The sequence below is a fragment of the Curcuma longa genome, chromosome 8 (genome assembly GCF_044706935.1).
Source record: "Curcuma longa cultivar G26 ecotype Majalengka, Jawa Barat chromosome 8, ITB_CL_G26_1.1, whole genome shotgun sequence".
Taxonomy (NCBI): domain Eukaryota; kingdom Viridiplantae; phylum Streptophyta; class Magnoliopsida; order Zingiberales; family Zingiberaceae; genus Curcuma; species Curcuma longa.
Window position 1 is genome coordinate 11496952 of NC_133868.1, and position 72089 is coordinate 11569040.

Genomic DNA, 72089 nt, shown 5'->3' on the forward strand with positions numbered 1-72089 from the left:
GAATTGATGTAGCGTTTGGATCGAGCACATAAGCAAGATTTAGTACCGAAAGAAGAAACATCATTTTATCCTTCCATCGGTTGAAGTTTGTCCCATCGAATCGATATCTAGTTTGACAAACTCTTGATTCATGACCTTGAAAGTACTATTTAGATCTTGAGCCATCTCCACACAATATCTCTCTAAGATTGTTAGGTGGAAGGGTTGAGGAAGATGAATAAGAACTTGAGTATTGTAGTTTCAAGGCACGAAATAAATCGCTATCCTTAGAGAGATATTCGCCCCCACACGTAGTTGCTATGGTGTTGATGCAGTCTAACCCTAGTCAGACCCAAGTCTGACTCGAGTCAGACCTGAGTCAGTTTTGATGTTTGACAAAGATTAATTAGATCAACTAATCATGATTTAAGTTTAGCCTTACCTGATTGAATTGAGTTAGGAAAGTTAAATTGAAGATCGCCCGGGAAATTGATAACTTGCTCGGGTTACCTGGTTTCTAAATAGATTTGTTAGCTCCCGGGTTGATTGGTGAGTTTTCCGGGAGAACACTATTGTGACCAAGAGAAAACTTATCCCGGAAGGTTTAATCGGAAGTTTATCCAGAAAAGAGGGATTTGCCCGGGAATAGGTTCTACTGGTAAGCACTTGCCCGGGAAAGGTTATCCTAGTCAGGAAAACATAGAGCATAGAGTTTGCCTGAGAATTTCATCCGAGAAAAGGAGTTAAGGATGTTCCGGGAAAATCAAACTTGAAGTTAGCCGAGAATTTGATCTTATGTGCATAGAGTTTGCCTGAGAGAAGTATGAAGGTTGAGTTTGCTCGGGAAGTATAAAGCTTGCTCGGGAAATAGGCAATCCTAGTAGGAATGAATAGGGCCGAGCAAAGGATAATAATGACTGAGAGTTAGGGACAATGACCGGGTGAGTCTTACGGAGAAACTACTCTGGTCATAAGAGACGTATTCGGGATTGGCCGGGAGATGGAGATCCTAGCCGAGCATATAATGTTAAGTTTACCTTGACCAAGAAAAGTTGGGAACGGTTCATCCGACATGGACGGGAAATGTGTATATAAACTGGCCATGAACAACTTAGTTAATGAGAAGCCATTGGAAGGTTGCCCGGGCAGTTGGTCCACGGATGTATGCTTGCCCGAAAATAGACAAAACTTAGTAGGAATCAAGAAGGCCGAGCTGAGGATAATAACACCCGAGAGACCGGAACAATGGCCGGGAAAAAGACCAGGAGAAAGACCGGGGAGAGAAGACGGGGAGAAAAGGGAAAGGATAATGTGCTGATCGACCAGCTGGTCGATCAGCATGCTCTGATCGACCAGCCGGTCGATCAATCAGACCAGCCGGTCGATCAGAGCTGATCGATCAGAGGTCGATCAGCATGTTCTGATCGACCAGCCGGTCGATCAGATGAGAAGGATTGAGTTCTGGAGGTTTGGAAAAGAAACTTGACCAGGAGAAGGTCACATTGATAAGTGTTTGCCCTGGAAAAATAAAATCTTGCCCGACAAGGAGATTACCTTAGTCAAGAAGAAGGTCGGCCGGGAGAAGTCCCGGGAAAGTAAAGAGAAGTGGAGCCCGGAAAAGGTTGCTCTGGCCAAGAGAAGTGAAGCTGGGAGAAGTTTACCTTGGAGAGAGCTTTGGTAGCTCGTCTCAGGAATGGTCCAGGAGAAGTCTTTGTGACTCAGGACCGTAAGCCTGGTGTTTATAGGCAGATGAAGAGAGCTTTGGTAGCTCGTCTTCGAAGTGGTCCAAGAGAAGTCTCAGTGACTCAGGACCGGGGAGCTTGAAGCCTTTGTGGCTTGTCTCCGAGATGGTCCGGGAGAGCTTTGGTAGCTCGGCTCAGGACCGTGAGCTTTGGTAGCTCGATGTCAGGGAGCCTTGGTGGCTCAGAACCTGAGTAGGCCAGGAGCTTGGTGCGAATGACCGGGATGGTCCGGGAGAGCTTTGGCAGCTCGGCTCGGGACCAAGAGCTTTGGTAGCTCGACTTCAGGGAGCCTAGGTGGCTCAGAACCTGATTAGGCCGGGAGCTTGGTGCGAATGGCCGGGATGGTCCGAGAGAGCTTTGGTAGCTCGGCTCGGGACTGTGAGCTTTGGTAAGCTCGATCTCAAGAGGAGAGTCTTGGTGACTCGGTCTCTTGATTCTAGGAGGAGGGACTTGGTGGCCCGGTCTCCTGTTTGGTCTGAGAGAGCTCTGGTAGCTCAGCTCGAGATCATGAGCTTTGGTAGCTCGATCATCAGGGAGTCTTTGTGACTCAGAACCTGATAAGTCCGAGAATGCTTTGATAGCTAAACTCGGACTTGACTGTTACATTGCTTTCTTTCATACTGTCCTAATATTGAAATGTTCTAATGCTACTTTTGAGTGTGCAGGTATGGAAGAAGTATTTCAAACAGTGGAAGTTCCAAGGCGATCTTTGAACAGTCTTTTCTGCAAAAAGGATTACAGGTAAACGGCGCACGCAAGCTGGTAGCAGTACCTGCGATTGGCGGGGAAGGGTGGCTGCAGCTTTTGGCAGAAGTCCGTTGGGCACTGTAATCGAGGATGCAGGTCTATAAAAGATGTTGAAGAGGCGCTGAGGAAAACAACTCTCTTATAATTTTGTTTTGAACATTCATTCTTTGAAGTGCTGTAGAGAAATCTTGAGATCAATCTATTAGTCGAAGCTAGAGGAAGAAGAAGTGCAACGTCCTGGTTTTTGGAGAGACAGGCTTGAGCTGCAAGCGGTCTTTGTTGTTCTTCTCATCCTTAGTCTTTGACGCATCTTTTAGTTCTCCTTTGTCTTGCGCTTTATCTAATTACCTGTTGAGACAAAACTGTGGAGAGGTTCCTCCACCGAGAAGGAGAAAGTTTCTAGCCGGTGTTACCGGGGTTTGATCTGCCGAAAGATCAAGGAATCGTCCACCTTACGGACACGCCGAGGAGTAGGAGCAAGTTATCTCCGAACCTCGTAAATCCTCATCTTAGCTTGCTGATCTTCTCTTGCCTCTGATTAAATTGATATTTCCGCTGCGTAACCGAAGATTAAGCAAGAAAAGCAAAAAGAGTGGACGGCTATTCACACCCCCCCTCTCTAGCCGTGTTCAAGAGATCCAACAGGGTTTACTTTAGCTTATGCTATATTATGTCTCTTTTATTTTATTGTACTGGTTCCTTATTATATTGTCACCAAGTGAGGTACCCCTGGTGTGCGGTAACGACACCTCTGGGGCGTGACACCATCGAACTCTGCCGAGCCTCATTTCTCTTGCCCACATGGTCATTGTCATCCTTGAACTACAAATGGTCCTCATCAAATGCTATCTTGATCTCTGACATCTGCTAACACCCTCATTAGGCAAGGCATTATGAAGGTGACACCTAGCTAACAACTCAACAATGTCAGAAGTATGGCCCAATAGTTATTGCCCTGGATGGTCCACCTCCATGCGTGAAGCTGACCAGTATGCAACGCTTCACTCGTGCAATCACCTATATGGCCAATGATGCAGAGAGTATAACCAACATCCACATGGCACAGGAGGGTCATAAGTTCATGCACCTATTGGTGCAGCGAACGCGGTTTGAGATCGCTAGAGGGGAGGGATGAATAGTGACCTACAAAAGCATGTAATATATTTCTCTTACTAACTGATAAGCCACACATTAATTGGAAATTAAACACAACATAAATGTAAGAGACAGAGAATTTACTTAGTTTGCAATCATGATATGCTAGTCCAAGACTATGAACAGCTCTACTAAGATCTCCTTCCAAAATGACTTGAAGATGGATAAGCCTCTTACAACGGTTAAGCAAAAACTATAATGAACAGAAGATAATAAAATCTAGTGTGTCCTTTTCTTCTTCGATATTTTGTCTATTTATAGCCTTTTCTTTGATCTGACCATTGTACTGATGTGGCGCTTTCTGGTCGCCTGGATTTGTTAAACCTAATCTAATCTGGCAACGGTTCGTTAATGGCTCTGGATGATTCCTTGTAATCGAGGCGTCTGAATTCTGCTAACTTGGACTCCATCCTGATCCATCTCGGCAACGATCGCGCTGACATGAACTGGGTATTCGGGCACCTGGACTGGCGTCTGGAATGGTGAACCTTGTGTTAATCATTTTCCTTCTCAATTCTATCTTGGTTGCCTTGCACAGTCTTCCTTCTGACTTCTCGTCTCTCGGATGTACCGAGCCCTTTTGACTCACTCCCATGTGTCCTTCTCACTTTACCAGAGTACTCCGTAGCTCCTCATACCTTTGATGCACCGAGCCCGTCGGCTCCTTCACCGTGCCATCCTTCTTGCTCGTTTGCATTTTCTGCTAAAGTTCGTCATTTGATACACGTGTGTTCTTCTAAGTCCTATAAACTTAGACACACACATCAAACATAACAAGGACCTAACATAAACTTATTTGACAATACATCAAAACACCACCGAGTACTAACAATCTCCCCCTTTAGATGTTCATCAAACTAAGTTTAAATTAGGGTTAAATTAACAAAATAAGTACACAAAGTATAATACAATAAATTTTAAAAAATTCTAACTCCTCATGCATGTATGCTTAATTTTTTATTTTTCTCCCCCTTTTGACAATAATAAAAACCTGATGTTATATAAAAATTTAGTAATAATTTATTCAGACCATAAAAAATTCTAAAAGTTTTACAGATATAGAGCATAATATTTTTAATTATTGAAAATTAATTTTCACCAAAAATTCATTTTAATTAATTTTCTAACTCAAAAAATATGATTTTCTTTTGATAATTATTAAAAAATGTTAAAACATTTCAAAATTTTGAAATTTTAAATGTTGATAGAGAACATGTCATATTTTTATAAAACTTTTATATAGAACATTTTAAAAAATTAATTTTGCATATAGAGTCAACCATATAAAAAAAGACTTTTTCCTTAATTGACTATCCTATAAATTTTTTAAGTAGTTAAAATTGATTTTAGAATCTAAAATAAAATTAAATTTACTGGATTATCAAATATTTTTCTGGAATAAATAATTTTGATGTTTTTTTAATTTGGGCCCTAAAATTTTTATAGTTGTATTTTAGTCCTCCATAATCCTAATCCTTGTGGAAATTTTATTTTTTAATTTTTTAACATTATATTCAGATTATATGAACCAATGAAAACTTTTTCTAATTCTATTTTTGAGTTTTTATTTGTTCCCTTAATTTTGCATTTTTATTTTTAACTTTTTCAAATTTATTCTTACAACATGAATTTTTTATTCTATTTTTTAATTCTTTTTTAATTTGTTTTAATTCCATACATTTATTTCTAATCTTACATAATGACCTAGATAATATTTTAATAGCATCATAAAGTTGATCTGAGGATAGTTGTCTTACCTCACTTACTTTGGAATTGATGCCCCTACACTATTGCTTTCATCACTTGATGTCAAGCTTTCTGACTCTTCTTCTTGATGCGTTGCCATTAGTGCAAGCCCCACTATTTGTTCTGACTCTGAATCTTCTAAAGAGTCATCCCAGGTTTCTTTTAGATTCTTGTGTTTGAGCTTCGTCTTTTCTTTTCCCTTTTCTTTGGTTATCTTCTTGAGCTTAGGATCATTCTCCTTGATGTGACCATCTTCGTCACAATTAAAACATCTTAGTCTTCTTTTCTTTCTCAACAGCCTTGAGACTTTTTTCTTATCAAACTTGTTAGTTTAATAAAAAAATCATTTTCCTCATTAGATAGGCTTCTTTATCTATCTCCAAGGATGTATCTGAATCTGACTCACCCTTCTTAGCTTTTAGAGCATGTTGTTATTTGGCTTTTCTATATTTTTAAATCTTGCACATCAAGATTCATGTAATTCCAAGAGCGAAAATAATTTTTCTAAAGTACTTACCTCCAAGTTCTTCGAGATATGTAATATGAATCTACTATTGATGTCCACTCTTGGGTTCTTGGAAATACATTCAATGCATATCTAAAAGTATCTCGATTTGTAACTATCTCTCTGAGGTTGTTGAGATCAGTGATTATCTCTTTTAGCTTCGCATGTAGTTGTGCCACCGTTTCTCCCTTCTCTAGTCGAAGATGAGTCAGTTGATTCCTTAGCAAATCCCTTCTGACTAGTTTTATTTCTGAGGTTCCCATGTGAAGTTATAGGAACTTTTCCCATAGTTTTTTGGTTGAATCATAGTGACCTATTTAGTTGAGCTCTTATACTGGTAACACATTTAGAAGATGAAACTCTACCCTACCATTAGCCATGAACTCGTCTCATTGCTTTTTGGTCCATCGTTGTTCATTGATTTTTTTTCTCCATCCTCATTCTTGGACACTTCAAAATCATATTTAATACAAATCATAATTTCAAAATCTGTTTTGAAATATACCTCCATTTTTTTCAGATTGTGAATTTGCCCTCGAACTTCGGTGGATGGATGTTTGATCTGGTCATTCCTCCCAATCTAGTTGCTGAGTTGGCGATTAGTCCTTCTGAGCGGTCTCGCTCTAATACCAATTGTTGGTAGAGTGGAAGTGATTTGGAATCGCTAGAGGGGAGGGATTGAATAGCGACCTGCAAAAATAAATAATCTATTTATCTTGCTAACTGACTTGCAAGGCAACACACATTAATTAAAAATTAAACACAACATAAAAGTAAGAGACACAGAATTTACTTGGTTTACAACCTAGGAGGTTACTAGTCCAAGACTATGAGCAACTCTACTAAGATCTCCTTCTTCGAAAATAACCTAGAGGTCGAGAAACCTCTTACAACGGGTGAGCAAAAACTATAATGAACAGAAGATAATAAAATTAAGTGTGTCTTTTTCTTTTTCGAGCTTCAGTCTATTTATAACTTTTTCTTCGATCTGATTGTTGTGCTGATGTGACATCTCCGAATGCTTGAAATCCTTCCGAGTGCTTGATTTGTCCAACTCAATGGACTCTAGTAATGGTCCGCTAATGGCTCTGGATGATTTCTTACAATCCGAGCGCTCGAAAATGATCTAAGCACCTAGATTCTTCTAACGTGAACTCCATCCTGATTCGTCTTGACAATGGTGGCGCTTACCTGGATTGGGTATCTGGGCACTTGGAACTTATCCGGGCACCTAGAGTTTGGGCGCTTAGAACAACTCCAAGCGCCTGGAATGGTCAACCTTAGGTTGACCATTTTCCTTCTCCATTCTGCATTAGTGGCCTTGCGCAGTCTTCCTTCCGACTTCTCGTCCCTAAGATACACCAAGCCCTTCCGGATCGCTCCCATGAGTCCTTCTCGCTCAATCACAGTACTCTTTCGCAGCTCCTAGAACCTCGAATGCACGAAACCCGTCGGCTCCTTTCCCGTACCATCTTTCTCGCTCGCTTGTGTCTTTTGCCAAGGTTTTCAATTTGGTACACCTGTGTTCTCCTAAGTCCCTATATACTTAGACACACGCACCAAATTTATATTTATTTGAAAATTCATCAAAATACCATCGGGGTACTGACAAAGCTGAGTTGCAACTCATATCCAGCTCCACTCGGTTAACGCTGAATTCAAGTCCAACAGGAGTATATCTTCATATTCATTACTCTCCTAATCTTTACCTCCTCTCTCTATCTTGGCTTCAAGGCATCAATCAAAAAGTCTCTCCCAACTTGGATATAGTCACGGATCGATCATAAAAGCCCTTTAGCTTCAAGGCATCTATCAGAAAGTCTCTCCTGACTCGGACATTATCGTAGATCAAGCATAAAAGTCCTTGACCTCAAGGCATCAATTAGAAAGTCTCTCCCAATTCGGGCATAATCACGCATCAAGTGTAAAACTCCTTGGCCTCAATGCATCAATCAAAAAGTCTCTTCCGACATAGACATAGTCGCAGATTGAACATAAAAGCCCTTGGCATCAAGGCATCTATCAGAAAGTCTCTCCCGACTCGAACATAATCATAGATTGAGCATGAAATTCCTTGGTTTCAAGGCATCTATTAGAAAGTCTCTTTCGACTCGAACATAGTCGTGGATCAAGTATAAAAGCCCTTGGCATCAAGGAATTTATCAGAAAGTCTCTCCCAACTGGAACATAATCCCCGACTCGGATATAATCATGGATCAAGCATAAAATTCCTTGGCCTCAAGGTATCTATTAAAAAGTCTCTAGACTCAGATACAGTAGCGGATCGAGCATAAAATTTCTTGACCTCAAGGCATCTATTAGAATGTCTCTCTTGACTCGGATATAGTCGTGGATTAAGCACAAAAGCGTTTGATTTCAAGACATCTATCAGAAAATCTTTCTCGACTCAGACATAGTTGCGAATCGAGCATAAAAGCCCTTGGCATCAAGACATCTATCAAAAAGTATCTCCCAATTTGGACATAATCACAAATAAAGCATAAAAGATCTTGACCTCAAGACATCTATCAAAAAATCTCTCCTCTAACTTAGATATATTCGCAGATCGAACATAAAAACTCTTAAAATCAAGACATCTATCAGACCGTCCTCGAATGTATTGGCAAATCTAGTATAAAAGCCTCCGTGCATGGCTCAGCGTAAAGATATTTATGGACTTGATTGAAGTTACTTTGAAACGGAACTTGCAGCAAATCATTTTGACCCTGTCAAACAGAACTTTCCTCTGCTTGCAAAAGCTTTTTGCAATCCTTCTCTCTGAAGCTTCGTTACTGTCGAAATTTGTTTCGACATTTCAGTTTAATTTTTTTTAAAAATTTTTTCTCTTTTGCCCTCGCCCAAAGCTTTTCCATGCATTCTCTAGTTGTTTCTTTTCTTTTTTTTCTCTCTCTTTTGATTTTTCTTTGCAAGTTCTACATATCATTGACGGACTTTTCCCCATCTCAATAAATTACAACTCTCAAATGCAATATGCAATCACAAAAACGACTGAAATATTTGACCTAAAAAAAATCGAAATAAACACAAAAATATAGGGCACGATGAATTCAGAACCAGTTGATGACTCCTAATTTTTTATACTGTGAAGAACACCAAGCAGCTTGCTCCGAAACCTTTCAACGTCCAGCTTCACCTTCTGCTGATTCAAATATATGCTCCAAAACGCACCAAATCCTTGTTCTTTCAGAATGGAAACCGGGTCCTTGAACACTGCGCCGCCTCTGGGGTACATCTCGATCAGCGAGCTCTCCTCCTCGCTTGTCTGATAATCCATGTACCTTAATCCCATGCCCAGAGCCGGCTCGGCGAAGAGATATCTGCATCCCGCCGTCATCGCCACCCCACAACAAGGAATGATCTGAACCAGCGTCGCATTGTTAGGGAGGAACAACATGTTGGTCAGGCCTGCGCCATGGACCCCCACGAGAACATCCGCCGAGTTCACCATCTGCGCGAAGAGCGAGAGGTTGTCGGCGTCATCAGGCGTCGTCGAGATCAGCTCAAACCCGAGCGATCCCACAGTGTTCACCACCTCTGCTTCGTTGACGAAGGACCGCGGGCCTTTCCTTAAAATTAGCAGCAGCCTCGGTTTGCCACTTGGGCTGCTGAACTTTCGCTCGAGCGAGAAGCACGCCCTCAGGAAGTCCCTGAAGTCTTGCACGGAGACGCCATTTGGGGACCTGGAGGAATCGATGCCCAGCACTTTGTGGCTGAGAAGGCCGACGTGCGCGTGGGAAAAGCAACGCACTGCGTCGTCGGCGCCGTCCATGTCGATGACGGGGTAATCCGAGAGCCGCTCCAGAATTGGCCGGTACTTTTCGATGAAAGCGGCGCTGAAATCCACTACGACGAACTGGACGGATCCGTTGAACCTCCTGGCCGTCATGAAGAGGGGGATGATCACGTCGGTGAAGTCGTGGAAGTAGTTTCCGACGAAGCCGCCGGTGGAGAAGAACAGAGCGGGCACGGTGCTGCGGTTGACCGTGCAGCGAGGAGGCTGTGAGGTCAACGTCACGGTGAGCTCTCTGACGAGTTGCTGGGTGGTCACCTCCTGCTTTCTAGTGTAAGGTCTGATCTTCCACGTCGTGTTTTGAGATGGAGATAATTGGTCAGCGAGCTGTATTGGCGAGGCGACCATGATGGTGGATGAGTTGGTGAGAACTCTGATATCGCCGGCGATCCAGCAAGTGTCGGAGTTGTTGCCGGTATAGTCACACGTCACTCCGACATCCTTGATCGACGACGACTCCCCTGCATCAGAATGTGGGAATATTAATGGTTCATTAATAACGATTTGTTTGCCTGCAAAAAAGATAATTGGTTTGATATTGATGCGGATGACGCGGTTGGAAGGAAAGTAAGGAAAGGATATCAGTCAAAGTCAGGCTGAGATGGCTGGATGAGTCAACATAAATCCAGCTCCACTAGTTTGAAACAATTCACACCTTAAGTTCAATAGGGATGTCGTATGAGTCCAACCTTGACTCATTCCACCAAGCCATCTAGGTTGAACGTAGGCCTAGTCTCAGCCATCATCTCGGTCGTCGTCTCGGCCAACCTCATCTCGATCGTAATCATCTCGGTCGTCGTCTCGACCAACCTCGTCTTGGTCAATCTCATCTCAGCCAACCTCCAATATTTGTTTTCAGCCACTCCATCTCGTCCTACTCCATCACTGGCCCTCACCTCAAGCCCTGGAAATGCTAGTGCGACACGCGACCACTCATAGAAGAATATATCCGTAGGGACTACAGATCTGGTTCCCTCAAATACCCTTCCTTCTACTATTTCAGGCATAGAATGTACCAGATTGTCAGACATAGTCTCTCCCGATGCCTCCCCTTCTACACATAGAGTCAAGGGGAAGGCGTTGGTGCCAGGCATGATCCCTCGATTCCTCCTTTTTTTGCACATACAGCCAAAATAGAAGGAGGAGCAGAAAGAATTTCCTTCCTTGACAGGCGGCTGCAGGCAAGAGGGGACCGTCATCCTGCTATACGTAAGGAAGCTCCAAGCAAGTTATAAAAGGACTAGCTTGCTACCATATTCGAGGTTCGATCCTGAAACTCTACTACAACTACTACTTAGCTTGCTTTTGTTCTCACATCCATCATTCTCACCGGAATCCTAACTTGAGCGTCGGAGTGGTTTACCGGGACTCCTCGGTGTCAGTCTAATCTCTTCTTCTGAGTGTGTTTCAGGTTCGACTAGGATCCGACTCTTTTGCTCAACCTAGAGATTGCATGCCTAGCTACACCCAATTCAGAAATTGTCCACATCAGATAGTTCGTTAACTGATGACTTAACCATCCACGATGTTTGGCCAGAACAGATATATAAACTAAAACTAATTGCGGTTTAAATTTATGACAAAAAATTTCCATTCACCTGTGTTGGAACCGTTTCCATTCAAAGACTGCGGACATATGAGCACTTCTTGACCTGTAAATTCAACTGTAATTGGTTAGTAATTGAATCAAATTTAATTAAATTTAATCAATTTAAATCGAGATAAGAAATTTTTAAAATTATATATTCTTATTTTTTTCTTTTAATATCTTCCACATATGCAATCTCACTTTCATCGTCTTACACGTAAGCCTCCACGCATCGACTTCTTCTTAATCTTCTCTCTTTTTTTCTTTATTTTTTTTCTTTCCAACTATAACTTAATTCGGAAGGAGAGCCGAATCAAACCATATCAAGAGGTCTAAAATTGGTTATGTGACCTATGGTCTAGCTGACTCATTGCTACTTCAACTATATCCGACATAACATGGAAATAGTTATGTTGTGTTGGACCTAGCTTAGTCTGTGCTGCAGGTTATAGGCCAGTCGAGAGCAACTCTATCAAGTTGGGTCACCCATTAGCTGCTTGACTCGACACAACTTGGGTCAAACCTGGCACGACACGATAAAAGTCGCGTTATGCCAAGCACAAACCAACCTATGTTGTGGGTTAAATTGGACTGAGATAACTCAACTTATGGATTAGACCAAGCCCTATCCTGGCCCAAACACGACATGTAATACCTTGCTCAACTATTTAAAATAAAAAATAACAAAATAATATTTTTAAAAAAATAAAAATATCTTAAAATAAATAATTTAAATATTCAATTCTTTAAATTGATTAAAATGATGATCAATTTAATCTTATAAAAAAATTTCATCGATTATTACATAAATTAAAAAGTACGAATGACACGTCACTTTAATTTATAATCAATGTTACAGGATTATTTTTTTCACCGAAGAAAATTAATAAAATTAATCTACAGTGCGTTATAATTAAAAATCGATCCATAAAAATCTGATTAATTAAAAAAACATCCTAATGTGACACCGTAACGCTAACCCCGAAGCACTCATGCCTACCTATAAAACGGTTCACGTTCCCATTAAAACGGTTTGAAATGAATTTGGTAAAATAATAGTAAATTGTTCGAGCTGTACTGACCGATTCAAACGGTTGACTTATATTGATTAAACCCGAACATATTGGACTAATCTTTTTAATTTATAAAACTTTCAACAGCATCACTTGCCACTTAGTCATTTCTTATCTCTCTCTTTTTTTCTCCCCTTTAATTTAATTTTCTACATGATGTTTATTATTTTTAAACAAGATTATTAGTTTAGCATATTTCTTCTATCTTAATCAAACAAATTAAACCCACGCACTTCTAGCTATTATATTTCCTTAATTAATTGAACCTGGTGATAAATCTTCTCTGCAAATTATAATAAAGCTTTGCATTATTATTCTTGATGCTCAATAAACATGCTAATTAACTAGCAAAAAGAGTAAGAAGTTAATTAATTGACTATCCAAACTAATTAAAACAAGCTTAACTTTGTGCATGGAAAATCCAAGCAGGCCATGTTTTCCCACCTTTGCCATGAAATAAGTGACGTTCCACCAACATCTCTAATAAGGACGGCCTAACTATCCTAAAAAGAAAAACACAACCATATATACATTTTTGATCAAGTGATGCCCTCTCTCAAATGAGTTTGAGAAGATCAGCCATGCATGTTTCTTATTGATCAGCATTGAATATGATGCATGAAATTGCTTAATTATCAGCATAAAGAGACGACTTAATCAGCATAGAACTATTGCTGCATTGGATATAGTAAAATAAATCCAAGTATATATAGTTATCAGGAGCAGGTAAAAATTAGGACAAATTAAAATCACCAACCTTGTTGTTCAGTATTATTGATCAGTTGCTGCCCCGTCGATAAAACATTGGACCAGATGGATATTTGCAGGGTCCCTGACAAGGAAATTAAAGTGGCCATGATTCACTAAAGCAATTGATCGATCGATTATAGATATGCTTATGGAACAGGAAGGTGGTGATCACTTACATGCGCCTGCGGTGTTGAAATCGGATTTGATGAGGCAGAGCAAGGTCAGTGTAATAAGAAGACACACGCTGCAGAGAGGAACATAATTCATCTTCCCTGCAGCTTTGCCATGGTTGAAGCTATCAGAAAGCTTCATCCTCTCCCTTCCAAAGCTTAATGGCGTGTGAGTACCTTCAGTCTTAAATAAAGCACATTTGTGAAATTAATGCTGTTTTTATGCTAATTAAATGGCATGCCTTTAAGTATGGATGAAGACAGCCAAATGATATTCCTGTATCTGAATGAATGTAACTTGACACCTACTAATCAAGCAAGTGTAGTTTTCAATGAGAACAATATAGAACAGCCTGTAGTAGCATCAAGGGTGAACCGACTGAACCGATTGAATTCGGAAGTTTGGTTCGATTCGATCGGTTCAATTTTGTTTGCTCACCCCTAATAGCATCTCATATAAAAAAAACAAAGTGATGTCGATGGATGTGCGACTCAACAGAGTACATAAGAAAAATAACATGCTTATTGAAATATACTATTAAAAAAATGTAAAATGAAGTAAGAAAAAAGAAATGACACCGAATACATCTGAATATATATATAATTGCAATACAATACACGAGAGAGCATGCATGTTACAGCTATATATATATGTTAAGTATTCTACAATGCAAAAAAGTGTCGGTCTCTCTTTTCTGATCACATTCTGGTTCAGATAAGTAATATAGCAAGTGGGTTCTACATATACACAATGAGCCCTTTCTTCATGTTATTTAATAAATATTTGGCTACTCAAAAAGTTTGAATATTGTTTCGTTCATTATAATTCTGCTTAATTTTTTTGTATGAAGTTGGAGAATCGTTTGCCTCTCGTTTTCATTTGACTTATATAATTCCACATGTTTGATAGAGAAGGGGCACCTAATATCTAATACTGACGACTTTGATATTGCCCCTGCCAGACATTGATCTGAATTTTATATTTGCACATTTGTTTTGATAGGACGGTAGGCAATGTTTTATGAGTTACGGAATCAAATTATATGTGTATATGTTGATATTGTTGAAGTTGAGTTTGCACTGGCTATTTTATTGAACATTGACAATGTGAAAATTTTGCTTAATCAATCATAATACAATACATGCATGCTCTGCTCAGATATTGCATAGCCATAGATAGATATATATAACTGAAAAGAGATTAAAAGAGTAATTAAACTGGTTCTTTCATCTTTGCTGTCTACAGAGTGCTGTTTGTATTCTCTACTGGATGGATGCTTCCTTCAGTCAGTCCGGTTTGGCATGGCATGGCACACAACTCTCTTGCAAAAATCACTATGCCAATGCCAATGCCATGGATTATAGCGAACGCAGTAATCTGACTAGTGAAGAATAAGGAGTACCTACCATTTTATTTTCCTTTTATTTTGTAGCTAGCTAGGTGGTCCAGGATCTTCATTGAGCTTGAAATTATTTTTAAAAGGAGTACTATCTTTCACGTATGGAGGAAGATTTACCTTGGTGAACAATGTACTCACATCCTTGATTATTTGTTTAACCGGGATCGATCGACATCTTACCAACTTGGGTTGGATTCGATAAAAATGATGAAGTTTTTTCAGCATCATAAGTCTCCTACTTCACTAAATATTAATGTGCATGTTAGAGGAGGAGGTGAATATCATTTATTGCTTGAGAGATTAGTGTTCTAGAAAAATATTATTATAGAGGAAATAAAGAACACATGAAAATGTAAACCAAAGTAAACATCAGGATTTTAAAGTGGTTCATGATTCTCCAGAATTATTACATTCATAACTTATACACACACGAAGTTTATGATCTTTCTTCTTTTTGATATTAGAGGTGAAGAAATCTCTTACAAATTAAATATAATATAATAATAAAATATAAATAGTGAAAGATTTTAGGAGACAATGTACTAATGTGATTTGCATTGAGTGGATGTTTGAACCAGGAGCTCCTTGAATCCCCTGCACAACCAGGGAGTAAAATTTAAACAGTGATTATAGCATTTACTTTTTTTAAATTAGGGATCATTTACTGATCTAGCAACCATAATCATCAATTTATTTAGTGATTGATCCTTCAAATCTCATCCAAATCATATCTATTGAAATTTTCATCTTCAACTCCATTTGAATTGGCGCTATCGTACATATTAATAGAGTGGATTTATCCTTAAAATGTGTTTATTAATAAAATGCTTAACCTAGAAAACTATTTTAGTTTGAAACTTCAAGATACAGATATTATGTGTACTTTAAACAGAATTTAGATGACTGTTCTAATCGACTCTAAAATATTATGTTTGTTTCAAATGAATCTCAGTTGACTCGATCAATCAATTAGAGCCAACTTTTCATTTGTTTGTTAAGGTTTATGCCCTTCTCATTGTAAGTCAACTGCAGCTTCTCATGATATGTCTAATTATAATAATGGGATAAAATGGGAGATTCACGAACTTTGATTAATTTACCATTGTGACATTTTTTACAAGGACATTCTTATCTCCATCCATAAATTCAACTAGAAGTAAATTTTAAAAATTATTCCATTCCAACAATAAACTCATCAGTTAAACCTTTATGTTCAGGTTTATTCTTTTTATACATCTAATCTTTCTTTATGCATTTTTTCTATTTTTTATTTATTAAATTATTAAACAAAATACCACTACCTCATTAACAACCATAACTAAGTCAATCATGGTATTAGACAATAAATAAAATTAAATCTCAACATCAATCGATTGATCCTCTTGCACAAACAAAATTCAAACCAATTTCAAAGTATGAGTATGTCTAAATTGTCGGCCAGCAATCTACCCTCTGTCCCTAATGTATAAACTTCACTTCATTCATATCTCACGCTCGCCACCAGCCCAATTTATCTAGCACCACGCTTGAAATCTTCTCACATCCCTTAAATGCATCGAGAACGAAAAATAACCAAGATAGGATTTAACTCCTCTAACGCTTCACCGTCGCTGTCCTTCAAAGGGATGCAATTCACCTCCTCATTTTTCAAGCTTTGTTGCTCCTCGTCTTATGATCCCTGACGAAATCGAACTTGGCAAATAGGATTCATCGCCATTGACGAATCTTCAAGTAAATTTGGGATGGAAGATGGCAAAAATTAACTCCAATCCATCGTAAATTTTAGCTCTTAGTCCACTACTTGGAGGGGCATAGTTAGGTAGGCGATAGAGTTATAAAATGGATTTTTGTCATAATGGTCATCAAACAATTTTAATAGCATATAGGTTCGAATAATTGGATTCTACCTACTAGAATCGAGATTACCTTTGATGCGATCGCAGTCCCGACAGCAACTCTTGCCTTTAAAGGTTCACGGATCTATATCTAGCATAGCCACAAGACAAGTTCGGCCAAAGGTAGAGGGAGATATACCCTTAGGTAGGCATCTCATGACAACTCAGGAATATCAGTAAAATTTAAACAGTGATCGAGTCTAACCTTCTTTTCCAACTCGACATTAGGGACTGCATTTCACTAGGGCAATTTATGCAACTGAGCTTATAGATTTAATAAAAATAGTGAGAAGGGAGTTTAGTGATTGACGTAGTAAAAATTATTGAATTCGTTGATTCACGTAATATCAAAAGTAATCTTCTATAACATGTTAATTCTACTGAAGAATACTAAAAAATAAACAAACAAACTCGTATTTAAGGAAGAATATGGCGCTATCGTAGATAGTGTTAATCCAAACTATCTTAAAACCCTTAAACATGTATTTAAATAGATCTAAAATAAAATTCTCTTGTAAAAGTTAAAAAACTTTAAAAATAAAAAAAATATTATAAATAATAAAAATATGTTCAAAATTTTTTTAAAAAATATTAAATGATATCTAATAGATTCAAAAATGATGACCAACTAGATAATGTCCTGAGGGGTGTATTGACTGAGCCAGCCAATTGACATGAGCCAGTTTTTAACACTTTTTCTTATAGCCACCAAATCTAACAAAAATCTAACACGACCGAGTTGTTTGCCATCTAATTGGTGAGCAGCCAAGAACTAAAAGCAAATCAAGACGCAACGGCCATTCATTGAATCAATCAGACTCGTCCTCGATGAGAACGTTAATCACGAAAAGTAAACATTTTGAAAAGAAAAAGAAAAAGAAACCCCAACGACCGCAAGGTGAGCGTTGGATTTGCCAAGTCTAAGTAAAATTGCATATATGCATCATCGTCAGAAATCCCAAACACATGCGTTGAAAAGCAACCACCGCTGTCTTCCCCTCCATTAAACTCCTGCTCCATAAAGCTGCATGCTATCGAATTGCTGCAAGTAATCGCAGGAGGAGGAGGGAGCTGAGATTGATCGAGAATATAAGCCCAAAAAATGAGGAGGCAGAAGGCTGCCATGGCAGCAGCAACCCCAAAAGCTCAAGCAGGTTTTGCTTGGAGGATGCTTCCTCCTCTCGATGATCCTTCTTCTGCTCTACACCAGCTGCGTCGTTTCTTTCTCCAACTGTGAGTAGTCTTCCTTGTTCATTCATCATCTTCTTTGATCAATGTTCCAAAGTTTTGACCTTAATTTTGTTGGCTGGTCTGTCAGCGACGACTCTACGTTCCGACAAAGAGCCTCCTCCTGTTCCCCACCAAGCAGGTCCCTCTCCTCTTTTCTGAAACCTTTTAAATTGAATCTATAAAGCGTGTAATTTGTCTGCAGAAGCAAGGAAGAACCCAGTGGAAAGATTACCGCAAAATCCCTTCTGTGACTTTTCAAACTCGAGAAACGATTACTGCGAAATGGAGGGCGACATTCGGATCCACGGGAACTCTTCTTCCATCCTCTTTCTCGCTCCCTCAAATCCCAACTCCACCGAATTGCAGCAGTCGTGGAAGTTAAAGCCTCATCCTCGAAAGGGAGACGCTCGAGCCATGGCTCGCGTCACCGAAATGTCGGTAAAATCTTCGTCTCCTCGCCATGCTCCGAGATGCGACGACAAGCATGACTCAGTTCCAGCAATTGTGTTCTCGACGGGCGGTTACATGGGGAACTTCTTCCACGACTTCACCGATATTCTGATTCCCATCTTCACAACATCCCAACAATTCAAGGGGGAAGTCCAGTTCGTGGTGAGCGAGATTCTTCCACAGTGGAACGACAAGTACAGGAACATACTGAAACCGCTTACCAACTACGAGATCATCGATTTCAACCATGACCAAAGAGTTCGTTGCTATCCTCGAGTCATCGTAGGCCTGAAGTTCCACAAGGACATGAGCATCGACCCTTCGAAACCCCCATACGGTCTCTCGATGCTGGATTTCGGGCGGTTTATCAGGAAATCATTTGAGCTAGAGCGCGACACGGCGATCAGTCTCCGGCCAGACCAAGCAAAGAAACCGAGACTTCTGATCATCGCGAGGAAGTGGACGAGAAGGTTCGCTAACGTCGATGAGATAGTCGGGAAGGCTCAAGAACTAGGCTTCGAGGCTGTGGTGGCAGAAGCAAATTACGGTTTGGCTGAGTTTGCAAAGATCGTTAACTCGTGCGATGTGATGCTCGGAGTTCATGGTGCCGGACTGACCAATCTTGTTTTCCTTCCGACCAATGCAGTAGTGATTCAAGTCGTTCCTCTGGGGGGATTGGAGGGGATCAGTTGGGTCGACTTTGGAGTGCCCACCGTGAGCCTGGGGATGAACTACTTGCAGTACACTGTGAGTGTGGATGAGAGCACACTGACAGAGCAGTTTGCTAGAGGTGATCCAGTGCTGTCTGATCAGAGGGAGGCGTATAAGAAGCATGGCTGGGACAAAATGATTGAGTTGTACTTTGCCAAACAAGGTGTGAAGCTTGATATGGGGAGGTTCAGCAGCAGTTTACTGCATGCTCTTGAGCTACTTGGACGACAGTAACAATTTATTGTTTTTATTTTTGTTTGTTCAATTGTTTTCATACAAGGTGTATGTATGTTTAGTGTTTAGTTTAGAGAATCACTTAGTTCATAAAAGTGGAGTTCTGAATTTGTTTCCCAATGTTTCAAGGAGTGTGCACTCTTAATCTAATTGCTTATGCATTCTTCTTATCAAAATCATGGGTGTATTCTTAACTTGTGTCTGTTCAGAGCATATGTAATCATTTTATAAGCTCGACTTCATTCTAGTCTCGTTGAGATCAGTATGATACAAACAAGATATCAGATTCTCATAAAAAAAATAATGATTGAAAAAAATCAATGAATTCAGTTAATAACTATTCCACTTTCCCACTTGTATGACAAAGTAAGAGTAAATTAATAACTATGAGACTTAATTAATGTTGAAAAATTAATTTTGAACTAATAAATGTTTGAATGAGAAATTAAAGTCCATCGCTTGATATGTGATATGATTTAATTTGGATCACGGATTAAAATGGACAAATCAGATTTCTTTAAATAAGAGGGTATAAGTGTCTTTTCACATGATTCAATTTCATCCATTTAATTCAAAATGAAAGACTTAGATATATTCAAATGAAAAAGTAAAGCACTCTTTTATATGAGACATGAGCCGTTAGTTTTAAAATGGATGAATTCAATGAACCCAAGTGAAGGGATATTGTATTCCTTAGGAAGGGATGCAGTCTAGATCATCTAATTCAAGTTGGATTAATGAGATTTGATTGAATCAAAAAGTTCTTCTACCCATTCACTAAGTATAAATAGAATCTCTCACATTCTCATTTATTTCATTCAATTTACAGCAAAGCAAGCATTGCATTCCATACTTGCGTTTGGAAAGTTTGAGAAGCTTCTTCGATTCGGAAATCTTACGAGTTGTAGTGCAGCTATCACAAGATAAAGTTGTTGTATCTTGGGAGATGATTATTGTATCCCATGAACACCGTGTGCGGGGCAAATTCGTCTTAAAGAAATAGAGTCCAACTCTAATTTCCACCACCCGAACCAATGGTTTAAGATGAATTTGCCATGTAATCTTGATGGATTCACCATTGACGACTCTTGTTCCACCAGCACATGGCGAGAAATCCGAAAAGTTTACAAGTACTGATTTCAAGAGGTGACAACAAACAATGTTGTTTAACCTAACCCCATTGAACCTTGTGAGGTTCCTACGTGAAGATGCCCCTCTATATCTCAAGGTAAGACTGACAAAGAGAAGAGGGTGACATATGATGGTTGGGGACATAGTAACTTCTTATGTCGAAACTATGTTCTCAATGGCTTGGACAACACATTATACAATGTATATAGTCCAATGATAACTGCAAAGAAATTATAGGAATCTCTTGAAAGGACGTACAAGATAAAAGATGTCAAACTGAAGAAATTCATTGTCAGCAAATTCTTAGACTTCAAGATGATTGATTCCAAAACTATGATGACTCAAGTCCAAGATTTGCAGTTGATCCTACATAATCTGTATGCCGAGGGCATGATAATGAATGAGTCCCTTCAAGTTACTGCAATAATAAAAAATCCCACCTTCATGAAGGGAATTCAAAATTTATGTAAAGCACAAGAGAAAGGAGATGGAACTTGAGGATCTGATTGTAAGACTATAGATTGAAGAAAATAATCGGAAGCAATCAGAATCAATAAAAATGTCTATGTATGCTAAGGTAAATTTGATGGAACCAAACACTAGCAAAAAAAGAAAATATCCTAGCAAAGGGTAGAGCTAAAGGAAGGCCAAGAAGTTCTAAGGAACATGTCACAACTGTGGCAAACCGAATCACAAGGCCAAATATTATCGAAGTCCAAAGAAAGTCACTCAAGTGCACATGACCAAAGATAAGTCAATGTCAATAGACATGTCAAAATTGGACCTAATTGGCATTGTATTGGAAGCCAACTTGGTGGGCAATTCAAAGTAGTAGTGGGTCGATATTGGTGCTACACGACATATTTGCTCTGACAAGGCTCAGCTTTCAACTTATACCCCTATCAATGGGAGAAAGCTAATCATGGGCGATTCTACAACTTCCAACATTGTTGGTCTTGATAAGGTGATACTGAAGATGATGTCAGACAAAAAAGTGACACTACTTGATGTGCTTCATGCTCTCGACATTCAAAAGAATCTAGTGTCAGGGTCAACTTTAACCAAAGTTGGTTTCAGGCTAGTGTTCAAGTTCAATAAATTTGTATTGATAAAAAATGGTCAATTCATAGGCAGAGGGTATATGGAGAACGGTCTATTTAAAATGAATATATGATTATATACAGTAACTTTAATGCCAATAAAATTATAAATTCTGCTTATTTGGTTGAGTGTTTTAATTTATGGCATATTAGATTTGGACATGTAAATTATAACACTTTGTGACGACTTATGAATTTGAATTTATTGCCAACATTTAATATTAATTCAATATATAAATATGAAATATGTGTTGAAGCTAAATGACAAAGTTACCTTTCCATTCAGTGGAAAGAAAGGCGACCCTTCTAGAATTAATTCACAATGACATATATGATTTAAAATTCATGCAAGACTAAGGAGGCAAAAAAATACTTTGTTACTTTTATTGATGACTGCACTATATATTATTATGTGTATTTATTAAAAGACAAAGATAAAGCCTTAAAAGCATTCAAAAATTATAAGAATGAAGTTAAAAATCAACTTGGTCAACGAATTAAAATAATTCAAAGTGATCGAGGAAGAGAATTTGATGAACTTTGAACATAATTCAATATTATTCATTAAACGACAGCACCTTACTCTCCTCAATCAAATGGAATTGCCAAGCATAAGAACTGAACGCTTAAAGAAATAATGAATGTTATGTTGATAAGTTCGGACTTAATTTAGAATTTGTGGAGGGAAGCTATTTTATCGACAAATCGGATTTTTAACAAAATGTCACACAAAAATAAAGATAAAATTCTTTATGAGTTATGATAAGCCTTTTTATAAATATCTGAAAGTGTAGGGGTGTTTGGTTAAGGTGGAAGTATCTAAGCCAAAGCCAATCAAGATATTACCAAAGACAATCAATTGTATTTTTATTAGATATGTCAGACTACATATCGATTTTTAGTACATAAATCAGCAATTCTTGATGTATGTGTTGGAACAACAAAATAATCAAGGAATGTTATATTTTATGAAAATATCTTTCCTTGCAAAGAGAGGAAAGAACAAAGTTCAAATAAAAGAATTCATGAAACTGCAAATATGGATAATCTTAGAAATAATGAAGAACCAAGATAACAGTAAAAGGGCTAAAATAGTAAAATCATTTGATCTTGATTTCATAACTTACATATTGGGAAATGAACCAAGGATAATAAGAGAAGCATTATTAAGTCTTGAGGCTTCTTTTTGGAAAGAAGCCATCAATAGTGAAATAAATTTCATCATGCAAAATCATATTTGGGAATTGGCTAATATTCCACCTAGAATCAAGCTTTTATGATGTAAATGGATCCTAAAGAAAAAATATAAGGTTGATGGAACTATTGACAAGTACAAGGCAAGACTTGTGGCAAAGGGATTCAAACAAAATGAAGGTTTTGACTTATTTGATACATATACATTAGTGACAAGGATTGCATCCATTCGAGTTTTCATTGTTATTGCTACAATACATAACCTTGACATATATCAAATGGATGTGAAAACATCTTTTCTAAATGGTGAATTAGAAAAAGAAATATACATGGAGCAACCTAAAGAATTTATGACTCCAGAACAAGAAAATAAGATGTGCAGACTCGTGAAGTCACTGTATGGGCTAAAATAAATACTAAAACAGTGGCACGAGAAATTTTAAAAAATCATGATGTCAAATAGATTTAAAATCAATGAGTGAGACAAATGCATATATATCAAAGACACACCTAACTCGTTTGTCGTCGTCTGTTTATATGTAGACAATATGCTCATCATGAGGAGTAATCATGATATAATCATGACTACTAAGAAGATGTTGACCAAGAACTTTGATATGAAATATATGGATATAGCGAATATTACACTCGGGATTAAGATCACTAAGACATTAGAATGAATTGCCCTTTCACAAACTCATTATATTGAGACAATGCTAAGAAAATTTAATGCATGTGATCTTTTCCCTGTAAGAACACCAATAGACTTAAGTTTGCATTTGGTTAAGAACCATGGTAAACTCGTATCCCAATTGAAATATTCAAGGATAATTGACAGCTTGATGTATGTCACTAACTGCACTCGTTCGGATATTTCCTATGTGATCAACAAATTAAGTAGATTTACAAGTAATTCAAATGATGACCATTAGAAAATATTAATAAAGGTTCTTAAATATTTAAGATATCCCTTAGAGTATGAATTACATTATACGAGATATCCAGCGGTACTAAAGACTATTGTGATGTAAATTTGATATCTGATACAAAAAATTTTAAATCCACTAGTGGATATATATTTATCATTGGTAGTGGGGCAGTATCATGGAAATCTATAAAACAAACATGTATATCTCGTTCAACTATGGAATCCGAGTTTATAACTTTAAATAAAGCTATAAAAGAAGTCGAATGACTTCATAACTTCTTAGAGGATATCCCATGTTGGGAAAAGTCAGTGTCTATCATCATGATACATTGTAATAATCAATAAGCAACTACAAGGGCATAAAATAGTATGTACAATGGTAAGTCATGACATATTCATCGAAGACACAATACTATTAGGCAGTTGATCTCAAATGGAGTTATCGTTATCGATTATGTCAAATCAAAAGATAACTTGGTGGATCCATTTATAAAAAATTTGAATAGAGATCAAATATACTACATATCAAGAGGAATGAGATTAAAAATTTACAAACAAGAACATTCATAGTGGTAACCCAACCTTGTTGATTGAATATCCCAAGATCTTGATTTAATGGGACAACGAAATTATGAAAGTTTGTATGAGCACTTAGACTAGTTTCCCTCTCATTCCTAGGATGGAAAGTAATGCATACCACATGTGATGAGGTTAAGTTATAAACTTTTAATGACTATTATACTTGAAAAAGTCAATTATGGTAGGATACTCTTGATAGGAGGTCACCTATATAAGTGTGTCTTTTCCCAGCCGAACCATCTACTCTCTGTTTGATCTTTTCTTTTCCTAAATCTATGCCCTTTTTTTTATCTTTAAATTGGGCTGGATTAATATTGGACAACTTAATTAATCAAAAAAAATTGGCCCAACCCAATTTAGCAGCCCACTCATCATGCTAATTAATTGATTTGTTGTTTTTTTTTAAAAAAAAAACTTTTTTCTTTTCCCAGCCGAACCATCTACTCTCTGTTCGATCTTTTCTTTTCCCAAATCTATGCCCTAATAACACTGCCGTCTCTGCCATCCCCTCCGGCACCAGTCCTGCCGGCGCCAGCTCCACCAGTGCCCTAAACCCCTTTTTTTTTTATCTTTAAATTGGGCTGGATTGGGCAACTTAATTAATCAAAAAAAAAATGGCCCAACCCAATTCAGCAGCCCACTCATCATGCTAATTAATTGATTTGTTGTTTTTTTTAAAAAAAACTTTTTTTTCTTTTCCCAGCCGAACCATCTACTCTCTGTTCGATCTTTTCTTTTCCCAAATCTATGCCCTTTTTTTTTATCTTTAAATTGGGCTGGATTAATATTGGACAACTTAATTAATCAAAAAAAATTGGCCCAACCCAATTCAGCAGCCCACTCATCATGCTAATTAATTGATTTGTTGTTTTTTTTTTTAAAAAAAAACTTTTTTTTCTTTTCCCAGCCGAACCATCTACTCTCTGTTCGATCTTTTCTTTTCCCAAATCTATGCCCTAATAACACTGCCGTCTCCGCCATCCCCTCCGGCGCTAGTCCTGCCGGCGCCAGCTCCACCAGTGCCCTGCCGGCGCTAGCGTGTGCCGGCCTCGCCGGCACCAGCCGTGCCACAGACAAAAGACAACGCTCGTTGTCTTGCTACCGACGCCAGCCACCGACCTCAGTCGCCGACTCGCTGGAAGCGACAGCACACAGTGTGCTGTTGTCACTTCGTCGGCCAAAACAGAACAGAGAACAGTGTATTCGTCGGCCAAAACAGAACACAACAGGTAATCTATTTTACTTGCTCTGATACCAATGTAAATCATACCTGTTGTAGCGTGCTTCTTTTCCGGCTACTGGGACTGCTCGATTGGGAAGCTTGCGTCGGAGAAACGATCACGATCAACGGAAGATTTCTCAGATTCCCACAAACCAAATCCTCCGGACTGGTGTTCCTCTTCTCTCCGGCGAACTGGCTCTCCTCTTCTCTTTGCTGGCTACAAGATTTGGACGCAATCGCACCTCACACACTTCGCCCTTCTCTGGAAAAGCACACCTCGCACAGAGACTTCCTCTGAGGCCTGCGACTCCACGGCTCCACGAAGTGCCGAAGTTGAGTGCCGAAGTGGGGTGCGTGGCTGAGGCGAAGTGGGATGCGTGGGCAGTTACTAAAACTGCCGAAACTGCTAACAAGGGGTGCAATCTAGATCATCTAATTCAAGTTGGAACGATGAGATTTGATTGAACCAAAAGGTTCCTCTACCCCTTCACTAAGTATAAATAGAATCTTTCACATTCTCATTTCATTCATTCAATTTATAGTAAGCAAGCATTGCATTCCATACTTGCATTTGGAAAGTTCAAGAAGCTTATTCGATTCGGAAATTTTATGATTTGTAGTGCTGCTATCATAAGATAAAGTTGTTGTATCTTAGGAGACAATTATCATATCCCGTGAGCATCGTGTGCAGGACAAATTCATCTTAAAGAGATAGAATTCAACTCTAGTTTCAACTTCATCTAAGCGATGTTATACCGTTATTCTACCCACGCTCAGATTGCACCACCACCACTCGAACCAATGGTTTAAGATGAATTTGTCATGTAATCTTGATGGATTCATCATCGACGACTCTTGTTCCACCAGCACATGGCGAGAAATCAGAGAAGTTTACAAGTACTGATTTCAAGAGGTGATAACAAAAGATGTTTGTTTTACCTAACCACATTAAACCTTGTGAGGTTCCTACATGAAGATGCCCTTCTATATCTCAAGGTAAGACTGATAAAGGGAAGAGGGCGACATATGATGGTTGGGGACATGGTAACTTCTTATGTTGAAACTATGTCCTCAATGGCTTGGACAACATGTTTTACAATGTGTATAGTTCAATGATAACTGCAAAGGAATTATGAGAATCTCTTGAAAGAAAGTACAAAATAGAAGATGCCAAACTGAAGAAATTCATTGTCAGCAAATTCTTAGACTTCAAAATGATTGATTTCAAAACTATGATGACTCAAGTCCAAGAGTTACAGTTGATCCTACATAATTTGTATGCCAAGGGCATGACAATGAATGAGTCCTTTCAAGTTGCTGCGATAATTGAGAAAATCCCACCTTCATGAAGGAAATTCAAAAATTATCTAAAGCACAAACAAAAGAGGATGGAACTTGAGGATTTGATTGTAAGACTGCAAATTGAAGAAGATAATCGCAAACAATTAGAATTAATAAAAATGTCTATATGCTAAGACAAATTTGATAGAACCAAACACTAGCAAAAAAAAGTATCCTGGCAAAGGGCAGAGTCAAGGGAAGGCCAAGAAGTTCCAAGGAACATGCCACAACTGTGGCAAAACCGAATCAGAAGGTCAAAGACTGTCAAAGTCCAAAGAAAGTCACTCGAATGCATATGATCGAAGTTAAGTCAATGCCAATAGACATGTTAAAATTGGACCTAATTGGCATTGTATTTGAAGCCAACTTGGTGGGCAATCCAAAGCAGTAGTGGGTCGATATTGGTGCTACATGACATATTTGCTCTGACAAGGCTCAGCAACTTATACCCCTATCAATGGGAGAAAGCTAATCATGGGTGATTCTACAACTTCCAACATTGTTGGTCTTGATAAGGTGGTACTGAAGATGATGCCAAATAAAGAAGCGACACTACTTGATGTGCTTCATGCTTCCGACATTCAAAAGAATCTAGTGTCAAGGTTGGCTCTAACCAAAGTTGGTTTTAGGCTAGCATTCAAGTCCAATAAATATGTATTGATAAAAAATGATCAATTCATAGGCAGAGGGTACATGAAGAACGATCTATTTAAAATGATTGTAATGATTGTACCCAGTAATTTCAATGACAATAAAATTATAAATTGTGCATATTTGATCGAATGTTCTAATTTATGACATATAAATTAAAATACTTTGCGACGACTTCTGAATTTGAATTTATTGTCAACATTTAATATTGATTCAACACATAAATATGAAATATGTGTTGAAACTAAAATGACAAAGTTACCTTTCCATTCAATATAAAGGACCACCCCTCTAGAATTAATTCACAATGACATATATGATTTAAAATTCGTGCAAAACTAAGGAGGCAAAAAAATAGAGTGAGGCATAAGATAACACTTAGCGCCATTGCTTCAACTTATAAGAGCCCAACAATCTTTATGCTAGCTAAAGAAAAGACAAACAAGTTAATATTTTGAAGATTTATTTATAAAAGCTGCCAAGAAAATAAAGAAATGAACCAAAAAAAAGCCAACATGTAGAGTCAAAAAAAAAGGTGATATGGTATATCAAAACTCCTACCCCAACAATTCAAGCCCTAGCAAAAAAAAAGCATAAGAGGTTAGTAAGGAGATACAAAGACCCCTTACTCATCATCAAATGTGTGAATGAGATATCTTATCAAGGGCAACTTCCGTCAAAGCAAAAAAAATCATCAGTCTTGCATGTGAGCATTCTCAAACTTTATCATAAATTAGAATCCAGATAGAAACAAGTCCAATCATGCACAAATAGTCATTGTCACTTTCTTCAATAAAGATGTGGAGTACATCATTACAGATAAAGTCATTCGAAGAAAAAGAGTGAGTTCCAAACTGCATCAAATTATTCAATGCAGTTGAAAATTTTACTAGATACTAAAGGCAAATTCAAATGAGAGGCTATCTTGTTGTAATTCACCAAACACATCAAGTGCTATAAGAAGGAAAATGCACCAAGAACATCACAAACTTAAGTTGGGGAGAATGTCACAACCACTAATTTTTTAAGTCCAAGTGTTACAACCCACAAATTTTCAAGCCTAGGGAGATTATTGATCCACCCCTCCCAATGCATGATCATTCTTCATTCTTTTAACTTTTTTTTTTTTTCTTTAGGATCATTCTAAATATTTTTTCTAAAACCTTATTATAAAAATATTTAAATATTTTTATAAAATTTATAAATATATACTATACCCTGTTGAATTGAATTGATCCTAATCATTAATAATGCTCTCTAGTAAGCTAGGCTTATTTAGATGTTTATAAAGGGAAATTATTGAATGATGCTAAAACATACCTATGACGCAACACTAGTGGTGGTTCCTTGATCGACCATCCCAGGTGATGAAAAAAGCAGCTCGTCCGCAAGGAAAAGGCTGATTGAGCGGTCCTAGTATGGAGCTCGACAAGGACATAGGGATCAAAGTGAACCAGCGGAAGCTCCAGACTTTGAAATTTTCAAATATAACATGATATGTTCCTGCCGTCTTTTGGGGCAGTACACAAGGGCATTGAGCCTAATTCAGTCAGCTTTACGCTGGTTGTGATGAAAACCAAACCAAACATATATACAAATACAAGAAGACGGACTCACCGATGAAAAAGGGAAATGTGCTAAAAGATCTGATAATATCATTGTTATATAAAATGATTACATGCCTACTTCTTGTAAAGAATACTATTATATGAGACCTTTTGATCATCGTTCTTTTTCTATCAAACTTCAGAGTGCTGTAATATGACGTGCCAGTGATTGTATAATTCAACAATAAGGGAAAATTTTCTATGCCCGCCGTCTCTTCTTCTCTGGTGTTTCATGAACTTGAGTTTTGACTCCGTACATTCTCAGTTGGAGATTCTCAAAAGCCTCAGAAACTGCCTCTACCTATTGGGTTAAAGTTTAAAACGTGAAAGAAATGAATCAGCCCAGGAAAATTACATAGAAAATAGGTATATCCTTTGTCTATGTGCTCATACCAATTCTGGTTTTTTGGCATAAACTCTCACAATTCTGTCTTGATAGCAGGCAGGCAAAAGGTGGCTGATGCGATCGTCTGTGATGTTAAATTTCTCCTCGCTGTAATAATCCTGCCAGTGCTTCGTATATTAGTCAAAAGGACCAATTGACAGTTCTCTCGAAGCAAGAAAACTATTAGTGTGTCGCTTGGAAGGATTTCATTTTACTTGCATAAGCCTAATCACTAGAACTAGTTAGCACCAATTAATTAGCATGGCTATCAACTATCTGTAGCTACAACTAATTACGGGTTTTAAAGATGTTAATTTAAGAAAACTGGTCCTTTTATTTATACACCCTATACATAATAACAAAGCTTGTTTGCTTAACTAATGACTTGCCAAAATCAAAACTCCAACAGAAATTAAGTTCGCCCATTGTTCAAAATGTGTATTCCTGAAAAAACTAAGCATGGAACATAATATCTAGAGTCAAATGACTAAAACCTATCAAGTTTGGCTCACTACTTCTAGTTAACTCAGCTTGCCCAATTAACTATTCCCCAGTCCCATCATGGACTTAGTCATTACAGTGAACTACCAAAAAGACTAAAATGTTCCATAACAATTTTGCATTGATTGAACATCAAAGTTGGAATGCTCAAAAATAAACTTCAGATATGAGAACAAAAGTTACCTTGAAAAAGCTGATGCTGGCCACATACCCATGCAAAAATGTAATGACAACTTCAGAGTCCAACCAATGAACTAGTCTTATGAAAATCACCAAATACTACAGCATTATTTTGATACCTCTCAAGAGGGTTATGTTTCCCTCGAGTCAAATCAATTTTGACATTGCTCACAACAATATCTTCTGCCTTCAAATTTATTCCATTAGCTTTCTAAATGCAAAAATTTCAGGATGAATGTCAATACGGTAGTTTGAATCATGAAGTGACACTTCATAAAAACAACTGTACAGATTCGATTAAGAATACCTGAGAACATATGATATCTTGTGGAGTGATGTCCTTGAAATGCTCTAGTTTCTCCTTCGGAACAGCATATTCATTGCAGAACTGCCAACAGGAGAACAGACATGTAAATCAAGCTGCTATGATATTACAGAACAATTGCATCTTCTTTTCAAATTTTTGCCAAGCAATTGAAATAGTCGTACATGTTCAGTGAACGATGGGTGTTACAGAAAGTTAGGAATCCCAGTAGTCGGCATTTTCAAGATAGATTTTCCTAAACAATGGAATTAAGGAGCTTCTGGTCTGTTTGCAGCTCATGCTGCAAAGGGAAGGATCTGAAAATTTGCAATTCTACTAGTGTATCTCAAGCAAATGGATCTTTATGCAGTTCGTCTGTTCTTGCTCTCTAAGACTCAGGAAGAGAGAATTTCCTGACTATATTAATCCAAAGTGCTTAATTCCCGTCAGACAGCGTAGCTACCAATTGAAATATAGATCAAACACAAACTTGATACTTCTTTTAACCAGGGGATATGGGGCTTAGTGGCATAGGCTTACTGCTAAGGAGATTATGTAGGAAGCTATAGGAGTTGATAACCATTTCTCAAAGTCTCAAAATATTACATTCAACCCAAAAAAAGATTAATGGAAATAACAACTGAATCATTAAAGAAATGTAATTTCAAACACCCAATCAGTCCTCTTTTCCTCCTTCCTTGACTCCCTCCTTTTCCAGTAAGAGTCAAAATAAACAGAAACAAACATTCCAAATCAGGAGCAACATAGAAATATCTTTATCAAATCTGTGGATCAATGATCATGCATATACTAATCAAATTAGTTAAAGCATCAGACTACAAATCACATTGGATAATGCAAAGATGCATAAACAAGTAGAGTGCCAGACTATTGGGTGTGTTTGGTATGGTAGAATTGAATATAATGGGAATGAGATTAAGAATAAAATGAAATGGAATAAAAAAGAGAATGATCCACTCCTTTGTTAGTTGCAATAATGAAATGGTATGCCCAGTGAAATTATTCATTCTATGTTTGACGTGTTTGGCCGTTTGATTCAATTTGACCTACTTAGTTTGTCTGGTGTATTTAGTGTGCCCATTCTGCCTCACCCAGTTTAGTCAATTCAAAGATCATGTTCAGATCTGTTAATTTGCTTACAAGTATTCCTTTTACCTTATTTGGCTTGTGTGTTGACACTCATCTTGTGATATGAGTAGTCTTATTTTGTTCTTATGTCTTTGACTGCCACATCTAGCTCATGCCTAGTCTACCTGACCTGAACAACCTACCTGATCTTCTAATTCAACCAGCCCTGAACAGCTCGACCAAGCTATCCACTTCACTCATTTTATTTATCTATATTTTAGTTTGACATAGTAAGTTAACTAGTAGTATTATATTTGATAGAGGTGAATAAAATTTTCCACCTCAAATTGTCAATCCACAGAGAGAATGAACGCTCCATCTACCAAATGCATCCCAACATCATGCAAGAAAAAAGAAGCGAAACAAAATTCAGACATCAGCAGAACAAAACTTTGGATGCAAAGATAGACGGTTGCCTGATATAAATCCCTACGGCGTATGCGCTGGATTATTTCTTTAGATTCTTTCAGCTTTTTGCTGTCAGCAAACTCAATGGTTTTTAATATTGTATCGTCCAACTGTCACATAAATGATAAACAAGTAAAATGCATTTGATAATATAAAAAGAAATAAATATCCTTTAATAGCAACAAAACCTTCCAGTATTCAGCAGGATCAAAGGGATATGAAGATATTTTCAGGTAACCATTAGCTTTTACAAGTGCATCCACAGCCATTAGTTCGATGCTCTGAAAAATGTAGTACAGAAGCAACTAAGTGAATACTTATGCCATAAAGGCAACAATGTCAAACTGATGACGCACAACTTTATAGGCAATAAAGGACAATTAATATTAAATGGACAACTAATTCTATTTCAAGAAACTGAGAACTTAATGCTTTATTCTAACACATTCATCAGACCTTTGGTTTATGAAATGGAATAGAGAGGGAATAGAATGATGATTCTTAGGGAATGGAAGTGATAAAGAATGGGAAAAAAAATGCATTCTTCAGTTTTGTTCATGAAATGAATAGAGATGGAATAGGATTGTGATTCCTAGGGAATGAACGTGATAAAGAATGGAAGAGAATATGTACCCTATAGTTTGGTTCATGATATGAAGTAGATGGATCATTTTCGTTTTGTAAGTAATAAAAAAGGAATAAGTCACCATGATGATAAATATCCCTTCAGATAATAAGATTCACTGATTACACAGCATAAGTATACAAACAAATAAATTGGAGGCTCGTCACAATTTCAAACCTAAACTTAAGACAACTGGCTCATTAGCAATTAATGATTTCATTACGGATTTACATGACCATTTGGCTGGCATCAGAGATTAGCAGATGAAACCCATCTTACCAGTTCAACATAGAATAATTCTGGAAAGCTAAAACTCTGATGAAATTGATGAGGTCAAAAGCTGGATGAGGATCACTAAGACTGACTACATAGAATACAACTTTCAAATGATTGAAGGCAATTTAGAAATCATGGCAACTCATTTGATTCATCCCTTCGGTGTTAAAACCTATCAAGTTGGTCAGTGCAAATGTGTCTTGGGTCCAAACAAGGCATTTCTGTATGAAATCAACACATCTTACTAAGAAACAAAAGGAGCTCTTTTAACCAGTAGCCAAATGGAAGCATCCAAGGTACAATGTCCCATGTATTAATGAGTAAAGGAGCAGTTATGTACACAATCATGCAGAAATACAAGACAGAAGGAATTAGAAGAGGATTGTAAAATAAACATACCTTTACTTTGGAGTGAGTATACACAGTCCTATGAAGATCAGCACGTGCCGAAAACAATTTGTGAATACTGAGGTCTGGTACAAAATTGAAAAACAAGATGACAACTAAAACATTAAGAAAATTTAAAATAGAACACTATGTTACTCACATTCTTTTGCTGGATAGCATATCTCATCACCCATAACACGCATCCCTTCAAACAATCTGCAGAAACAGAATAAATGGGGAAGTAATAAGCATAAATTCTTGAGCGATATTGAGCTGGCCTTATAAACATGGAAGGCAACTAGAAAGCTATGCATTCAAAAATGGTAATTTCCATAGTTCAATTATGTCACATCTTCTTAATGATTCTCCAAGCTAATGAGGATCAGTCCTCAGATTCTCAAATTCAAACCCATGAATCATGTAGATGCATAAGGATGAACCAAGCTATTTCCCTCCCACTCAACTTCATGTCTTTTCTTCTTGATGAGTCTATACTAACTAGGCACTTCGCCTTCAATTTTCATTTGAAAAAAGAACAATTACCAATTTTTCACATCCACAACCATGAATATTGTCAGATCAATGATACATATGCATGATTTGAATGCTTGCCTAAATATTTGAACAAAAATTTTGAGAAATGAAACAACTCAGAACACCAAGTCTTACCTAACAACAGTTGAGGTTTTAAATTACTATGTCCTTGGATCAAGGTACCACTTATTCAACAAGATAGAATGCCTTAGGTTAGTCTGATTTAGTCATCTTTTCTGATTTAGTCCGGAAGTTTTAGAAGTGAACCAACTTATTTATTCCCTCTTCGATATCGAAACTCAAAGTTTTCTCTCCCTCTTCTTTCTCCCTCTTGATCTCTCCACTCTCCATTCATGTCACTGTTGAATTCAGATCGTAGGAGGTTGCATGATTGGGGCCACTGGTAAGCCATGTCACCTCCACCTTGATTAGCAGCTAAGCCCATTTACTTTTCCACTGCAAATCTTGCTCATTGATTCCTTGACTTTGTAGCACCACCTACCCCAACCACAAGAGCCGCCAATGAGCTACACTTCCTCTCCTTGTCCAATAACTGTTTTCTTCTCCTCTTAGATTCTATTCACGCTTCCCTGATTTTTAAATTAAGCAAGTTGCCTACCCAAATTGTGACGCGACGCCATGTAATCGGACCTTGGCCAACAATCAACGGATTCTACCCTCCACCAGCCAACCTTACGTGCTTCTCTCTTTCTCTCAACCTTTCACTGTTCTCTCTCTTGCACTCTCTTTTTCACTTCAAAGAGACTAGTAATTCAAGAGATCAATACCTGAGATTTGGGAGTGGACATCCACTCCTAGAGTGAGGTTGAACACATTTTCTCCTCACTTCCCTTGACTGGAGTCCATCCAGATCTCCCTCTTCGACTTCCCTTGATCATGAGCAATTGACCCCTACAATGGGCGAGTAGTTCTTTGGATTCCTATGTGTGATTGGATTATCGAGTTCTTCCAAATCTTGACTATTCATTGCTTCTGCGATAATTCCAGCAAGATTAGCCTGCACTTGATGGGGATCAGACTCTGATTCTATCTGGATTTGAGCATTAGTAAGGGGTGAGTTGTTGGTTATCCCTCTTGCTAGTGTTGTTGTTGTTTACTGTTCCAGTTGATTTTTAGATGATGGTTAGATCCCTTGTTCCTAGAGGTGCTTGAATGTTGGATCATGTGATCCTAATTGTCCCATGTGATTGGTTTTGATGCTTGTTTAGGCAATCTAAGGATTTTGGGACTGTTTTGTAAAATCATGGGGTTTCACTTTGACTTGCATCATGTTGTGTTCATTGGATCAAGATTGGATCCCATGATTTAAGGTGATGCTTAATCTTGAATTTATTGTTTTTAATGAAATTTTGAGCTCTTTCTAAGTTCTAACTTGTCCTTGGTTTGTGTGTAGAGACTCATCTGGGAGGAGCACTCTGACCTCGTTTGACTTGGTTCATTGATTCTACTTGAGGCAGGTAAATTCCTTTCTTGGTCACTACTGCTGTTCCTTATACATGAAAGTGGCATGTGGAAGAATATATATATATCTATATATATATAGTTTCATATATGTTGCATATTTACCATGTGGGCTATTTTATGGGGTCTCATTTGGGGAAAGTTTTCAATTATAAGATGATGCTCTAGTTACTCATCCATTAATACTTATCTTTTAAATTGCTTCATCTTCCATTCCATGTTGTTCCATTTTCGATACTTACATACTATAACTTACACTCTGAGATCACCTTTAAATAGCTTGTCAATTTAGCATAATAAATACCAAGGTTTAAAATATCAAGCCGTGCCGAGGTTTCGGTCCTGGACCGGAATGATACAGTTTTGGTACTGTATTGTACTGTGCCGGTATAGTTTCAGTATTTTTAAAATATAAAATATACTAACTAAAATAAAAAAATTTAATCTAAATATTTAAAAATAAAAAAATATTTTTAAAAAATAATAAGATAATTTTATAGATTTTAATAAAGCTTATTTAAATTATCCCCAACTATAGCTAGAAATTGATTATTAAAATCTCAATTAAACCTTAAGTTAAAAATCCAAAAAAAATGAAATCACGACTCGCGACTGCAACGCCTCGGTCGCGCGCGCGGCCCGCGCGGCGCCTCCGGTGGCGTCGCCGCACCCGGGCAATGCCTCCGGAGACGTCTCCCAACTAGAATCGCTGGTGCTGGTGCCGGTGCCAGTGCGTAGACAAAATGAAAAATTTCGCCCGTATCGCGCGATACGGCTCGAAATTTCAAACTCTGATAAATACTAAATAGCAAGTCCCTTAAATTCATGATATTAAATGTGAAATAACTAAATGTGAAGTGAATAAATGACTATCATAAATGGCGAAATAAATGCTAAAAAGTAAATCCTCCAACCCTAGCTATGATAAGGCCTTCTAGCCCCCATGAGCTACATGGTAGCCTGCATTACATGTGGTTAACTTTCCGTGCATCACTATATTGTTATTCATCGTCAAAGGGTGACCCACATGTCAGATAACACTACTTATATAAGAGTGGATATAATAAGAGTGGATAACACTACCTATAGAGCTTGGCTTTAGTGATATACTAAGAGTGGATCTATTTGATCTAGAATAAGCATTCAAATGTGCTAAGTGAAAATGAATAGAAGTTTAATAACTTAAGTGATACACAAAGATTGACAGCTAAATATATGCTTAAGTAAAGCTTTAAAGTTTAAATGTGAATCATAATTCTTGATGCTTTTGAATTCCTTAATAAAAGTATAATTCATTCATATCATCTACCAAGTTTGCAATTTTGTGTTCACTTCATGTGTTCTGACCTCTAGATTTGTGAAAGGGCAAGTAATATAGATAGATTCTAATCGACTTCATCTAAGCATAGAGTCGCACAAAGGATACCCAGCTGTGTTGAAAATTGATTTTGTAAATCGATATTTTTCATTCTTCATAGGTTTTTTACATTCACATAGTCAATATATTCTTCTAATATGAAATAATTCATTCCGTACAGCAGCTTACTTTCCTTACCTGGCATGTTCTTGCTTATATACAAATTTACTATTTTTCTTTAACGAAATGAATAAAAGGCTACTGTCTTTTAAACTACATAATCCCTATCTTTTGTGCATCACTCATTTCGCCATCTAGCGAGTGGTCACTAGAAAGGATACCTCCTAGCTCGTGGAATTGTCCCCTCAGGTCATGACAACCTCAAATAGCAATTTCACATTACATGTCTCAGCATGCAATCTTGTGAAATATAAGAGAATATTAGAGCTGCATTATTCCATAAACAATAAAATAAGAGGATGAAGATCTATTTTATATCCTTCCACAGTAACCTAATAACATAAGACAGCAAAATAACTGATGTTCAAAGATAGTAGAAGTAAAAAAATAAAATAAGAAATATATTTTAGACTTTATTTATTGGACATTTATTTTGAAGTGGTCTATGTTTTATCTGGATCAACTATATATGCCAACATATCTGAAACATCCTAGATAAACTATGCAATTATTCTACATTGTTATAATAATAATATCCGTTGTCATGTTGAAGTTAGATAATTGAATATATGATTCTCCCAGAATAGAAAAATAATGCAATAATGACCAACTATCCAATAGCAACAACCCAAAATGAAATAACAGTTAGCAATTTGTGTAAGTCAGACCAATTACGATGTCAATATTGTCTTCATATAACTTAATGTTATATTGCAAGAGTATTTTAAATGGGAGAGTGACATAGCATAAATCCTCAGTATCAAACAAGAGCATGTTAAATACTATACAAGTCATATGGATTCAGGCCAAATCATCTTAAATTAAAGTACGCTCCATACCATCATAGATTTAATTAACTATTGCATGTATATATTTTATCCAACAAGCAACTACTGCTTAAATAAGAACATCTCAACTAGCAACTAAGGAGGTTACATTTATTTAAATTGATTGGTTAACCACTTACCCAAAAGCTACACTTTGTTAGGAAAGGGATCAATCTATATATTATATATACTCAAACAACTTCCTCATGTATGATTTGGCAAAGGGGAAATGAACTATTTAAGGCCATCAGGTTGATTAGGCTCATCTAGGGATATATTGCTCAGGCTAGGAGGATTTGAACATAGAACAACTTGTTCAACTTCCACAATTAGGAAATGGAACAATCTATGCATTTATATTTTTAACAATGTTAAATAAGATATTGCATTGGTATTATATCAAAAATAACAAAATATAACAATCAATTATAATCTGGCTTGCCTTTGATATTGAAAATTACAGCCAAGACCACAAGCTCTGCAGTCACGACCAATATAATCAAACCTGCAATCATTGTGATTCCAGAACTTGAAAAATAAGCAGCTTTATCATTGCAGAAGTAATAAGCTTTATCTAGTGCAAAAGTTACTTGTCAACATCAATTCCATTGCGACCATTAGCAACAATGTCATACAGAAATTGCTTCTCTTTCGAACTCTGGTAGAACATGAAAGTATGTTAGAAAAGGAATTATATGATGCTTTAGCCAGACAAATAAAAAAACTTACCCTTGGCACAGCAAACTTGGAGCTGGCTACTATCATTTCCTAGTATTAATAGAATTTTCACATTAGTAGTTGAACAATGATCTTATGATAATTCTGACTAACAGAAGTTAACTCTAATAGTATTAGAACTTAGGAGAAATAACTCCACATTGTTTTTCCTTTCAAATAAGATCGATCAAAATATTAAGTCTATTTTTTGGAATTTAGCAAAGATAAACCCAAAAACAAAATTAAAAAATTGATGATTTTGAGAAATAAAAGATGAAGAAAACTCTGAAGGCTCTTTGATGAAAACGAGGAGAGAAGAAGAAAATGAACAAATGGCAATAACAAAAATTTGGGAAAGCATTATATTTGCTAGCAAAAAGAAGTTTGATACTCTAATCCACACTTTTCTTAGAAAAAAACATTATATTGCCTGAACCAAATTCAGAAAAGAGGGAAAGAGAAAGGATGCAAAGAATCTAGTCAAAAGCATATAGATTTTGAAAGAGAACAGTGCATGAGGCTCATTAGTAAAACATGTCTTTCTTTTCAAAGAAATTTCTTGAGAAAAAAATAATAATGTAACACTTAAAAGTGTTTGTCATAAGTGACAAGGCTATTTGAATTCAACAGAAATGCAAAATTCATTCACAAAATTCAAACAAGCAAAAAAAAGATTCAATAGACATCACTAAAAACACTATGATCCAAATTGATTCCCCTTATTCGGGTCACCCAAGGAACAGGTCACCTAATTCAAATTCCAATCCGCAAACTATATTAGAACAGAACAGTGAGAAACATAGATTAATAAGATAAATACTGATGACCTTCCTATTAAGGCACCATCTAGTTAATCGTTGTAGAAAGTATATTTTAGAAATTTTCAAAAAATATAGTAGGTGACATATAACAGGAGGAAAACAATATCTCAACTATTTGAGGCCAATTCCATGAATCTAAGTTGCCATTGAACTCTATATGCAGATTATTGTTACTACTACCAGGCCATTTACATCTCCTTCAGGTAGAGCACTTTTATGTGCCTTTACACCCACATCTTTGTAGCATTTGCTTATTGCTCAAGACTCTCATCTAGCATGGCTGGTGATAAATATCTTATAGTAAGAGAATAGAAGGATCAATTTGGAAGAGTAACTCATGGCACCCCATGACCGCCAACCAACAAAAGGTTAAAAAGAAAGTAAGACAAAAAGTTGGCACAAATCTCTCCTTATAAACCAACTATACTGTAGTTATAAATAACAATAAAAGGCAAGAGTACTGTATTAACTCAATATTTTCTTGAAACTCGGATGTTAATTATCTTACAGAATTGTGTAATCACATCATGTACCACATATTTACATGAATTAATCCAAAAACATTGAAAGCAATTGATACCATAAAGATGCATATTATGAGAATCAAGGCATATAACTAACACAATATTTGCAATCTTCCCTCAAGAAGGCAGAAAATACACCAATGCCTTACTTTAACTTTTCTAAGATGGTCAGAATCAATGTCAATGTGGTGCTCATCAACCATGTAATCCACCAACTCTACTGACATTTGTTCATGAGACCTATAACAGTATAGCCAAAGCAATACAATTACTTATTAAGCAGACATAACACCTAAAATGTAAAAGTTATGAACAAACTCTATATGCTACAAGAAAACTTGAAACTTTGCAAAATAACTTTAAGCGTGGATCTGGTAAAACTTTTCTTAATTATGTACACTAATCATTTACATTTGCTCTAGCACTTCATAGAAGAATTGCAATAGTAATCCATTAAATATTAGCAAAATGGAATTGCATTGTACGCAGCCTTACCTTGCCTTTAAGGCTGTTTCCAGGATTTGAACCCGTGATAGGTAAAGGCTCCCCTTCATTAGCAAAATGGAATGTTTTGTCAAAATTCAGATCTTTATGAAAGAGGAGGAACATAAAATAAAGAACCTACTAAACAATATCTGGGCTAACAGTTTGGCTTAAGCATGACAAACAAACAACATTAGGACTCATTAGCGGCTTGGGTACACAAAAGATTGACTACTTGGAGAAAGGATTTCCTTTCTTTGGGTGGGCAAATCACTCTAATCAATAGCACCTTATCAACAATTGATTATTATCCGTCTAGGTCTATGTTTTGCCAACCTAGGTAATCAGCAAATTGAAGCAGCTTAGAAAAAACTTTTTTTTTGGTAGGTACATCTGAGACTTCAAGAGTGTGTCGTTTGGTATCCCGAATTTGGTTTGCAGGCCTAAGATGCAAGAAGTGACACATCTTGTGAATTTAAAATTGTTCAACCTGGCACTACTCTGCAAGTGGTGTAGCAATGGATAACAACGTCTTCTTAAGCATGATGGCAGTCAAAGAGGCATACTTTTAATGTAGAAGTTGGATGTTCATCACACTTGATCACAAATTATCATTTCTGTGGAGAAGTTTTCTAAAAGTCCAAGACTTTTTGTTTCTCTAGTATCACAGTACAGGCCTACATAATGAATCATACATTACCTTCTACATTGGCTGGATGAATTAGTATGCAATCAGATGTGTGCATTGTTCAACGCTTGTGGTGAGAAACAGATCTTTAATAAGTTGGTTTTACTGTTGCAGTGCCCTTTAGCAGACCAGTGAATGGCCCAAACATGCTGGAGTTAAGCAAAAGGGTGACACATCGTCATCAATATGAAGATGAGGATAAATTCAGTTGGTAGTGGAATATTGATGGTAGTTATTTTCAACTAGCTCAGCTTATGGAGGTCTGTCGCACAAGGGTGATCCATTCGCTTTGCACCAATAATCACTCACTATCTCCAAAGAAAGCTCAAATCCTTGCATGGCTGGTTTTGCTTCACAAAGAAAATATGAAAGAGAAGCTCACTTTCAAAAGAGTATGTCTGCCTTACTGTGATTGTGTTTTCTGTTCCACAACTGATCAATCATGTTTGGAAACAAAGGAGCACTTTTCTTTGTTTTGCCAAGTAGCCAAGATCCAGAATGTCATTCTTGACAGGCTCAAAATTCACAGCCACACTTCTTTCACACCATCAGCATAACATGTTTGGAATCTAATGGTGCACAAACAGCTTGCAAAAATTGGAAACACATCGATACATGGGTGACTACATGTTATGAACTGTCAGGTGTGAAACAATTTTTAGAAAGAGTGACCACTATGTTGGAAATATGTTGGAAAAGTGGGCTGACTTGCTTTTGAGATGGAGCTCCAGAGCTCACTGGAAGAAGGACATCTTCTATTTCAGGTGATAGGATGGTAGTCATGGTCTGTACAGTGAAACTCCACACTGCTAAATATGAATTGCAGGCTCTTGATCAATACTGTCATCTATATTAGGCAATTTGTATTGGCAACATCTTTCCTGATGTTTTGCTAGCCATTTTGTATTTTTCTTTAGGCTGATTATTACATTCAGTTTCCACTAGCTAGATACACAGTCAGTAAGAATATGCTTTATATTAAGTAAATTGGGTGGGTGATGATGTTGTTCACTCTTATCATCTTTCCAAGAAAAATAAAATAAAATAGAGAACCTGAAGGAATGAAAGTAAGTTGGATGTGATCTCTAATTCATTACAACTGTTAGAGAAGGATTTTTTTTCAATATCAGTCTAAGAAAGAACTCATCCTGTCATCTCAAGATGTCATTTTAGCATGATCTTTCATGTGCACCTTTCAACAATTTGAACAAAAACCAATATACTATGGAAATGAGAATCACAATTTAGTCTAAGAGGAAACAAACACTCTCAAAAATTCATCTATCCACAAACATGCAGGATAGTAATATCATTTAAACCAAAAAGCAGTAAAACAAAACTAATAAACTAGAAACATAAAGATTACCACTCTGATCCAGGGAGAACTTGAGGAAGAAATTCACGTTCAAACAAGTGACTGAAAGGTCCATGGCCAATGTCATGCAGAAGGCCTAAAATAGAAAAAATATGAGCAGTTAGAAGATGGAAATACAGGGAGGAAATTGATTCATAGAAATCTGATTCACCTGCAAGTTTAACTATCTGGATATCATACGAATCAATATCAATCTCTGCTCCCTGCATGCATGCATTTACAAAATAGTCATTCTCACTAGTAAGCAAACTTGGTTAGCTTGTACAAAAGATTTTACTAAAGAAGGGCACCAATCATAGAGCTATACTCATACAGTCCAATAGACACATTAGGGAAACCTAGATGTACCATTAAGATAGCAAAGACCAATATATTAATTCTTGGTTTGTGCCATTATTCAAAATATAAATCTGACCAAACAATACCAACTGATCTTAACTAACATACTGATCAGATCAAGCACTAGCAATTGAACACCTTGATGCTCTTCTGGAAATGCAAATCAGTATTATTAGCATACCACTCTAGATTCAGTATTATTATATTCAGATAAATATTTAGTACTATTATTATATTAATTAATATTATATTCAGTAAAAAATAATTATACTCAGTACTACTGTATTCAGATCAATGTCATTGGACTGTTATGCCAAACAGTTCGACAGCATTGATATCATGTCACTCACAGAATATTTAAACCCTTGGTTCATCTTTGCACAATAATCAGATAAAAATTGAGAGCAGAATCATACATGGTAAGTTTGAAGAAACCGAAGTGACTCCCCAGCAAGCCAATAAACACCTAAGGAATGCTCAAATCGTGTATGCACGGCACCAGGATACACCAAGTATGTGAGACCTGACTTGCATAAAGGAAGGACATCAAAAAAAGGCTGCAGGGAGTTGCTGCTTTGATATATAGTGGAGATGATAATCGCCACTATAACTATAAATGCGTGTAAACAATTGTTCCAAATGAGTTCACATTTTCTTTTGACTGTCAACTTGTTATTAAACTTAAGATTCTTAAAATCAAACACCTCTTCCAATTGCCGTTTTCTTAGTCTTGCACAGGTTAAATTTGGGATACACATTTCAAGAGAGAAACATTTTCTTGTCACCCACAACCTGGCTAAAACGCCAAAGGTAATAACAGAAGTGACATTATTATTATATTATAAACAGGCATGCATGGCATCCCTTTTGTTGCTTAAGTAACTAATATTCAAAGAGTACTGCTGCTTTAAGAAGAATATTAAAAATATCAAAAATACATGCATAGTTTATCCACTAAGCAATCTACAATCTGACTTGCTTTCCCAAATGGTACTTCTCCAGAAATAAGTGAATGGTGAATGCAGGTAATATTATCTCGAGTTCCTAACTACATATTCAAACTCAAACATGGGCTATATATAGGTGCCAACACCATCGTTTCTCTTTGGTACTTATCAGACAAACAAGAATTTGCAAATATAAGACTGACAAAGGTTTTAATATCCCACCTAATCCAGTTCATCAGATGGGTATACTGCCTGATAATAAAGACTGATAAATGTATGTTCGTATTAAAGCATGGTTTACTTATGAGTCTCAACACCCTTTTCTATCTTTCTTACTAGTTAGACAAACAAGTAATGCAAAAATAGAAGCCTGCCACCAGATAAAAATTGTTTCCTGATATATTTATCACAAGGTCAATTTTGGTCCTTCGAATATTCATTTTATCCAGATTGTTTTCACTAACATCTATATTTTCTAGATTAGCTATGGGTATAGTACCTAATAATTAAGAGAAACATCAAAAGAAAAGACTAGAGTTTGGTGATTAATTATGGAAAATAATATAGTCAAGGGACCAAACTTTCAACTTTTTAAAAAAACTTTAATGGTTCGATGATAAAAGTACTCCCCCAGAACTTCTAAGAGAGCCTACAGAGATAGGGGAGTACCTAGCTGCTTAAGATCTCGTAGCCTGTCATTCAAAATAAATTTCCGAGTCAATATAGAACCAAATAGCATATTATTTCAAAAGGCAAGTTCTATATATGTCAAAAGTCACCTCTGAAACTGTTCGGTGTCAATAAACTTCAAGCTCAACTGCAATAGTAAAGCAAAGAACCCAAGTTCGGTAAGAAACTGAAAAGTAATTTGTATGGACTCATTGAAAGTTCAGTATTATTCAAAATGTAGAAGTTCCAATCTTTGACCTTGTATGGCTTGTCTCTAATGTTGTTAGAATCCAAAACTAAAAACAGGAACCAAAAAGGACCTACGTCTGCAGGTCGTGCATTGTTATCTCATTTGTTGTTTAATAAACCATGCAAGTTTTGAATATGTCAAAGATTCTCAAGAAAAATAAAATATTAACAATCTTTGTCAAGAAGCACTAGCCATACACGCAAAAACATACGAAGGTAAAGTAAAGAACCAAATTGAATCAAATTGCACAGCAAACTTTCAAGTTATTCAAATAATAGTTACGGAACATCAAAAAGAGTTAGGAATGCAAAGACCGTACAAAAGCCAAATTTCATTGCCACCATTTTCTAAGGAGCTCAATAGTGCATCGAAAGCAAAGTTGAATGTTGAGGAAGTGATGAGAAAATTGTTTACAACACAGTTCCCAAACGCATAAATTCAAACCAGAAAATTCTGATGAGAGGCCCCTCTAGACCAACAAAGAAGTCAACACCAGACTCATTCTTAAGATTTTCAATGGTAATTTCTAAGCTGGAGATTTGTTTATGCTGAGACTAAGCTGATGTCAAGTGTTGACATTTCTAAGCTGGAGATTTGTTTATGCTGAGACTAAGCTGATGTCAAGTGTTGACATTTCTAAGCTGGAGATTTGTTTATGCTTTGACTAAGCTGATGTCAAGTGTTGACATTTCTAAGTTGATGCCAACCCTGGACAGCTGCTAAACATTTACCTCCATGCCTATATTACTTCCAACTCACCTTTCAAGCTATATTGGTTAAGAGCTCTCGAGCTCCAACAAAATTTACGTTTCTTGAAAATTATGCCTAAAACCTGTCAGCACATTGACAATCATGGCGTCCCTATCTCTATCAAGCTTAACAACATGCCAACTCACACCCTTGACTACAACCTTAAATGTCAACCCTGCAAGAATTTTGCTATAAAGAAATTTCCAAGTATGTGATTGGCATGCACTAATTCTTCCACTCCTCTACTTCATCAAAGAAAATTTAAGAAAATAAAAACAAGGAGCACAACGCTTCGAAGGCATACTCTAATATGGTAATTAGAAGCATAAAATGACCAGTGAGAAGATAAAGAAAAAGAAACGCCGTTAAAAGAAGGAGTTGCGATCAAAATGTCATCCAAGAAGGGAAAAAATGCTGAACCTAAATTTCTAGCGAAAACACTGCAGTTCCACCAACCATGTCTTGCAAAACCGCCCATAATTGGCCAACAAAACTAACAAGCAACTCATCTAAGCCTCCAAGGCCCCAAATCGACAGGCACATAAATCAAGAATCACACGGGCATCAAGAACTCGATCAGAAACCAAGAACTCAAGAATCCATGGAAACTTAGGTTTTACGCCATACCGGATCGAGAGTGATGTTCCCGTGGACGTTATCCAAGACATGTTTCAAGAACCGGCGGTCGCCAGACGCCTGGCCGTCACGATACAGAGACGGCAGCCGCGGCTGCGGCACCGAGACCCCTTTGTTGCAGTACTCACCCATGCCGCTCCTGATTCTTGAGAGAGAGCGAGAAGGACGACAAAGGAAGGAAGGAAGGAATAGGAAGGAAGGAATGGGAGTGGAAGTGAAGAATCTGCAGGCGGTATTTATATATATTAAAAGAGGCCGTGAGAAGTGGAGGCGAACAACCGCTTGCCAGCAGCGACCGTGGCCAGGGTAACGTCCGCCGTCGGTTGGGGTGGATCATGGATGCGAAATATTTAAGTGTTTTTTTTAATATTTTTTTCAAATTAAATTTAGTTGAAAAATTAGCTATTAAATTTATTTGTAGCGTATGCAAAGGATGATTATGACAGTTATCATAATTTTACATAAATAATAGCATTGGGATAAGAAATTTAAGGTCCAAACAAAGGCTTACTTATTGGTATTTATGATTTACAATATGAGTCATTAATTAATTTAATTAATTGAATCGATTAATTAATTTCGATTGACTTTTTCATCCATCTTTAAAGGGTTTCATGTAAATTGATTTTCACTCGTATAAATCAATTCTTCGTTAATCAATTCTTCATTATTCAAGTAATTTTAAATATTAATTTTTCATTCATTTGAAAAATTAATTTACGGCAATCATAAAGTAATATTTATATTTGATTTATTAATTATAAAAATTAATTTTCTAACTGTTCAACAATGCAAGCAATGAGATATTCTCTAGTGGAATGAAAAATAGAAGAGATGAGGAGAAATATATAATTTTGGATTTATTTGATAGATGGTATGTGACATAGGCATCTATCTTCAAAATTAATTTGATAGACGCTTGGATTATAGAAAAGAAAGAAAGAAAGTAATAGGCCATCGATATATTCAAAAAATTATATTTAAAGTTGAAGCAGTTTTTAATGCATCTTTTCATGAACTCATCATTAGAATAAATCGAGATGTATACATATAAATTTTTCAAACTCCTCAAGTGTAATGTGTCATGAGTAAGGAGCCCATTCCATTTTTCACCATCACATCATAGTCTCGAGGATAATTTATTCTCGACTTATTGTTAGCTAGGTATCAAGATTGTATATTATATACTTTTCTTCTGTAAAAGATGAAATTTATAATCCCAGCGGTTTTATACAGTCGTTTTCATGATCATTATCTATAAAGAGATAAATCAAAAAATTATAGTTGATCACGATGGAAAAGGATATTGCTTGACTTTTATATTATCTACTTGAAATAAGACAAAACGTCCATCTTTAAAATGATTATTATTTATGTAAATAGGTGGTTTTACCTCTCTAGATTATTAACTCATGGATTAGCCCATCCGACATTGAAGATAACCTTTTTGGCTACATCTTTATGGAATCTTGACGTTAGTCGTCCTATGCCATTTTTTTCAACTCCATTATCTAACTTATGATTTTGTCTCCACCCTATTAACATGTGGATAAACTTAAGAAGTGCGCAAATTAATTAAATTGAATTGAATAATATGAAGATATTAATATTTAAGTTTGAGTTTTAATTTAAAAATATATGTGATATTCGAATTCGATTTGAAATTTAAAAATATAAATAATTTTGATTTGAGTTCGATTTGAAATAAAATTTGAGCTCGAGTTTGATTTGAATTATTTGAATAGCAAAATTGAACTATAATTAAAAATGATTTAAATTTGAGTTTAATTCAAGTATTAAGAATTTAATTTAAATATATTTGAATTAAAATTATATAAAAATAATTAAAATTCAGTTTGAGTTCAAATTCAACTATAGCAGTTTTGAAAAAAATATATTATTCAAAATTCGATTAAAAAAATTATTAAATATATTTGAGTTTCTTAAATTTGATAAAAATTATACTACTGATTCTTTTATTTTTGTCGTTTAATCTATCTTTTTTTTAGCATACATGGATGTCTGTATGCAATATGAAATTTGACTTAATTGAGATTTAGACCAGATGAAATGGGTTTGGAAATTTTTTCTAGTATTATAGTATTATTATATTTTTCAAGTATTATAGTACTTTATTTTTAGTATTATAGTATTATATTTTTCAAGTATTTTTGAAAAAAATATTTTTCTATAAATTCTATAATACTTGAATAATATTTATTATTAAATATATATAATTTAAATTTTTTATTTAAATTAATATATACTTTTATACGTTTATGCAATATTTTTCCAGAAAATCTAATAAAAATTTTGAGCATTAAATATATTATATTTTATTTGATAAAAATTAATTAAATTATGTTGTTTAGTTCGGTAAATTGGAGAAAACTCCCCAAATATAAATTGGACTTTGTGATCAGTCTCCACCCAACATTTTCTTTGCATGTACTCTCCAAACCTTAATTTCAACTCCCCAATTCATGAATTTACAAATCTACCCTCCCTCCCTCTCTCCAGCTCCCCCTCCCTCTCTCCCATCTCCTCTTCTCCTCTTTTCCCTACACCGGCAGGTGCCGCTCCTCTTTTCCCCACCGCTGACGCCGACTTCTCCTCTTTCTCCCCGTCTTAACTGTCTACATTGGTCCGTGGGTTCGTGGCCTCGCATCCCTTAGTTGCCTCAAGTCGTGTCCACTTTCGCCATATGATCATCGAGGACGAGGACATTGCTGTGCTTGTTAGGGCTAGAGGGGACAAGCTCAAGTCGATTAAGATTGACAAGTGCTCAGGGTTCTCAACAAATGGCCTCATGACCATTGCCCGTTCTTGCAAGTAACCATTTACTTCACTTGAATGAACTGCTCTTAATTGCTTCTTTTAATCATTGGTCTTTTTTGGCGCATTTTTTCTTGCCATATAATTTCTTAGCTATCACTGAGAGTTAAAGGTATGGTATTTTGTAAAATAAATATAACCAAGGACAAATTTAACCTTTTTTTGTTGTTTATTCTAAAAACTTGAACGTATGAAAACTTCTTGACTAAAGCAATTTAGTGTAAGGATCCAATAATGCCTCTTGTACTCTTCGTTCCTATATTTGCTGCAGTTTTTTTTTTTTTTTGTGAAAAAGGCCCTCCAAATGGTTTAGTGAAGATGTCAACCATTTGTTCATTGGTCCTGTAATACTCAACATGAACAACACTTTCATTCAAAAGCTCCCTTAAGAAATGGTATCAAATTCAGATATATACGTTTATCCAAGAAGAACTAATTAATCCTTCGAAATTAAAATTGTTGAAATGTTGTCATAGAATAGGATTGTTGAGCCTTCTTGAACATGCTTGAGATTCTCTAAAATATCATGCAACTAAAGTAAATGGTATCTTGCAAAAAGAAGGGAAAAAATACTGTCTCCTCCTTTGTTCACTGTCGTCTTTGTTTCTCCACCTTTCTTCAATCTCTTTCCCAATCGACGCAAACCTTAAGCGACCATTTGCTTCCTCTTGGCAACATTGTCTTTCAAACGGCAACATCATTCCACATTGTCAAGAAGAGTGAAGTAAAAGAGCATACATCACAAAAAAAACAGTAAATTTCTTGAAATTTATTTTTTTTCTACCCCTTCTATTAATCTGCGGTCCCTTAATCTAGCATTCATCACTAAAGATATTTAAGTTTATTAAAATGTTTATAGTAAAATTAGCTCTTTTTACAGTGCAATTAGCCTCTTTTACAGTACAATTATATTAACCCTTTTTACAGTACAATTAGTCCTACATCACCAAAAATAAATAGTTTTTAAACATGTTTATAGTACAATTACCTCTTTTTATAGTACAATTAGCCCTAATATTTAAGTTTTTTAAACTTATTTACAGTACAATTATCCCTTTTTACAGTATAATTAGCTCTAATATTTAAGTTTTTTAATAGATTTTCAGTATAATTAGCTCTTTTTACAGTACAATTAGCCTTAAAATTTAAGTTTTTAAACATGTTTACAATACAATTAACCATTTTTACAGTACAATTAGTCCTAAAATTTAAGTTTTAAATTTGGTTCACAGTACAATTATTTTTTTTACAGTATTATTAGCCCTAATATTTAAGTTTTTAAATATGTTTACAGTATAATTAGCCCCAAGATTTAAGTGTTGTAAAGAAGAAAATATTGTTACGAATAGCAAAGAAGCAAAGGAGGTAAATCGAGAAACTACAGTTGGTCATGACGCAAAAGGGTATTGTCTGGCTTCGTCGGGATTTAAACCTCTTCTGCAACTATGTAAACGTTTATTTTTTATTGATATAAATTCAAATTTTTATATATTTTTTTATTTTTTCAAATTTAATTTAGTTGAGAATTAGCTATTAAATTTATTTGTAGCGCATGTAAAGGATGATTTTGACAATATATCATAATTTTACATAAATAATAGCATTCGGATAAGAAATTTAAGGTCCAAACAAAGGCTTACTTACACCTTTTCTTAAAGCTATAGTCTCGTCCAGCTATTTATGATTTACAATATGAGTCATTAATTAATTTAATTGATTAAATCAATTAATAGACGTATGTCGAGTGAGTCTTAATTTAATTAATTAATCCAGTATTATTTTCCTTTTACCATTCAACACACTGATTATTTAATTATTCAATTAATCATTGATTAATTATTAATTATTTAAATAAGTTTATAGTAAAATTAATTTTGATTAACTTTTTCATCCATCTTTAAAGGGTTTCATGTAAATTGATATTCACTCGTATAAACCAATTCTTCATCACTCAAATAATTTTAAATATTAATTTTTCATTTATTTCAGAAATTAATTTATGATAATTATAAAATAATATTTATATTTGATTTATTAATTATAAAAATTAATTTTCCAACCCTTCAACAATGTAAGTAATGAGATATTTTTTAGTGAAATGAAAAATATAAGACACAAGGAGAAACATATACTTTTGGATTTATTTGATAAATTATATATGGCACAGATATTTACCTTCAAAATTAATTAGATAGATACTTGAATTATAAAAAGAGAAAAAAATAATAGATCATCGATGTATTTAATTCTTCAGTACGGAGGAATTTACCATCTAGCAATCTCATACGGTTGGACCTATAATCATATGTGAAAAAAGTAAATTAAAAAATTACAATTAGCCATGATGAAGAGGGGTATTATTTCAATTTTATCGAAATTTATTTGATCCTTACCAGCTTCGTGGTCATTAATATATTCAAGAATTTTTTAAAAAAAATTGAAGCAGCTCTGATGCATTTTTTATGAACTCACCATTAGAAATTTAGAATAAATGGAGTAGTCCTCATTTCTCATTAGCACATCATAGTTTCAGAGATAATTTATCCTCTATTTATTCACTACAAAAATAACCTTAAATAACGACAGATTTAACGATCGAAATTAAATCGGTCACTAATTTAATGACCGATTTATAAAATCGGTCGTTAACTAGTGACCGATGAGATTTTGGTCATTAATTAATGACTGATTTAATTTTAGTCGCTAAATTAGCGATCGAATTAGTTTTCGATCGCTAATTTAGCGACCGAATCTCTTTCGGTCGCTAATTTAATAGGTAATCTAATATTATAAAAAATTATAATGATTTTTAACGATCGAATAGTCTTTCGGTCGCTAATTTTACAGTTAATTTAATATTTGAAAATTTATAATGTTTTTTAGCGATTGAATCAGTATTCGGTCACTAAATTAGCGATCGAATGCTATTTTGGTCGCTAATTTTATAATTAATTTAATATTTAAAATTTTATAATCGGTTTTAGCGATTGAATTGGATTTCGGTCGCTAAATTAGCGACCGATTCAATATTCGATCGTTAAATTAGCAATCACATATCAATTCGTCGCTAATTTTACAGTTAATTTAATATTATAAAAAATTATAATAGATTTTATGATCAAATTGAATTTCGATCGATAACGGCGGAAGTAAAACTTCGGTATAATATTTCTAAATTCCCGAAGTCGCCGAACACTGTATCCTCCGGTCTTATTTGACCTCACCAGCTATCATAGGAAGGCGTAAATATTTCTTCCTCATTTTCTTTTCCAAAAATATTTTTTCTTTCTTTTTGGAGAAAAAGAAATAGAATACGTAATAAATTTTGAAAGAGTATGTCAAAGTTTCTATCACCTAAAAAGCCTAAAACGCCGGTCCGAAAATTAAATGCCTAAAACGCTTGCTTCCTCCCGAACCCTAAAATCCCGAAATCGCCGTTCCTCCGCCGATCTCTCTCATTTCTCCTGAGCTCCTCCTCCGGCACGATTTTCCTGTGGGATCTCCTCTTCAGGCGTCTCAGGGTAAGTGTTTAGGGTTTTTTTTTCCTTGGTTGCGGTGTCGCTGGGTTGCTGCCCAGCTCGGGCGGCCGGTGGCGGTGGTGTCGCTGTTGGTCCCGCGATAGAGCTTGGGGTGGTGGCGCTGTCACCTCAGGTCTAGTTGCGCTGCCAGTCCCGCGGCCGCAGATCTGGTGGCGCAACCGGTCCCGCGACCGACCGCGGGTCTGGTGGCGCGGCCGGCCGTCGGTTCTGTTGGCGTGACCTGCCGCCGGGTCTAGTGGCGTGGTGGCGCGGCAGCTGTGTTGGTGGCGTGGTCAGCCTTCTCGATGGTTGCAGGCTGCTTGAGGCCTGGGTTTCAGTAACAAATTTAGATTGAAAATTCAATCAGAAACAATTGCAGCAAGCAAAACAAAAAATAAAAAATAAAACGTTTCAGTAGTCAAACAGATTTGAAACAAAGGATGGAGAAAAAAAAACTCTCGAGCTTAGAACCCTTTTCACAAGGTATATCGTCTGCCGACTCAAGCTAACTCATTGTCTTCACTCCATCTAAGCAACCCTTTTCGGATTTTACCTTATTATGTATAAGGATTGAATCAGGTTGAATCGCTGCGTTACAAGCTCTTTGGTGGCCTTGCTGTTCTAAGCTCGAGAGTTTTTTTTTCTCCATCCTTTGTTTCAAATCTGTTTGACTACTGAAACGTTTTATTTTTTATTTTTTGTTTTGCTTGCTGCAATTGTTTCTGATTGAATTTTCGATCTAAATTTGTTGTGTTGTACTAAGATATTACCTTTTATTTGTTCTGACTACTTGTACTTTTCGTTTCTGATTGAACTTGATGCTCTGTTGTTTCTCAAAGGGCATTTGAGTTGAGGGTATATACTGTTGTTTCTGTCATATAGGTCACACATGATGTATGAAATCAATGAGTAAGTCAAAGGTGGAGAAAGGTAAATGCTCACTTACCAAGGTGGCAAAATTAACACTAGAAAAATAAGTGTCAATGTGTTGAGGTGAATGCGAGATTAAAATTCTAATTAAATCAATTAGTAAAACAAAGGTGGAGAAAAGTAAGAAGAAGAGTAAATGCTTACCAAGGTGGTAAAAATAACACTAGCTAATAGGGAGTTGAGCTGATCTCTAGAAAACATGAGTAGAGACCTTTCGAAGCATAAAACATAAGTAAATATTTTTAATCAACATCTCTATTTATAGAGGTTGTCAAAGAAGAAAGAGAGAGATTAAATAGGGGCACAATTTGAGGATGGTAATAATCAGGAAAAGCCAAGAGTTGTCTTTTGATAATGATCAAAGAGGATCAAGAGAGATTTCTTATCAAATTCTAAAAGATACTTTGCAAAACATAACACGAGAGAAAATAACTGATGTGGATAAACTTATAATATTGAATACATACATACAGAATCATATTTTGAGCAAAACATAGTTCTATTTCATAAAAATAATTATTGATTTTTATTTCTCATAATTCTATCTTCAGTTTGAACCTGAACAAATTGAACCTAATTAGCCAAATTCCTTTATTTAGGCTTTTCAAATTCATCTCGAGGAAACAATCAACACATATTTGAGTTTGTGCCCCAGACTCATCCCAAGATGAAGCAGAAGTGTTCATCTGGACAGAAATTTATTCTATTCTATACGGTCGAAATAAGCTCAAGAAGTTTCGAACCAAGTATTGTTTTCCAATATTGTTTCTCCTTTACAAGACAATTTTTCTGTCATATGCCTATGCCCTCTCCATATTTCTCACGGACGGATAAGAAATAGAAGATCGTCAATGAAAAAGTAAAGATTATACTATGTGATTTTTCTGTTGTTACTCTGTTCAAATACATTCAAATTTTATCCTCCTTTTTTTTTGCCAAACTTATTCTCAAAGTGTCACAGGTTTTTTTCCCCTTTGGGACTTAGTTTAATTCCTAAGTTCGGTTTAATTTATTTTTCAGTTTTGTTGTCAAATTGAATTTTCACATGGAAAAAGAATAATCTTCCTTTTTTTCTTTCTTTCAAAACTCTGCTGTTTTGTGCTTGTAGCATAACTATGTTGAGCCTCCTCTTTTTTTTATTGAAGTTTTAGTTTTGTTTATCTCTTTCAAATGGTTTTTTTTGTTTGCAAAGGATGTTGTCAACTTTGACTTGCTTGATGTATTCACATTTTTTTACCTTACAACTTGTTTTCCTGTGATATATTGAACATTTTTGTTCCAATAAATTCATTGAGGAAATTGCATGCAGAATAACCTATCATGGCGGAGGAACCACAACCTCTTAACTATGTTCATGAGACTGTGCTGAAGAAAAGAAAAACCAGTGAGGATTGGGCCATCAAGAGAAGGGAGCTCCTAGCAGAGAAAAAGAGAAGTAAGCAAGAGAGATTTAAACGTCCAATTAAGAGGCCTGAGGAGTTTGTCAAAGAATATCGAGACAAGGTTAGTAAGTGATCCATATTGTTTACTTGCACAGTGTATGTTAAGATATTGTACCTTGGCCTCATCTCTTTCACTTTGGTCAACTTATCATCTAGTTGAAAACTTCTTTATCAAGGGAGACATTTATCTGCATATTACTGGTTCATTGTAAGCACTTATAAAACTCTGCTGAAATTCTGCCTTCCGTGGAATTATACTGGTCAACTGTTAAACCTTATACATATGATGTTTTATTTGCATTGTGAAGTTGTTCTTTCCAATATCTTGCCTTCTTTACATTTCAGTTTCACATAGTGGATAGTTAACGCAATTTTATTCAGTCTAGTGTTGACAATTTCAAAACTGATGTGAACTTTCAACTGGATTTATCTTCTCGAAAATATGATGGAAAGAACCTAAGAAATTGTGGTAGTTGAAGGAAAGAACCCAGTTATGGGCTATGGAGTCTTTGTCTTTCATCAATTCACCTTCTGTTGTCCACTGTGAAAAGCAGCTAAAAGTGACGACAGCCCTAGAAGCTTTTATGTTTTGTGTTCAGCAATCAAGAAAGCAGTTAACTTAGGGTTGGGCAGGAAACTTGTATGTACTACAAATGAGTGTAAATGCCATTTGGTTAGATAAACACTTGTCATAAGAAGAAATAAAGAATGATAATGAAAGTGTTTGGCCATCTAAAGTACTAAGATCTTATTTGTTCACAGCACTTAATTCTACAAAACCTTAAAAGATATAACTGTTTACATAATCACCAACATTGCATTTGGTTCATATCAAGGATCGAAATCTTGAGCTGTTTCGCTTGATACTGGTGAAATTTTTTGTTCCACGAGTGGACCGGCATCAACACTAGCGTTTCGATCGGGATATTGTCCGGAGGCGTCATCCGAATCCGGCGATGCCTTCGGAGGCGTCATGGATTGTGGGTTTCGTGCGACTGCACGTGCCCCGGTCGTGCAGCTCGCGTGTGCTGGTCGCCCTCGCACATGCCCCGATCGTGGTCACATGGAATCCGGATTTTTTTTATAACTTAGGTTTTAATAATCACATAGGTTAATAATTTTAATCAACTCTTAGTTATAGTTGGGATAATTTAAATAGACTTAATTAGAGTTTCATAAAATTATCTTATTATTTTTTAAAAAATATTTTATTTTTTATTTTTAAATATTTAGATTATATTTTTTATTTTTAGTTAATATATTTTATATTTTAAAAATACCGAAACTATATTGGCACGACACGATATGGTATCAAAATTGTATTGTTCTAGTATGAGATTGAAATCTCGGCACGGCTCGATATTTTAAACCTTGGTTCAAGGGTCAAGTATTCTATTATGTATGAATTTCCATGGAATAAATATTCCTATATATTTGCAAAAATGAACTTGTGATACCAATTCCCATGGATTGTGATTCCCTAATCACCTTCTTAGATATTTCTTACTCTAATTCAAAGACTAACTATTCCTTCTATATTCTATTCTTGAAGGAGTGTGCAATTAAATAAGCAATAAAAATAATTTTTACTTAACAACATGATGATTAACAAAATTTTTGTATGAGGGTGATATGATCCATTAATTTGGATGCTGGGTTGTTATTTTATTGAAGAAGTTCAATGAAGTAGAGGTGAGGATGCTAAGTTTGATATATATAGTTACTAGAAATAATCAAATAAAAAATATTGTCCTGAAAAAATAAGTATAGCTCCAATCAATGAAACAATAGCATATTAAATAAGTTGAGATGCTATAGATATGCTTAAAGTATCCAATAAATTTTTAATTATAAGAGTTGAGTCAATTAAAGTGGAAGGTGTATGGGAGAGGGTGACTAAAGAAAAAGTGTAATGAAAGTGATATTAGATTAATTTCAATTTGATTATTAATAATAATATGGCCTTGCTTAGTGCCCAATGGAGGGTATCAAATAGTTGTGACAAACACACTTGATTACTACAATGACATAATGATTGAGAAAATAAATTGTATTTAAGCTTCTATAGCATATATGCCAAAAACTACTTTTTCTTGTAAATGATCAATCATTTACTTGTATTCATCACTTGCAAAACAAGTGTTTACGCTACAAGCTACAATATAGGGTACCTTAAGGTTTTAAGTTAATTGGCTTTGTTTAACTTGGTTTTAATGAATAGAAAGATTTCTTTTTCAATTGCATATATGTGCCACATAGGACATATACAGTCAATGTTCTCCCCCCTTCCAAATTCACCTAGCTGCATATGCAGAAGTGCTGCCACTTTTAAATCCAGGTACAAATGATTATGCGAGTGAAATATTACTTGCTGCATATTCATAATCAAATGCATATGTGAGCACATGAAATGCTTTTTAAAACAATAACCATTCTTGAAATCACAATCATCTTGCACTTGATGTATTAGCATTGTTGGTTGAATATATGATACCTATGCCATTGCTTAAACAAGAGTAGACTTAAACGATGCCATTTTGATTGTTTTTTTGAAACAATAATCATCCTTGATCGTCCATTTTGTTGGTTGAAGTATGATCCCAATGGCATTGCTTAAACAAAACCACTCTTAAGTGATTGTTTCCATTTTGGTTATACTAATCATTCAATCTTTGATGCTCTTGTGGCTCGTGAGTATAATCTTTTCCTTTTAGTTTAAACGTGTTGGAAAAATCAACATCTATAATTTTACAACAAAAGCTTGTTAAGAAGCCTTTTAATGGTTCATAAGCCAAAGAGAAACATTTGTTTAGGAGTGAATATATGTGAAATGAGCAGAAATGATTTGAGTTATAATTTATATAAGAAGACATCAATGAGGGAAATCTCTAGAAATAATAATTTAATCTAAGAAAAGGCATCAATCAAGGGAAATGTCTATAATTGGTAGTCACAATGTTCTATGAGGGTGATTTCTATTTCATGATTATTTGTTTTGTTTGAGTCATTACTGTCTAAATTTTGGTTTGTTGGTTGCTATCCTCTCTACCATTTACCATAGTATTCCGCCTCTAATTACTGGGCAAGGGAGTTTAGACATGTGGTATTACACACATTGTTATAAAACACTCATGGAACTAATGAGAGGGCATGTATTGAATACTCTTTTTCTAACTCTGAGTGCTCTTGTTTATTTCATGTGCATGCGATAGTTTTACATTGTTTTTTATAAGTTAGTTTGTGGTTAGTTAATCTAATCATACTGCATAGAAAATGCCTTTTCTTTTTTATTATCTAATATAATTTCATTTTCAGGAATTGGATTTTGTTCGGATGAAGCAAAGGTTAAAAGTTCGGAAGTTGCCTAATGTAGACATGAAATCTAAGCTTCTTTTTGTTATCCGGATCCATGGGTTAGTTATATAACTTTAATTTTACATTATCTTCTTCCTTTAATCTTGTTCAATGTAGATGGACGCACACATGCCCTTTTGTGGCTCTAACTCAAGCTTGCATTCAGATCAAAGGATATGCATCCACAAACAAGGAAAATCCTGAACAAGTTGCGACTTGTACAGATATTGAATGGTGTTTTTCTCAAAGCCAATGAAGCAAATTTGAGAATGTTACTGAGGGTAGAACCATTCGTTACTTATGGGTAAGAATGGCGCTCCTTTATTCTCACTTAATTTCAGAGAAAGGCAACATTCTACTTTTTTTATTTTCTTTCTTCTAAGATGTTTATTTCAACTTTGTAGTTATCCCAACCTGAAAAGTGTTAAGGAGCTTATCTACAAAAAAGGCCATGGAAAAGTAGACAAGGAAAGGGCTCCTCTAACAGACAACAATGTCATTGAGCAGGTAAGACGTGTTCTAAAATTTTTGATACTACAGCGATACCTCTGATCTAGTTCATGTTCCCATAATGGACATATTGCTGCATAAAGTTGCAAGCATACTCATATTTTCAAGAATGGGACTTTATGACAGTTCACAATGTGGCAGTTTGGTTCACTTTTCAAACCTGATTAGTGCAATTGACATTTATGCTTGAATCTTCAATGTTTCTTTTGCTGATATCTCAACAAAAGAAAATTATGCAATAAATGGTGGTAGTAAATGAAGCTTTTCAAAGAAACACTCAGTCTCTAGGGCTTAGAGGGGCTATTCTGACTCTTGAGGACCTAAAAAGAATTTCCTCATAAAATGTACTTGAAGCTGCAAAAATCTCTATCATAAGTGAAGACGGTTTTGAGTTATTTTGTATGATTAAGTAGTCTGCTGCTGTTTATCCCCCAAAAAAGTCTTAATGCATGTTGAAGATTCTGAAAAATTGTATGTATATTATATTGGCACCCCTGGCACTCCCTCATTTAAGTTCTATGTTCACTTTTAAGAAAGCAACTTTTGGAGCTAATCTTTGTTTATCAAATATCGAACCAGCCAAGTATAGCAGTCACTTTGTTTACATGCATAATTCTTGTCTGTACGCTTTTTACAATCTCCATCTGATTTGCTTTGTTCTTAGACATTTAGCCAAAAAGACAAGTCAAATCAACTCAGGTTATGTGGTTGCTCTTGAGGAGAGAGATGATAAGGCTGAGTGAATGCCACCATGACCATACTCATTTTAGTTCTCTTGGTGTGTAATTTCAATGACAGTGGAAGTTTAGCTGTTGATTGTGTCATTTATGTAGTCAAATTTGTTGGGGTGTCCTACAAGAGGTTGATTAACTAGTGACTTATTGGTGTTGTTTTTTAAAAGGAAGATTGCTTTGATGTCATACAAGGTTTGACGTGTGAAACAGCGTGCTTTTCTTTATTTATCTGCATATCCTGAAGCAGATTTGTGATTGAATCATAAAATACTATTTTGTGTTCTCACCCCCAAGGTGCTATGAAACTGTGTTTAGGTGATATTAAATTGTATTTTAGGTTCTACCAAACTATATTTTAGGTGCTACCAGAATATATTATATGTGATAAAATTATATTATAGGTGCTATTAAATTGTAGTTATTTTATATGTTTTGTATTGATTCAAATTTGCTAGACATGACCCAATCTACTGTCACCTTTTGAAAATGGCAAGGTTTGATTCACCATTACGTGTGCTCAACCTGAACCATTGGCAAGGTTTGATTCACCAGGCTTCTCAACCTGATCGATGTGCTAATCGTAGGGCTATATTCGCCAAGTTGCTTCAACTATTCATTTTGTGCTACTTATTCATAGGCCGTCATAGTTTCTGATTCACTTGCTCATGCTACTTTTATCGCTTCACTTTCGTTATTTCCATTTATTACGGACGTTTAACTTGCATTTCTGTGGAATAGGCTCTTGGTCAGTATGGTATTCTTTGCATCGAAGACATCGTGCATGAGATAGCTACAGTTGGATCACATTTCAGGGAGGTTACACACTTCTTGTGGCCATTTAAGCTCAAGTGCCCAGAGAGAGGTCTTCGGATGAACAAAAAGCTCTTCAAGCTAGGAGGCGATACAGGCAACCGTGAAGATCAAATCAATGCGCTAATTGGTAAACTGAACTAGCCAGTGATGTTTGTCTGCCAATGGTGATCCATGTCAGTGGTGGGGGTGGTTGATAAACTGATCGCACCAAACCTGCAATATCGATAGCTAAAAATATTCAGTTCCATGCTACACTCTTATTTCCTGCATCTTACTTAAATCAGCTTTCTTGCAAGCTAGAAAACTAATTTTATGTTGGTTAATTGCTGGCTTCTTGTTCTTGATTGATGCAGTAATTAAATCCTATGCGGAATCTGTAGGTTTATCTATTGATTACTTTTATAAATTCGGTTTTCTGAGGATCTTATTCGAGCTCAATATAAATATGATCATGTATGTCTTTTTTTCCATCAAATATCACAAATTGGTATCCCTCTCATTTGATATTTTTCTTCAAAAGTCTGCTATTTATAATTTTTTCCCCTTGAATATTTTATAGTCTTTAATGATCTGCCTTAAGGAGATCTACTAAGTTTACAAGGCCTTAGGATGGTTTGCGGCTGATAGGTAGGCCTTGGAATTATAGCCGTCAAGTTAGGTTATGTCCATTTTGTCAATTAATTTAGGTCAATTGGATTAAAATTTTATCAATCTATTTTAAGATGGATTGACCGTCTAGATTTGCAATTTACATCAATTGGTTGCGGGTTGAGAAAGTTTATTTATTTATTTAAAATTTTAAAATTAAAGTAGAAAATTCAAAAAATTAGTGAGTTGATCTATTTAAATTATTTTTAAGTTTAAAAATCTGTAATTTAAATTTAAAATTTTCAATTTAATCAATTTAAATTATAATTTAAATTTAAAATTTTTAATATTTTTTTATTTTTTAATGGTTGCGTGGGTTGGCGCGTTTAACTGTTTTGAGTTGGGTTGGATTGAAGATTTTTCGATATCCGAAATTGGGATTAAAAATCGTTTGTCTCAACATATATTAATCAAATGTCATGGATATGACCCTTTATATCTTCATTAGGGTATTTCTATCGTTTTAAGGTCCATAACAATATTAACAAGACTCTTTTATGTAAACCTGTTAGATCTTGTGATTTTTGCATTGGAAGTTAAATTGGGTTTTGATTTGTTTTTGGAGCATAGTTGAATTGGTTACGATATGATAGATTTATTGAAGTGCATAAAAGTTGAATTTTGATCGAAGTAGATGTAATATTTTTTTTCATCGTGGTTAATTATAAATTTTTAATTTATTTTTTTATAGATGATCGTGAAGTCGATCGTATGGAATTGTTGAAATGATGATTTCATTTTTTTATTGAAGAAAGGTTTTAACTAGGTCATTTGCGACTCTAAGACCCTTATTTGGGAGGATAGATTTAAAAATTGAAGAAAGTTTTTCTTACAAAAAGTTTCTATTGTTTATTTCGTAAGGGAGGCATGGCCGCCCGTTTCGGGTGAGTTCACTAAGTCGGTTTTTTAGTAGAATTTTTTTCTCTCTTTTTCTTTTTCTGTTTTGAGGATTTTTTTACTGGAATTTTTTTTCCTTATTAATCCGCATCCAGAAGGAAATAAAGCATAATTAAACTCAGTTTGTTTTTCTTAAAAAATTAAAAGAGTGTATTTTCTTATCTTTATTAAAAAAAAGTTGACAAGCTTCCACTCTTTTAAAAATTATATCGAAATAATATTTTATTTATAATTTTCTATCTAAAATACTTTGTTATACTTCAGTTTAGAGCTATTTTGAATAAAATAACACTAATTTAAAACTATTTTATACAAAACAGATGATGGTTTTTTGTACAAAGTAATTTTAAAATGGAATTATTTTATACAAAATAATTTTAAAATGGTGCTGGTATATACAAAATAACTGCAAAATAGATCAAAAAATGATGCTTTTTAAATTTTCGACTATTAATGTATTTCACATGCAAAGTTGATAACAATTTAAAGTTATCTTTAATTACGCTTTGGAGAGTTTTATTACCTGATTCATCTGTGACCAACCTGTAAATGCCTAATATTAATTTTTTTAATTTTTATTTTCTTTAATTTAAATATTAAATCTTAAAATCTAAATTAAAAAAAATATTAGATGCTCAGAAAGAATTCATAAATGAATATGCAGGGTAACATTTGATATAAATTTTTTTAAACATTAATAATCTAATTGATCTAATTTTTTAGGTGGATTAGAATTTTTTAATTTTTTAAAATAAAATTATTCATTTTATATCAATTTAGAATATTTTAGATATTTTTTTAGTATTTTGAATTATTTTAATTTTGTTCAACGGTTCAAATGACATATCTATTATACATGATTCTAAATGTTAAATTAAATATCATATATAGAAGATTTTTAAATGAAGAAGCTATTTTTTAGAAAATTAAAAGAGTGTTGATTTTATTCACTTCGAAGCTATTGAAAGAGGAATTTTAAATAAAAAAAGGATGCTTATTTAATTTTTCGGTCAAACCACCAGTTTGCTTCGGTTTTAATAACTAGTAAATCATGTTTGAAGCTGAAATAAACAGGCTTCTCTTTAACATTTTGCCACAATGACTGTCTATAAAGCAACAAACAATATGTTGTAACATCATTGTGATTAGTTTAGCAATGCTACTATGTTTACAGTTATTTTATCTTCTAGTATCAGAGTGTAGGAGTATATAGTCGATCGTGTGAGACCGTTGAGGTGATGGATTTTCGATTGTGTGGGATCACTGGATGACGAATTCTCCAATCGTGTGGGACCGCTGGAATGACAGGATTCCCTTTTTGTTGAAGAGTGTAGGAGTATGTAAAATTCTTTTAGGCCGTTGAGTACAAATACTCTTTAAGTAATATTAGCTCTTATCATTTTATTCTTAAGCAGTCGCGATGATTATTTTACTTGACAATAAATAAATAAATAAATGACGCATGTATAGCATAATCAGGAAAATACACTCAATTTGAAAAACAATAGATCCAAAAAATCAAATTAAAAAGCTACTGATAATCCAACTAATTTCATTTTTGCTAATTGTTAAAACTCCTTAAAACATGCATGTAAGCACCAAAATGAAATAGAACATACAATAACACTTTAAAATTATAATTATTGTCGGGTGAAAATTTGAAAATTAATTTCAAATCCAATTTCGATCCCCAAAAAAACAATTTGAGATCTTAATCTTCGAGCATAAATTACTGGAGAAACTATATGGAGAAGCAGTCCAAGAAAAAGAAATAAGATTGTCCCTTCCGAATTATGATTTGCATGCAAAAATGTTCTATGTAAGATTTCTTATCAAATCAAAAACTCTGTAAAAATATTCTTAAAGATGACGAATTTACATCTGTATCCATGCTGAGTCGCCATAAGATAGACCCACCTATGATAAAGTTATAATCCTATACATGAAACAATAGCAGTAAATGCAGACTAGTCCTTTTAGAACAAATTCTGAAGAAAGCTCTATCCATGCTGTAACTATAAGTGAGGAGTTGAGGAGCTAGTCAGGAAGTACCGAGCGTCAGGGAACAGAAAATACATTATAAGAGCAATCGATCCAGCAAGGCAGGCACTGAAGATAAGCCAGTTTAGCCCAGCCAATGAAGTTGGGTTGAAATTGAAACCTTTATTATCGCTTCTGCTCATATCACGATGATACCCTTTGTTGCTAAACTTGACAGAGTGATTGACTGACTGAGTGTTCGTTGATTGCATCTTGCTAACCTGAAGTCTAATCCTCTCAGACGGACCATCAGCTGAGTAGTGTTCATTGCGTCGTCTAATCTGAATTCTGGGGCTCTCACAAGAGTAAGAAGCAGTAGTGTCACCAAGTGATACAGAGTCCTGTTTAACAGGATTCTCAGTTCCAATTTTAGAGTCACCAAGGCTTAAGTTATCAGAGCAGCCAGATCTGAGGATATCAAAGAAGTCATCTTCTAATAGGAAATCAATGTTTTCTTCAGCATTTGGATCAAGATAAGTATCCAGTGGCTCCTGTTTTGTCGGAGCAGAACTAAGATCTCCCTGCAAAAATCTCAAGATAAGTATACAACCATGACTACGTATATATCTAACTTGGGTATGGGTATTTCCAGACTTCAGATGCCTGATAGAATTGAGTCATTTAATTGAAGTGGCTTAGCAAAATGATGAAACTACAACAGTTCAGCAAAGAATTTTGCAACATATGCAAATACGAAGAGATGAAAGAGAAATTCATAGTGACCTTTTTTGACAGAGTAGTACCATTAGGAAAATAAAAAAGATTATTGAGTGGTGAAATTAAAGATCAGTTCCAAGTAGAGTTGGCAACACAGTATTGAACTGACATGCACTCATCTGACTACTCAAAATGGACTAATGGAGAATCACAAACTTATTTTATTCATTTCTTATTCTTATAAATCAATATTTGATGCCTAAGTAGACTTGTGCTAAGTGACAAAATTCTTAAATACTCTTGAGACCATGGTGAGAGACTAAGTTTCTGAACCTAAGAACTGCTAGGACAAAAATCTTGAAACCAAGAATGTTTTGAAGATGAAGGGTCCTACAGACCACCAGGTTAGTTCCCAGTAAAACATATATCTAATTGTAAGAGATTGAGTTATACCTCCGACTCATGCTCTGGTTCACTAGGACCACTGAAGTTGGGATCAAAGAGTTCAGCAACCCATGCGTCAATATCATCTATGTCATCTGAGTGACTAGATGATTCCTTGAAGACCAGAGGTTCTGCATTTTGGGCGATTTTACCTTCTTCAGATTCCCAACCATTTCTCTTAGTAACACGACAAAGAACAAAAATATCCTGTAAAAAGATTAAATATTAACCAATCCAGAAATACATCATAGGAGATACTAAGAATATAAAACTCAGACTAGTATCTATAGTTAATTATCTACTAGCAATCAGGTATAACTTCAATAAATGGTAAAATGAGGAAAATAAAGTTCTGATGGTATGGAAGTGTTCAAAGGCAACTTAATTCTTCTAATTAGATGAGTTTGAATAGATTGGAGTTGAAAGGGTAAGAGGGTAAAGGAAGACAAAAGAAATCTTTATTTAACACAACAAATTGTGATTTAATTGATTTGGGTCTTGCTAGTAATATATACTCACACAGAATTCAATGGAAGAATAAGATTAATGTAGTTGAACCTAAAATAGTCTATGTCGGGCGATGATGAGGATGAGTATCTAACGCTAAGCTTTTGGTATAAATGATCAGCGAACTAGAGTAGGAATTCCTGAGGTCAAATCCTATTGGTGTAAGGTTGAGTTAGTCCACATGTTGGGCTTGGGGCAATCTAATCCAGTTCACCTGCCCACATGTGAAGGTGAGCATTAACAGTATGAATATATGCATAGGCTCTTTTTTTTAATAGGGTGCTTTTTCGCAATAAGTTGTAAACAGACAACAGGTGCAAGTAGTCTCCTCATTTCTGATACAGGTTGGCAAGATCTTCCTCATATGATGTTCTTGTCAAGGTAGGAAGACTAACTCATACTTCATAATCATTTGAAATAAAAAGGCTAAGTAGTTTAATTGTGGCTCCATATATAGATACTTTAATGCTAACTATTGCAACCCAGTGCAATGAAACGGTTGAGTCGTGAAACTATATGTAACATGTTCTATAATGCCGAGACCCTATACCCAAATTAATGGTAGCACATTGATCTAGGCCTCTAAACCAATATGATTATACACTTTACAAAGTAGGGACAATCCATGATGCCATAAAATCAATATTTGAGCAACTATACTAGACCTAGCTTTTCAGCATAGTTATGTGGTTCTAATTTTAATCTTTCTACAGATTAGAAATTGCACAAGGTACATGATAGAATATGTGGAGGAAAAGAATCTTGTACAAGAAAATTTGCTTATGCTTGTGTTCTGTTTTTTCACTCCTACGAAGAATCTGCATAAGATTATGCTAGCATATTATTCAAGTCTAAACTAACAAGGCTTGAAACATGCCTAAATTAAAAGATTTCAGATAGAAAAACATGTTTTACTCAAATGGTGTCCATCATCCAAAGCAAAAGATTTACCTTTGAGTTGAGAGCAGCCTTATACTCTTTTTCACCTATATGATATTCATGCATAATCCAATCAGTGCGTTTTCCACATGGAGGCCGACCTGCATGAAAGACCAGAGTTTTTTTGGTGCCTAATACTCGGTTTTGGGACTTCACGTTACGGTCTTTGCCTGTGGATTTCCAATAACCTTCTTCTGTTGCTCTGTTGGTACGAGAACTGTTAGGGTACTTTCTGTCACGTAATGCAAAAAAATGCCACTTGCTATCTCTGGTGTCAAGAAGACATTTTGCTGCAGTGAAATTAAAATATAACATAAGAAACGAAAAAGGAGATAATATTCATGAAGCACGACACTATGTGATATATTTATCTCTAAAGTTGTCTATAGCCATGCTAGGTAGCAACAAAATTTGATATTTCAGCCACCAGTTACACAAGTCACTTGTGCTGATTTGGTACACCAGTTGCAAGGCTAGGAAAGAATGGAAGAAAATACGTAGAAAGAGAAAAATCAGGAGAAGAAAGACCTAAGACGGAAAGACGAAGGAGAGAAAACAAGGGGAAGAAAGAAGAGATCTGGTCTTTTGTGATTTCACCATGCCAATCTAGTTCTGCACATTAACTTGGGCTTGCATCAATCTGGGAAGAGAGACAACTTTCTCCAAAAAGAAGATAAAAGAGGATTGATGTGGGTAAACTCTACTGTGTTGAATGAAGATGAGTAAATGAGTTCTAGTGTCATAAAGGATACATCTGAGTAAAAGGCCTTAGGTCCATCCAACCTACTATGAATTAAAGGGAAAATGTCAATTATAAAAGTGCTTGGTCCTTAAATGTTGACTTAACCATAAACAAGGAAAAGTTCACGAGTTCAACGCATTAAAACAGTCATAAAACAATTATGGATAGAATTGAGGAAGGAATTGGTGAAAATCAAATGAGGATTACACGATACCGTGCCACTATTTACACGACAATGAAGTAGCAAGAAGAGAGTTAACTGGGGAATGACGCAAGAGAGATGATGAAAAAATGTCGCTTAATAAAACTAAAAATAATAGGGAGTAACTAATGTGGGCACAATTACCCACTTATTAAACACCTATTGAAATGATGACATGTATCCTGAGTAGTTAGTTATTGATATTTTAAGGATTAATTCATATGAGCTGAGTAGCTGACATATATCAAAGGTCAAAGTCAAGGGGCCAATAAGATACCACTGCATGAAGGGCCAAATGCACTCTCAATAGTTGAGTGCTCATTTTGGGGCCTATAAAAGGGGGTCAAGTACAATGTTGAGAGGGGACAATCAGCTATAGCTTCAAGCTTTTAGAGAGACTAAATAGATGAATCCCAAGATGAGAAGTAATTGTCTCTTGGTTGTTCGATCATAATGCGCCCAAGCCACCATTTTCTCCAACATCAACTCTCATTCGGAGAATGAATGCTTAGGATCAGTCTAAATCAAATTCATTCCTCTTCCCTTTATCAAGAATTATACACTTCTTCACCTTGACCAAAAGTTATGCACCTCTTCCGTAATTGCTACAAATTTTCCACCTCTTCTTTTTTACTAGGAATTATTCACCTCTTTCTCTTTATCAGGAATTATCCACCTCTACCCTTTACTAGGATTAACCACATCTTCCCTTCGCTAGAAATTATCCACTTTTTCCCATCACCAAGAGCTGCCAATTTTTCCCTTTATCAAAAATTCCCACCTCTTTTCCATCTTGACTACTTTGATGAAGGAATAATGTCAGCTAAAGTTGTTGACCACCTCATCCGAACTGAATGAACTACTTTTTCATCTGACTTATTTCTAATTTATATGAAGTGGGCTGGAAACTAAGGCAAGATAAGAATACTGATCCATCTTCATCCTCCACATTGAGCTTCCTTTAACCAAAGTACCATTCCAACTCCCAAGCCTACACTCGAGCTAAATCAAGTAGACTTCATTGTTGGATTGTTATTTGATCATATTAAGTGAATAACCTAGGAGTCTGATTTGGGTGGATAGATGAGAAGAGGAAGGAGAGAGCAAATGGTGAAGTGAAAGGGATAATGTGATTTGATAATGCCAAACAGTCGAACAGTTTGTGAGTATTCATTATTATGTTGTGTGAATTTCTAATTTCTATTTTTTTTTAATGTCAAAGAGATCTTGCAGTCCTATTGCATGTTTATAAATTAAAGAAGGTTTTAATTCACAAAATCTTAGAGATGAAGTTTCATGCACTAACTAGGCTGGGATTGATACATATTGATTGTTCATTGGCATAGTCCAAGATCTTGATCTGTGGCTAGGAATAATGCAATGAAATAATGCCAAACAGGTTAAGAATCCATTATTATCTTGTGTGAATTATTAATGTTGATGTGAAATGGATTTTGCAGTCTTAATACAAGTTTATAAATTAATTAAATTTTTAATTCAAACCATTATTATCTTGTGTGAATTATTAATGTTGATGTGAAATGGATTTTGCAGTCTTAATACAAGTTTATAAATTAATTAAATTTTTAATTCAAAATCCTGCAGATCCAGAAGTTATTTGTTATTGTCAGAAATAATTCAGATCATTATCAAGTCCATTGCAAAAAACATTAGTATGTGATGAATAACAAAATTACAGGTGCAAAATTACCAGGTAGATCCCATGGCTCATGCTTGTATATGTCCACCTCTGGTATAAGCTCATCGAAGTTGTGTCCTAGTATTTTCAACTTCAAATAGTGAGATATAAGTTCAACATCTGTCGGGTGAAAACCAAACCCAGGTGGCAAACAAGCACTTAATTTTTCCATCCAAAATGATTCAACTGCATGTGAATATACAAATATTATCACACTAGAGATCAAGTAATAACACAAAAAGTAAAGGTAGACAGGATAATAACAACAAAATGGAAGGCAAATAGTTCATATGAACAATGTAAAGACCGCAGTTTATATTTACAATTTCAACTATCAAACTATATTACTATTTAAATCATCATTTTATTCTGGAAAGTGGGAACAGAAGCAGAAAATAAGTGGAACCAGAACCATGAAAAGTTTTAGCTGCTTTCTTCAGAAGAACAATGCATTAGCAAAATGAAATGAAGTACAATGTCATGTAGTGTGACTGCTAAGTTTAAACTAAAAATTTGTTCTGATTGGGGAGGGGTAACTCCTCCCAGACCATAGCACATTGGAAAGTGTTTTAAGTAATCAGTTTTGGCTCAAACCAATGATGCTTTTTACTAGAACACTCTTTTAACTGAAAAAATGCCAAATTTACTATTATTGTGAAAGAGTAATTCAAGATGGTGTTCTTTGCTTGTAGATCATCATGTTTCACAAATATATATGAGTTGAATTTTAGTGTCTTAGTTTAAATCAGTGCAAAATTTAATCACACCAATGTCACAGTCAAACTAGGAAGTCTTTTCTTTCTAAACATAGCAGTCTTTTTCTTTTTTGGATTAAGCTCTCCAAGGTGAACTCTAAAAGCTACTGTCTTTCCAGGCATCCACTCTTAAAGTTTTACCCTTTTCTTAACACATCAGTATAAGTTAACATACATCCCAATAAACTAAAATTACCATGACATTAACAATCCAATATGTGGTTAAAAAAGCAATTTCAGATGGATATTTACAACCTTGATCTCAAATACAATTCCTTCTTAGAATATTAATTATGGTAAATATATAAACACTATATTAAGTTAGCCAAATAATGACATCCTTAATCGTAAGTATATCCAATGGCCTATAAGATAGAAGAAAGAAGCAACGGCAAAAAAGAGCTATTTCTAATGTACAACTAGTCTGTGTGCGTAATGTACACTCAGAACACCCTAGCACATCCCATACATAAACAATGTATCCTAGGAGACAAGTTAGCTGAAGTGACCAATAAAGCTCTGGCCTGATATTTGCACAGGCTATAGCTAAGTGGTGGGATACCAAGAAACAAATACTAAATTGAAATGCTTGAGCTTGACTTGACAAGCTGAAGAACATAGTTCAAGTCGCAGAGGTTGAAAATTCCCAACTATCCCTTACTCCGCAATACTGGAGGGGGAAAAACGATAGCCTAAAACAGGAAAATAGTGCAAAAGCCGAGTCCAAGGACCGAACATCGCATCTTACCTATGCAGACACAGATATATCATCCGATCCAAAGGAGCTTCGAAAAGGGAGACGGAGGACGATCGGGCAATTAAGTTTCGAAGACCACAAACGACCTTATCCGATTCTATGCCGGAACGAATCAAAAGTATGGAATAACAAACCTAATCACATAGCTCAACCTAAAAAAAACCGCAAAAGAAGAGAAGAAAACATGGCTGACCTCTCTCCGTCCAGTTCGATCGCCTGCCTGGAAGGAAGAGCGATCTGGTGGGCGGTTTGGTGCACTCCTTATCGTCGTCAATCCCTGGTGCAATCGTTTCGCTCCCGAGCCCCCCTTTCTATCGATAACGAAGTCGTCGTCGAAGTCAAGTCCTCGCGGGAGTGACAACACCGATAGGCACGAGGGAGGGAACGGGCCAAGGGGCTTGTCTGCGCGTTAAAACCGCGTAATTTTTAACTTTATTATCATAAATAACTAATTTTTAAAAATTACCAAAAATACATATGCTCGGTTTGGGTGAGATAAGGTAGGGAAAGTAAAATATATATATATACGTTCTATTTATATAAGATGAAAAAAAAAGGTCCATTAATTATTATTTTAGAAAGGAAGAAAAAAATAAAAATTAAATATATAAAATTATAAAAATATTTTTATTTTTTAAAATAAATCTAATGTTAAAAATATATATATAGTTCATTAAATCTATAGATATAAGATTTTTTTTTATCAAAATCATATTGTGAGATTAATTAAAATTAATATTTATGACTTAAATAAATAAAAAAAATTTAAAAAATAATGAATAGACATATAATAAATATATAAAATATAAAATCTATACATTTTGGTACGAAAAGGATAAATCAGTATTTATATATATATTTTTATAAAAAATTATTGATGTAAAAACGGACAAAAGATTCAGTGAAAGAAATTTAAAAAAATTTAAATTAAATAAATTATTTAAGAATTAAAATTTTAAAATAGAAATAAAATTTAAATAAATAATATTTAGAGTTACCTTCTCTTTGTTTACATCCTAAATTGGAGTGTAAAAATTTTTTTCTTTTCATGGGTAAGGAAGGTTAAAATTTTTCTTTCCCTACCCTTCCTTCCTCTTCCCTCACTTCTTTCCAAATAAGGTTAAAGTTTCTTTCCCCTATTTACTCTTCCTTCCTCTCTCTCACCTTCTCCCATCTGATTTTTCATACATGATCATGAAATCAACTGTGTAGAACTGCTAATATGGTATATTCCACTTTTACTTAAGTAAAGGGCACCTGGCAGTTGTTTGTACTAAACATACTCTTTAATGGGGCATAAATTAATTTATTAATTTGTTTACAGCTATTTTTTTATTAAAATAATTTTTTGATATAAAACAAATTAATATTCCATCTTTCGAATCTTATTTTTTGAAAGGATGATATAATATTAAAAAATATTAATATAAATATTTTTTTTTGAAAATGATAAATTATTTTTGAAAATAATATTGATGTATGAATTTAGATTTTAAGTTTTTTGTATTATCCTTTGAATCTAATTCCGTATGGCTGACCAAAGGCCTTACCAGCTATGCAAGTTCTATCTTAAGCATTATCTTTTGTTGAATTTCTGTACCAGTCGGAGTTGACTTTTGCGCATGTAGACAACTTTGACTTGAGTCCAAAACCACCGACTTCTCCACAAGTCAATCAACAGGTGTAAGTTCTTGATCTTTCGCTATGAAGATGTTGAAGGTCTTGATCGACAGGTGTAAGTGAACAAGCATCCGAATTAACCGCCCGGGAAGGAAAACGGCGTCTCCTCGCCGACGGCCATGAGAATAACCACTCGCGCGCATGAAGCATGGGACTCTGCAAGTTCAAACCCTCCGATCGATCTCTCGATCGTAACCGACCAACCGTCTCGCCCCACGTTCGTTCGTTCGTAACCGCCACCTCCAGTCCCACC

The 72089-nt window shown here is 35.4% G+C and overlaps 3 protein-coding genes and 2 pseudogenes across 4 annotated transcripts; 2 read left to right on the forward strand and 3 right to left on the reverse strand.

Moving 5' to 3' along the window:
- Positions 1-8867: 8867 nt before the first annotated feature.
- LOC141834206 (alpha-1,3-arabinosyltransferase XAT3-like) lies at positions 8868-13408 on the reverse strand (annotated as a pseudogene).
- Positions 13409-17663: 4255 nt separating this feature from the next.
- Positions 17664-19380, forward strand: LOC141833646 (alpha-1,3-arabinosyltransferase XAT2-like; annotated as a pseudogene).
- Positions 19381-28801: 9421 nt separating this feature from the next.
- Positions 28802-45929, reverse strand: LOC141833093 (uncharacterized). Of its 2 annotated transcripts, XM_074720490.1 has the most exons (19): positions 45725-45929; positions 44208-44245; positions 44098-44120; positions 42898-43004; positions 42294-42345; positions 42134-42218; positions 39746-39836; positions 38264-38302; positions 38125-38192; positions 37977-38039; positions 33315-33370; positions 33167-33240; positions 32055-32147; positions 31875-31976; positions 30313-30393; positions 30125-30216; positions 30009-30024; positions 29333-29443; positions 28802-29240 (listed from the first exon to the last, which is right to left on the reverse strand). In XM_074720490.1, exons 1-19 carry the CDS (start codon positions 45863-45865, stop codon positions 29139-29141), a joined length of 1434 nt encoding a protein of 477 aa, XP_074576591.1. In that variant the 5' UTR covers positions 45866-45929; the 3' UTR covers positions 28802-29138. The 2 variants fall into 2 exon arrangements, 1 of the variants encoding a protein (XP_074576591.1); XR_012602199.1 differs by lacking the exon at positions 28802-29240 and having other exon boundaries at positions 29391-29443; positions 30125-30212.
- A 6006-nt stretch (positions 45930-51935) lies between these two features.
- LOC141833094 (large ribosomal subunit protein uL30y-like) lies at positions 51936-60254 on the forward strand. Its single transcript, XM_074720491.1, has 6 exons — positions 51936-52089; positions 54326-54519; positions 57774-57871; positions 57979-58116; positions 58217-58319; positions 59795-60254. The coding sequence occupies exons 2-6, from the start codon at positions 54337-54339 to the stop codon at positions 60008-60010; spliced, it is 738 nt and encodes a 245-aa protein (XP_074576592.1). The 5' UTR covers positions 51936-52089; positions 54326-54336; the 3' UTR covers positions 60011-60254.
- A 2993-nt stretch (positions 60255-63247) lies between these two features.
- On the reverse strand, positions 63248-70517 carry LOC141833689 (NAC domain-containing protein 74-like). Its single transcript, XM_074721177.1, has 5 exons — positions 70350-70517; positions 68657-68830; positions 66014-66291; positions 64565-64762; positions 63248-63975 (listed from the first exon to the last, which is right to left on the reverse strand). The coding sequence occupies exons 2-5, from the start codon at positions 68814-68816 to the stop codon at positions 63430-63432; spliced, it is 1182 nt and encodes a 393-aa protein (XP_074577278.1). The 5' UTR covers positions 68817-68830; positions 70350-70517; the 3' UTR covers positions 63248-63429.
- Between the last annotated feature and the right edge of the window lie 1572 nt (positions 70518-72089).

What these genes read in the sequence shown, in the direction of transcription:
- LOC141833093 (XM_074720490.1), bottom strand. Translation starts at nt 45,865, where the DNA reads ATGGGTGAGTACTGCAACAAAGGGGTCTCGGTGCCGCAGCCGCGGCTG. An exon ending in GGAACATCACTCTCGATCCG is followed by an intron (nt 44,246 to 45,724) that starts GTATGGCGTAAA and finishes TTACTATTGCAG; the next exon opens with TTGAGCTTGAAGTTTATTGA. An exon ending in ATACTCACTCCAAAGTAAAG is followed by an intron (nt 32,148 to 33,166) that starts GTATGTTTATTT and finishes TACATTTTTCAG; the next exon opens with AGCATCGAACTAATGGCTGT.
- LOC141833094 (XM_074720491.1), top strand. Translation starts at nt 54,337, where the DNA reads ATGGCGGAGGAACCACAACCTCTTAACTATGTTCATGAGACTGTGCTG. An exon ending in GAACCATTCGTTACTTATGG is followed by an intron (nt 58,117 to 58,216) that starts GTAAGAATGGCG and finishes TCAACTTTGTAG; the next exon opens with TTATCCCAACCTGAAAAGTG. An exon ending in ACAACAATGTCATTGAGCAG is followed by an intron (nt 58,320 to 59,794) that starts GTAAGACGTGTT and finishes TCTGTGGAATAG; the next exon opens with GCTCTTGGTCAGTATGGTAT.
- LOC141833689 (XM_074721177.1), bottom strand. Translation starts at nt 68,816, where the DNA reads ATGGAAAAATTAAGTGCTTGTTTGCCACCTGGGTTTGGTTTTCACCCG. An exon ending in AGGCTGCTCTCAACTCAAAG is followed by an intron (nt 64,763 to 66,013) that starts GTAAATCTTTTG and finishes ATCTTTTTACAG; the next exon opens with GATATTTTTGTTCTTTGTCG. An exon ending in AACCAGAGCATGAGTCGGAG is followed by an intron (nt 63,976 to 64,564) that starts GTATAACTCAAT and finishes AGATTTTTGCAG; the next exon opens with GGAGATCTTAGTTCTGCTCC.